The sequence below is a fragment of the Peromyscus leucopus genome, chromosome 4 (assembly GCF_004664715.2).
Source record: "Peromyscus leucopus breed LL Stock chromosome 4, UCI_PerLeu_2.1, whole genome shotgun sequence".
In the NCBI taxonomy this organism is placed as follows: Eukaryota; Metazoa; Chordata; class Mammalia; order Rodentia; family Cricetidae; genus Peromyscus; species Peromyscus leucopus.
Window position 1 is genome coordinate 128,796,707 of NC_051066.1, and position 70,624 is coordinate 128,867,330.

Sequence of the window (70,624 nt, forward strand, 5' to 3'; positions counted from 1 at the left end):
CAGTTCCAGACTGCTGCTTTGTGATCCTTGCTCTACTCTGGGCGCCAAGTCTTCTTGCTAAGTCCTGCCCTAGCCACAAAACTCCTCAGCTGACATTCTGCAGTGGGTGCCCTGGTTGCCACCTCTGGCTTTTCAGGGTCCTAGCCATCAGAAATCGCCAGTTCTTTCTTTCTTCACCTGTACCCTCATCCGGTCATCCTAGAAAATGCGGCCTCCAGTAGTGGCGGGGTAGCAGTTTTCACTTGCTCTTTCCTCCCCCAGGGGTTCCCTCCCACCCCATTCTCTCTGCCTTCCCTAACCGGGCTAGTGGCCAGATGAACGCGGTTCCTGAAAGAAGGAAGAGTGAGCAAGAAACCGCAACTCAGAACTGCAGCTTCTCAGCTTGAAAAAGACAATGAAGAAAGAGACCTCTCAAGATCAAAGGAGGGGATGGAACAATAAGTGAACACGGGGGAACTAGGAAGTGGCGTTGGAATGGAGTGACTGCTAAAGGGTTACGGCAGGTACCCAAGCAGCGGCTCCCACCCCTGCCTTTTTATTCGCAGACCCTGGCCTTTCACCCTCCTTGGGGCATTGCAAGACCCGAATCACCGGAGGTACCGCAGGAGATCAATGGAAGAGAAGAGGATAGGGCGGGAGCAGTCAAAGAGAAGTAGGGTCCGGGGGGAGGCCAGAGGCAGAATGCATGTGGTTGGGGCCCACGCCTCCGAGGAAGCCATGCAAGGGTGACCCGGGATGCTCTCCCCGCCCCGGTCCCCTCCCTTCCCAGGGGGCGGCCCGCATCCAGGCCGGAGTCCGGGTGGGGCGGCGCCGGCAAGGATGAATAATTGAGGTAGAGGGGAGGAGGAAGAGGAGCGGCGGAGGAAGAGCGGGAGGCGGGAGCCGCCCGCGCAGGGTCCTCCCCACTCCGCACCCCACCCGCTCCGCCGCCCGGAAGTCGCTCCCCGCCTCCTGCTCCGCCAACATGGCCGCGAAGTCGGATGGAGCGGCGGCCGCGGCCGGCCCGGGGCCCGAGGGGCCGGCGGGAGCAGCCCGGGGCCGGGCAGGAGGGCGCGGGGAGGTAGCGGCGGAGATCGCGGGCCCGGGCCCGGCGGCGGCGGGGGGCCCGGGGCCGCGCTACGAGCTGCGGGACTGCTGCTGGGTGCTGTGCGCGCTGCTCGTGTTCTTCTCCGACGGCGCCACCGACCTGTGGCTGGCGGCCTCCTACTACCTGCAGGGTCAGAACACCTACTTCGGCCTCACCTTGCTCTTCGTGCTTCTGCCCTCGCTGGTGGTGCAGCTTCTCAGCTTCCGCTGGTTCGTCTACGACTACTCGGAGCCCGCGGGGACCCCGGGACCCGCCGTCAGCACCAAGGACAGCGACATCGGCGGAGCCGCCATCAGCACCAAGGACAGCGCTGTCGCCTTCAGGACCAAAGAAGGCAGCCCGGAGCTGGTCCCCCGGCCCGTGCAGTCCTCGGCCAGCACCTACCGCCGCCGCTGCTGCCGCCTCTGCGTCTGGCTGCTGCAGACCCTCGTTCACCTCCTGCAGCTCGGCCAGGTCTGGAGGTAGGAAAAGAGCAGGTGAAGGAAGCTTGAGTCCTGGAGTGGAATGCTGCCCCAGATCTGCTCTGGCCTTTCTAGCCCGCCCTGCTCCTGTCCTGACCCTCACCCCGACCCACTCCATCGCGGCTCTGCTTCCTTCTCAGTCAGCTACTCACCTCTGCCAAACTCTGTTGGACACCAGATCCATAGCTTTGATCTGGCTAATAGGGCAAGAAGGGGCCTGGGACCCTTAGTGGTGCGTGAGCAAGGAGTTGGGGAGCATGGGGACAAGTGTTATGCTTGGAACAGGGCATAGGGGTCCTTCCAGTCCTGACCCCTCCTCCAAGTCCAGGAATCAAGCCTAGACTTGTGGAAATATTTAGAAGTCTTTTCCAGCTCTCAGAGGCACTCAGTTCAGAATTGTAGCCCACCCCCAACAACCTGGGAGAGGCAGAATGTGAGGCAGCTAAATGACTATCCGGTCTAAACTTCCTGGTTTTGTTGAGAAAGGGTGTGGTGAATCCAGTCCATCACTCTTTGGCTCCTACTTCCTGAGGAGTTCCAGAGAGCCCCACCCCACCCCACCCCACCCCACCCCACCCCACCTCCAACAAAAGGGGCCAAGGAGATTCGGAATCTTGATTCTGACACTAGAAAGCTACTGGCTGCCCCTTAGTCCTCAGACCGGAAAACAACGGTGCGGCTTCATGCAAACTGTTCACTTCCAGCCTTCTTCCTTTGCCAGCAAGGAGGGTGCCTGCTGGGCTGAGTTAATTGGAGAGGGGGGAAATTCTAGACCACAGCTCCTCTGGAATCAGAATCACTCTAGTTCCTTGAGCTGTTCCCTGCCGTGACAAAATGAATTTGCTTACTGTGTTATCTTAGGCACGCCTCCTCCTCCCTCCAGGTCTGTTTCCTCACCTGTGAAGTGAGAGGAAATCTCTACTCTTCCAGTCTCACTGACTTACTCTCTACCCTTCCCGTCTCACTGACTTACTGTTACAGTTTTTTAACCTGTTGGGATGACTAGGCAAGAGGAGGTCTGTGTGAGGACTCTGCAGATTGGAACCTATTTGGGAATGTAAGGAATTATCATAACAGATGTGTGGAGAGCATGGGGAAAGTCCCTCTACAGATCTAGAGGATGGTTATTTACTCTGTACACTAAATTTACTCTTTAGTGTATTCTGCCTGACTCAGAAGATCCATTTGGACTGAGCACTGGCAACTGGACCCCTGGTGTCTGGCCCAGCTGCTCACTTGTCGTGCGTCACCCTTGCCATGTTGTTGATCCTCCTCTCTCTGCCTTAGTTTCCCCCATTTTCGTCTGACAAGATGATGAGCATATTCTACTTTGCTTGCTCTGGAGTCAGGGAAGGGGGAAACACTATCCATGGTCTTATTATTATTAGCTTGACACATAAAAATATTCATGTCTACATCCAGGAACTAATCTGCATTTATCATTCTGTGCCCAAGTGGACAGATGGTGGGTTATTTTTAGATTCTGAAATGGTAACTTCCTATTCTGGGTAGCCAAAGCTTGGTCCCCCTTTCCCTTCAGCCTAAAGTGGGCCAGCTGCCCCACGACTCATAGGCTACCCTCCTCCTCCCCATTCAGAATCCACTTACATGATGCTAATAGGAGTCTTCTTTCTTAAACAGAAACTGAGTTTCCCTCAAATATGGGGAAAAAATGGCCATAGATGGGCATCTTGGGGGCTGGCTGGAAGTGGCTAAGAGTCCACTGGACTCTGTGGTTCTGAGAATGAAAGAACTCTCTCTACTATTTGCACTGTTCTACACTGGGAAGGTGAGGGTTGGGATGAGATGACCAGAGAGGGAACAGTCAGATGAGCGTGGGGAAACCCAAGCTATGGAAGTGGTCCATAGTACATGGTATTTGAAAAACTCAGAATCTCTCCTGGAAAAAAAAAAAAAAAGAATTTGGCTGTGGTGGTATGAGGCCTGTCAGCATTTTAGACGGGGTTTGCATGGCCCTAGTTTGTGAATTCTTCCTCTTGATTGCATTTCTTTTAACCATTCACTTAGGCACTCAAACCCTAATTTACACTGCCATTGCAATTATTTTATTAAGCACTCGCTTTCCGCCAAGCCCACTGGTTGCCTTTTTTACCTTCCTTCTCTCCTGTGTCTTTTCTAATAATTCTGTCATGTGGTTAGTATTGTAATTTTCACTTGGCGGATGAGGGAACGGAGGCGGAGAGAGGGGGGCACCCTTGCCCAAGGTCACACAGGGAGCAATTGGAAGCTGTGGAACTCAAGAGTCTGCATCTTCAAAAACCAAGCTCAAGCCACCCACCTTGCAATTCTGGCACCAAAGTGTGCCCCAAAGCTTGAAGAATTATGAGTCTGAGATTGTGAGATTGCATGATGACAGAAAGTCCGGCTTCTGTTGCATGGAGATAAGAATGTGAAGGGGGGGCAGTTGAACCCTGTGGGTAACGATGAGGAAACTGTGGATTGTGGGAAAGTGCTGGATTTGGGGAGGCTGTGATTTCAGAGGATTTATGTTTTCATATTGGTTTGAAAGTGACCTTGAGTCAGGCTCTTACATTTCTGAGCCTCAGTTTTCCTGTGTGCGAAATGATAATGATTAGATGCAGTGATCCTAAGGTATATCTTTCTCATGACCCATGACGGTGTGGTACAGTGCCGTACGACCACCCGCTGCCCAGAACAGTTTAAGGCCATCAAGGTCAATTTGGGGTCCTCCCCCAATACCCCTTCTATATCTAGGTTACAATTCTGTCTCCTCTGCCTCCTAATACACCTGCCCTTTGGAGAGGTCCTGAAATGAGTTGGTCATCTGCTGGGTACTTCCCTGCATAGAATAGAAATCACTTAAAGAAAGAAGTGAGGCTGGGGTCTACAGAGAGCTGGAAAGCAATTACTGACAGCTTGGCTGCTCACTAAATTCACACTCTGCAGTCAATTAGGGGAGATCTCATAGAAAAGGCTATGGGGGTTGAGAAGCGCACACCAGGCCACATTAACCAGGCCACAGTTCTGACTCTGGGTCTGTTGCCACCGAATACTCTAGACCCTTGTCCCACAAGCTTTGGATTCTTAAACATCCAGAGGAGGTAGAGAGAAGCCATCCAGTTTGGCATGCCTGGGAGTTAAGTGGTGTTGGCACAACATGTTGCCACATGAGCTGTTCCTGCAGATGTTTTGAGTGGTGAGGCTGGGATGCCAAGGAGGGAGCTGTGCACCTGAGCTCTTCAGATTGAAATCTGGGAGACTGCAGGTTATTCTGTTCCCGATCCCATAGCCTCGTTCTGAAGTCCAATCATAAAGATAATTTCAACTTTTCAGGCCTGCAGAGTGCCTTCAAAAGTCAGGAGGATCACATAGACATGGGTGCATGGAGTGTCAGACAAAGGGGTGTCTGACAAGTTATGGGAAACAAGTGTCCCAGACACGACAAAGGTACCACCTGGTCCCTCTAATGGGGCCATGAGAAATCATGGATCTAATATTGCCAGGTCTTGATTTCTCAAGGGAAATGGAAATTAGGAAATTGGGAAATCAACTACTAAGATTTAAAAAAAAAAAATAGTTTCAGTGAGGGCCAATGAAATGGCTCAGTGGGCAAAGGTGCCTGCTACCAAGCCTGTCTGACAATATCTGAGTTCACTCTCCAGGACCCCATGGTAGAAAGAGAAACTGACCCCTAAAAGTTATTCTCTGACCTCTACACCTATGCAGTGGCACAGGTACACACACACACACACACACACACACACACACACACACACACACAGAGAGAGAGAGAGAGAGAGAGAGAGAGAGAGAGAGAGAGAGAGAGAGAGAGAGAGAGAAATATTAAAAGTAGTATCAGCCAAAAGAAACTTCGGAGTGGGAGGGGTGTCTTCTTTACATAACCCCAGGCAAACACTTCCCAAGAGATAAAGTCCTTTCACACAGATGTTATTATTTGAAACGTAGAAGGAGGGAGCTCATAGACACTGCACACCTACCATGTCGCAGCGAGGGCTGTGCAGGATGTTCCAGACATCTTGCTTGCATTAAAACCCTCCCTCAGTGGTGATTGATACATTCATTCATCCGACAAGGAAGCAAAACCCAGAGAAGTCAAGGAACTTGGCTGAGGTCACAGGAGTGAGGGGGAGGGAAGGTGCCTACCCCCTTGTCTAGTTCCCAAACCCAGCCCCATTCCTATCATGACACACTAGGTGTTAAGAGAATCAGGGAAATACCTTGAGGCAGCAGCAGACTGAGTTCTGGGGAGGAGAGCAAACAGATCCCTTGGTGGGACATGAATCTGGCCATGGGCTGGACACCAGGCTGTCCTTATCCACCTCCCACCCCAGCCCTCTGAGCCGTTAAGCCAATTAAAGTCCCAACTCTGCCTCCTCTGACCCTGTGGGCAGCAAAGCAGTAAGCCATGAATCCCGCTCTCCCTAATCTTGAACTCATGGGCCCCGGCTTTACCCAGATAAGCATGGTTTCCTAAGCCAATTAGTGTGAGGAGACTTGGCATGGGATTCCTCCCAGCTGCCAGAGTCTGAGCACCTTGAGGTGGGGAGGAAGGGAGGTGGCGGTTAGGTCCCTCTAACAGCTCACCGAGTCCAGCTGTTCTGTCTCTGCCTGTGTGTGCCAGCGAGCCGTGCACTCCAGAGGGCTTCTGCAGTGAGTCAGTACTGCGGTGAAATCAGGCTCTGGATTCCCCTCTGGGAAGCTGGGTCCTTGGTGTAATGTGAAGAGCACGAACTCTGGATTCAGGGTCTCCACTCAAATCCTGCACCCACTACCTTGTCCAGCCACACAGTCTCCATCCCTTTGAAAGTAGAGACTAACGCTGTACCTGTCTGCTTCTTGTGTTGCTTTGTGTCATGTACCAAGGGCTAGTCCCACTATTTAAGTATTCCAAACCTGGTAGCAGAGTAGGAGAGGCGTCTTGGCAGGTAAAGGCGAAGGCCATGAAGTCTGGCAACCTGAATTCAATCCCAGGGACTCACCTGGTGGAAGGAGAGGACCCCTGAGTTCCACATGTGAGCTGTGGCACACACACACGCCAGCCCTACACATATGCACACAAAGTGAATTAATTTAAACACAATTTAAAAACTGGTAGCAGCCGTTAGCACCGTTATTGTTCTGTGAGCAGTAGCCAGGGATGAGGGCAGGGGGCTGTAAGCCACAGTGACATGGCACTCATGTATTTAATCTGCAGTCACTCATTCAGCAGGTATTTATGGAGCACCTGCTGTATACCTGGAACTGTTAAAAGTGCCAAGGATTAAAACGTGATTAAGATGGCAGTGTGAATTATAGTGGGTCACACGGTATTAATGCTATGGGAAAAGATGAAGTAGGGGCTGGGGTGGGGGGATGGTTCAACGGGCGAAAGCCCTTGCTGCACAGTCGTGAGGAGCTGAATTCTGATGCCTAATACTCACATAAAAAGCCATGTGTGCCTGTAACCCAAGTGCTGGGGGTGCAGAGACAGGAGGATGGCTAGGACTTGTTGGCTGATAGTCTTACCCCACAGTCAGTGAAAGACCATGTCCTAAGGGAATAAGGCGGAGAAGGAAACAAGGGGATACTCGGTACCCTCCTGTGGCCTCCGTGTGTACACCTGCACGTGCACCCAGGCCCGTACACCACACGCACAAAGCTGAACAGGGCAAGGAACTCGAGAGTGGCAGGGCAGGTGATCTGGGGAGGGAAGCCTCACTAAAGAGGGGGCATGTGGGTAGATGGCTGGGCTAGCCAGGGAGAGGTGTGGGAGGGCTCTCAGGAAGGGCAAGGGTGTTGCAGGCAAAGGGAAACAGACCAGCCGGAAGCGCTGAGAGGCAGCGTCAGTGAGGGGCAGGTGAAGTGAGGCTTGTGCAGGGCCGTTAGACTGCAACAGGGGAGCCCAGAGAGTCTGACCAGAGGAGAAGCTATGGACTTGGTTTTTTTTTTTTTTTTTTTTGCAATATCCACTTCTGGCTGCTGAGTGAAGAATGGACTGCTGGGAGGTTGGGGCAAGTCTGGGGACACAGAAGTCTCCATAAGATCTAGGCAAGCAAGGACGGGGCTGACCCAGAGTGGTGGCAGCAGAGGTGGAACTCCAATCAGGCTGGGTCCACAGGGTCTCTGTCTTCCTCTGGGCCTTCCTTGGTTTCCTCATTCATGTGGAAAATGTCCACAGCCCATTAGCCAGAACCGGATATATCCTCGCATCTGCCACTTTGTGTGACTTTGGGTAAAGCCATAACTTACCTGTGTCTTAGTAACAATAACTTGGAGTGTGATAAGCTAGATAATATATGTATCATGTTTAGCACCTCCTGCCTGGAACACAGCAGCACTCGATTGTAGTCAGCCCTGGCTATTTTCATAATTACCTGTGACCGTGGTCGCAGGTTAGGGTCTGTAGTCTTTCCAGACTGTGTCTCGGTCCTCTCACTGTCGTTTCAGCCTTGGTACCCATTTTTCTTGTGTTGGTTATGAGTCTAGCATTTTGAATCATCACACCCACATCTGAAACATGTTTACGACTGCTCGGACTTGGCTGCAGCCCTTCACAAATGTTCCTCCCTGTGCTAAACTGGCAGGCTTGTTCCAGTGTGGTCTCCCCGCCCACCTCTAGGGAGACCCTGGCCAGTGCGCTCGCTCGCTCGCTCCAGCCTCTCCTAACAGACAGACAGGGAGGCGGCAGTTAGGCCCTGTCCTCTGTTTGATCTATAAAGACCACACAGGCGAGAAACCCTGGGGAGCCAGGGGGAGGGTGAGCTGCAAGGAAATGGCTTTGAACCCCAGCAGCTGGGGCAAGTGTCCCTGGGGAGAGGAGGAGGCAGTTTGAGATCTACTCATTCACCACCCTGTCTTTGTGAAGGTGTCCAAATTCTTGTCCCGGGAAATGCTATCAGCTTCCTCCACCCCACTCTGCCCACAGCCAAAGGCAGATGTCTGTCAGGGATCCTGGATCTGATACTCAGGAGCCCCAAGATGTTCCTGGCTCCCCTCTTCCCCATCCTGCATCAGAGCTCTTGGCTTCACCCTCTGTCTCCAGGCCCCAGAAGCAAGCCACTGGTCCCTGATGCCCAGGGGCTGCTTTCTCAAGCAGCATCCTTTCTCACTCCCCACCAGGGAACCTCTATACACCCTTTGTATACTGACTGGTTTTATGTCAACTTGACCCAAGCTAGGGTCACCAGAGAGAAAGGAGCCTCACTTGAGAAAATGCCTCCATGAGATCCAGCTGTAAGGCATTTTCTTAATAATGATCAGTGGGGGAGGGTCCACTCCATTGTGGGTGGTGCCACTCCAGGGCTGGTGGTCCTGGCTTCTATAAGAAAGCAGGGTGAGCAAGCCATGGGAAGCAAGCCAGTAAGCAGCACTCCTCTATGGCCTCTGCATCAGCTCCTGCATTCAGGTTCCTGTTATGCTTGAGTTGCTGTCCTGACTTCCTTTGGAGATGAAGAGCAATGTGGAAGTGTAAGCCAAATACACCCTTTCCTCTCCAACTTGCTTTTGGTCATGGTATTTCATCACAGCAATAGTAACCTTAAGACACCCTTCAAGACCACACTCCGTGTTGTCTCTTTCTCAAAGCTTTCCCCAAACAAACTCAAAACTACCCTCAGCCCCTCACACCATCTCTCACTTCTTCAACCGAGCAAAGGTCATCTTAATAACCTAAAGTGGAAATTGCTTGGCAGTTTTGTTTATGGAAGACTTATGCACTCCAGCCTCACCCACAATTGTCTCGTTGGGAAGAGGTGTGATTAAGGGAGATTTCCACTTGCTGATTAGATTTGGAGTTTTCTTATGTTTTGAGACAGGGTCTTTTGTGTCCCAAGCTGGCCTTGATGGCCACTAAGTGGCCCCAGGCGACCTTGAACTTCTAATCTCTTCAAGATTTAGGTTTTTAGGGCATGCACCACCACACTCTGATTTATGTGGTGCTGGGAATCAAACCCAGGACTCAGTCCATGCTAGGCAAGCACTCCATGGCTTGAGCTATATCTCCAGCCCACAGTTAGGTATTTCTTGTATTGTTTGAAGATTTTACTTCTGATTTTTAGTTCACTAGGACACAAATGTATACATTCATGTCTGTTGTAAAAATCAGCTATTTTGATGGGTGTGGTAGCACCTGCCTCTGTAATTCCAACACTTGGGAGACAAGTAGATCTCTAAGAGTTCAAGGCCAGACTGGTTTATGTAGAGAGTCAGCTAGGGCTACATAGCAAGACCCTGTCTCAAAAAACAAAGAATATTACTAAAAATTGGAGTTATTGTTTATTAAGACTCAGATGATATCATTGCACCTGTGACAGACAGGATGAAGCACAAGGACCCACAGAAACAAAACCCTCCCTCTCCTGCCACCGCCATCGTTTTCAATGAGCCACTTGACTTCTCTGAACCTCGGTTTTCTTCTCATCTGTGAGGAAGGGATAATAGTTCCTGCGTGAATGGCCACTGGGCTGGCATAGTGAGAGAATGCACAGAAGACGTTTTATATACTTTTAAGCCATTTTTCAGCCCATGATAGTGTTCAGTGTTAACTAGCATTATCGACTCATTTTATAGATGTGAAACTGAGTTACAGAGAGGACTAGCCTCCCAGTTGGCAGCAAAGCCAGGGTTGAAAGCCATGTGGTCAAGCCTACCCTCCCCCCAACTGTGTCTGAGTTCTAAGCCATCCCTCCTTCTGCTAGCTAAGTGTATGCTTTTTTAAAAAAGATTTTTAAAAACTATATGTATACATGTGGATGTGTGGGTGTGTGATTCTGAGTGCAGTTGCCCTCCGGAGCTAGCAGAGGTCAATTGATCCTGGCTTAAGTTACAGGCAGCTGTGAGCTGCCTGCCTTGGGTGTTGGGAACTGGACTCAGGTCCTCTGCAAGAGCAGCAGTGCTTTTAACTGCTGAGCCGTCTTTCCAGTGTTGATTAAATATATATATATTTAAATCTTTTGTATGCACATGTGTGAGTGTGTGTTTGTGCCTTCATATGTCAGTGCAAGAGTGGATACACTATGGGCATGTGTAGAGGTCAGAGAACAACCTTGGATGGTCAGTCCTAGCCGTACACCTTAAAACAGGGTTTCTTGTTGCTTTGCAATTGTGTATACCAGGCTAGCAGGCCCACCACTTTCTGGGGACTCTCCTGTTTCTGATCTCACCATAGGAGTGCCGGGATTACAGGCCCACACACTCCTGCACTGCCCCCACCACACACACACACACACACACACACACATACACGCGCACGCGCACACGCGCACGCACTTTACGTGGGTTCTGGGGATTCAAATGCTAGTCTCCACACTTACACAAGTGCTTTACCCATTGACCCATCCCCTGGCCGAGTTAAGTGTGTTCTTGTAGACCGATCAATCGGGTATTATTTTGGGAACGGGAAGAAACAAATCAGAAAAGCATCTAAAATGTTTTATTTTAATGTAAAATAAAGTACCTGCTGTTAACATTCTGGGCTCTTTCTCTGCTGTCCCCTGGGCTCATCCCTCACTCCTGTCAGCCCATCTGGCTGGTTTTCCCACAGATCACAAGCCAGGGGAGGTCTGGCCTTGTCCTTGTTACCTTTGCTGGCCTTGCATCCAGCCAGCACCTGGATGAGAAGCCCGGTGGAACAGGTTTTGGCTTCCGTGGCTGTGGTATCAGAGCTAAGGCGGTGTAAAAGCCTGCAGCTTGGGCACAGCAGTGAGGTTTCTGGAACTCCAGTCTCAGCCTTCTGCTGCCCGTGGGCTGAGGTTAAGACTAAACATAGCAACCCTGAGTCCGGTTCCCCAGAGGAAAAAGGCATAGCTGACCTAGGAAATAGAGGAAGTGAGATTCCTTGTGTGAAGTGGGTGCTTAGTAATGTTAACGTGAATTGAAAAGAATCTCTGAGATCAGAGTCCTGGGCAAGTCATTTCCTCTGTCTGTGAAGTTCATATGGGGCCTTGAGAACTTTGGCCTGAGTTTTCCCAGGGCTCAGGAAAGAAAACAAAGCAGCAGAGAGCACTCTGGTGCTGGGCAGGTCAGGATCCTGTCACCTTGTAGCTGTGTGATCCCGGTCAGAATTGCCTCATCAGCCAGGGCTTGTCTATAAAGTGCAAGAGATGATGGTTCAGCCTCTGGGTTCTTCCAGAGATGCCAGCACTTGTCACAGGGTGCATCCTCTGAAGACACTGGGTGCGGCTGCCCTTGTGGTCTGAGCTGCAGCCCATCCTATAGCTTAGTAACAAAAGGGGAGGAGCTGGAGAAGAGCCCTTGGGGTCCTAATTCTCAATAACCCTCACCTACTGAGCCCCACCAAGGAAGGATCCTTGTTCTGTGGCCCCAAGGTAGTGTGCACACAGATGATCCAGAGTTAAACGGAGGTGGGGTCTTCTGCATAATAGCAAGAAGACCTCAGTGCTCTTGTAAGGGCACAAGCGCCCAGCAGCCAAGGGTGTGGAGGAGGTGCCTAAGTGGCAGAGATACTGTGAGCAGGAACTTGACTTCAGTTTAGAGGACAAACTGGATGACTGTAAAGCCCCTTATGGTTTCAACGCACGGCCCTGACTTGGGGGTCTCACCATACCGAGTCCCATGCTGCTGGACTGCTAGGCTGTAGACTGCAAACCAGTGACATCCGAGGAGACTCAGCCTGGGATGTGTTCATTCCGCAGAATGTTATCTCACCTTCTTTCCATTGCTTTCACTTTGTGTATTTACGCTTTAAATTTACTTCACCTGTTACTTTTTACAGTGCTGGGATCAAATCCAGCACCTCACACATGCTAGGTAAGTGCTCTACCCCTGAGCTAGATCCCCGGCATCGCCTACTTTTTAAAGCAGCGTTTTAGTTTTTAGTATGCAAAACTTTAAACATATACAAAAGCAGAGTGACTAGGCTGAGGAACCTCACATTGTATCATTAATGTCACTGACTGCTGGCTGACCTGGTTTTGTAGAGTTCAGTGCTGTCCGCCGACTCGGTGGGGTCAACAGTGTTCTGTGTCTTTGGTATCTAATGTGGTAGCCACTGGCCACCAACAGCTATTGAGAGCCCTTGGAATGAGAGCGGAGGGATGGATGAAACACATTTTTAAGTGAATTAAATGTCTCAAAATTTATTTTTGTTGTATGTGGACGAGGGTTTTCCATGTAGGTGTGTGTGTGTGTGTGTGTGTGTGTGTGTGTGTGTGTGTGTGTGTGTGTATATCATGTGAAGGTGCGTGCACGTGCAGGTGTGTGTGTCGGTCAGAGGACATTCTCCAGGATCATTTCTCCTTTTGTTTGAGACAGGAGTCTCTCGTTGGCCTGGAGCTTCACCAAGAAGGCTAGACTCACAGGCCAGTTAACTCCCGGGGATCAGCCTGTCTTAGGCTCCCAGTTTGCCATCACTGGGGCTGCAGGTGTGGACTGCCATGCCTAGATTTTTAAAGTTTCATTTTTATGTATGAAAGTGTTCTGCCTGCATGGATGCTTATGCACCATGTGTATGCCTGGTGCCTGCAGAGGTCAGAAGAAGGCACTGGATCCCCTGGAACTGGAGTTACAGATGGTTGTGAGCCACCATGTGGGTGCTGGGGACCAAAGTCAGGTCCTCTGGAAGAGCAGCCAGTGCTCCAAACCACCGAGCATGCGATGCATATTAACCCGGGAAGGCTTTCTTTTAAAGTCATGTGATATTTCTTTAATTAGTTGCCGTAATTTCCAGCCCAGGACTTTTCCTTTTTGCATTGATATCCTTCCTAATTGCCAGCTGGGCTTGAAAAATGTATAAGGGAAAACATTGAATTCCATATTCTGTCACTGAATTCCATATTCTTCCAGGGCATGGATGGCTAGAGCTGAGGCATGGCGGCCACTTCAGATGGGACATGCCTCTGTAGATTCCCAGAGCCCCAGAAAATGAAATCAGCTCAGTCCTCAGAGCACTCTACTTCTGAAATCTCTGTCAAACAACCAGATGTGATTCTTCCTCTCTGCCTTAGTTTCCCCGGTACCTTCAAATGTCACCAGGAGATTAGAATCAAGGCCCTCCCCACTGTCTCCTGACAGCCTAGCTCCACCCAGAGACAGAGGGGAAGAGAAAGAGCCAAAAAAGGACCTTCAGAGAACACGGAGCTGAGTTTTAGTCTCTCCTGCACATCAACAACCCATAACATAGATGGCAAAGTTGAGGTCCAGAGAAAGGAGGCATGTGAGAGACAAGAACCTGATCCCAAATTCTTTGCTTCAGAACAGCTGTCTGTTTTTCTACTCATAGGCAAGAATACAGGCCCTGGCTGGGAGCTGATGAGCGAGGGCAGGATGGGAGAAAGTCACAGGTTTTTAGCTAGGGCCTAAAGTCAGTGGCCGGAAGTATTTGGCCTGGCGCCCGCAAAGAAGAGGGGATGTGACTCTCTAGGGGGCTGTGACGGAGGAGGGAGACAGCCTGGCTCCCTGCACCACGTGAAATGGGAGCCAAACGTGTAAAATCACATTCTTTACTGACATTTAGGATTCTTTTGGCTGCCAACCCCAGGAAGGGCCTATTTTCGCATCCTTGCAGGAGCGCTCAGAATTGAGGGGTAAACCAATGGGAAGAACTGGTGAAGCCCCCCTTCCTGGGCGGCACCACAGAAGCCACAGGTGGAAGCCGGCCGGGTTCCTTGGCTAGCTTGACCCACGCCCCCCCTGCTGGAATGAGGGACAGCACCCCGTCTTGAGACACACCTCCAGTGCTTGCCATCTGTTGGACCTTGGGCCCAGGCTCCTCCTTTTTTTCTTTTTTGATAAAAGGCCATCTTCTTGTAGTGAGTTCCCCACAGCTAAGTGTCACCTCTAAAACCACTGCCCCACTGAAAACCTTCCTGGGCCACGTGGTAAGGACCACCTCACACACAGCGCACCTCGTCTCTCCCGTTCTCCCCCTCACTAACCTCAGGACCTTTGCTCAAGCTGTTTCCTCCCCCGGACCCTCCCTCCTCTTCCCTTTCCACCTGCTTAGCTCATGTGCCTGCTTCGGACTGATGAGCAAGCATGACTTCCAGAAAATTCTCCTGACTGCTAAACCTTCTCCACTGGTTTCCTCTATGCCGAGCTGACCTTGTTTGGGACATGACTGGAGCCTGGGGAACATGTTCTCCTGTTTGCATGCAGATTTCATTGATGTCCAGACCTCCATTATTTAAAAGGGTCCCTAGCACACGGCTTGGATCTCCTCTTGCCCACCCCCGTGTCTACCATAGTTCTTGGCACATAATAGGTTCTCAGAAGGATTTGGGAAATAAATGTCAAGTGCGGCTGAGAAGAGAGTTCAATGACAAGGCACATGCTTAGCATGCTTAGCATGTACAGGGTCCTGGGATCAATCCCCAGTCCCCCATCCCCTCATGCGCGCGCGCGTACACACACACCACATCAAATGAATGGATTCCTATCCACAGATGTCATAGGTTGCAGTGAAGATTTTAACAGGGTACAAAACAGAATGTACTGAATGAATGTCAGTTACTTTCGGCAGGGGGTAGAGACACCCCACCCCACCAAGAGAAACTCACCTAGCCAGGTCTCCTCTGGCCCTCTCTTCTCAGGGACAGCCAGCCTAGAAGCAGTCTCAGCCTTGCTAGAATCTGCTAACGCTCCTTCAGTTAGTAATTTTGACTTATGACTTTGTTCAGTGACAGTCTCACTATGAAGTGCAGACTAATTGGAAGTTACTGGCACAGGCTGGCCTTGGACTCACAGAAATCCTTCTGCCTCAGCTTCCTTGTTTTGTATTTTGAGATAGGGTCTCACTAGACAGTCTGGGCTGGCCTCAGACCAGCAATTCTCCTGCTTCAGCTTTCCAAGAACAGGATTACAGGCGAATATCATCATACCTGGCTAGAAAATATCAGGCCTCCTTTCTGATAAGGCCTCTGAATGGACAACTCCTTCAAGAGGCCTGGCTTAAGTGTCTTATACCATATTACCACTTTCCGGTTTCCTGGTTGCGCTGGGAGGCTGCTGCTTAATGTGAGTTGATACCATTCTCAATAAGTCCTTTGTCATCCTACAAGATGGTCAAGGGCTTGGAGGATGGGAGAGTCCTGCTGTCTCCCAGCCCCACCCTCCGCCTGCAGGTGTCACAGGGTGGGGTCCATCTTGGAGACAGAGGTCTTTAGCAGGCTGCTTCCTGGATGGAGCAGGCAGAGCGGGGGAGCCTCTGGAAGCTGCTGTGGTTTTGGCCCAGAGCCCTGAGGGGGAGTGGGGAGGGGCGAGAACACACGCTCAGAAACTCAGAGACCGACAGATGGAGGAGCTGAGGATGTGAGAGACACAGACAGACAGAAAGGAACCCAGAGTCAGGAAGAAGAGAACCAAGCAGGGGAGGACGGCTGGAAAACGGGCAGTCATGCCGAGCCACGAGCTGAGCAGCAGGCCAGCAGATGGACCAGTCAGTGACGGACTGGGAGCCCCAGGCAGACAGACCCACAAGGAGAAAACATAGCTGTGTCCACAGGGCAGACAGTCAGATGACCGGAGGACAGAATGATGTGTAGTTCACGGGGTAGGCAGGTGGGCTGGCTTGGAGTCCCTGCAAAAGACTCATAGATTGACCGACTGTGGTAAAGGAATGGATAGAGAAGACTGCCATTCAAGGGACAGACACTGACCTGGGGTGTGAGGCCAGGTTTGCCTGTCTCAATGTCTAAAACCAATGACAGACACATCACCTCATGCTAGAGACTTTGGGGTGACTCAGCAATGAGAGATGGGAAAAGCCCAGAAGTTTCTCAGGAACATTGAGCCCCACCCCTCACATACCCCCCTCCTTCTGTCCATTAAAGCAAATCTCTTGGGCTTTGGAAGATGCTGGGTCACAGGGTGACCTGGTAGGGGAAGAAGAGTGAGTTCTCTGCATTTATTGACCTTGCTGCCTGCCCATGGGGGTTATAGAGTCCTGAGGTAGCTGTCAATTTGGGGCAGGTGGATTCAAACACTCACTGTTGGCTTCTCTACTTCTCAGACCAGGCATTTTTGCTCTCAGCCCACCTATTTATGCTTACTGGTTCTTCAGATTTCTTTTCTAGAGCATGCTTCACCTCTTCTTAGCATGAGACAGTGAGTTGGAGGCTGGCGAGATGGCTCGGAAGGCAAAGGCCCTTATCACCAGGCCTGACCACTTGATTTGGGTCTCATGGGAGGAGACACCTGCAGGGTGTCCCCGACCCCCACACATGGCACAGCATACTACACACATGTACGTACACGTACACACACACACACACACACACATACACACACACACACACACACACACACACATACACACACCAATGAATTTTTTGTTTGTTTTAAAGACAGGAAGTCAGAAACGACTCAACAGGGTTCATGTCTATAATCCTAACTCTTAGGAGGACAAACCTCATGAGTTTGAGGCCATCCTGGAGTATTTAGCAAATTCCAGGTCATATTCATATATATATATATATATATATATATATATATATATATATATATATATATATATATATATATATATCTTGCAAGACTCTATCTCAAAAAAACCAGGCGAAGACTGGGATCCAGAAAGTTTGGTCCCAATAGCTGTCTCATACCCCTATAAAGTAAGAACGCAACCTACAGTGGCCTGTAGGTTAAGAGCTCGCACTGACATCGGAGAATCATAGAGGAAAGTAGCCTAACCAGGCTAGAGGGGCACCAGGGAAGACTTCCCGGAGGAAGAACAACAGAATGGATGGGGAGTGGGGTTCTGGGAAGTGTTCTGACTTTGTGCTGACTGAGACAGAGGCCCAGGGCCTGCTGAGACCTGAAAGGAGACACATATGAGACTCAACTCTGGTGACCAACACAAGCAAGGTCCCTGCCTCACGAGCACCAGTGACAGAATGGAAAGAGGACGTCTAGGGCCTGGGGCTGGCGCTCAGTCGGCAGAGCGTTTGCACAGCATGCACAAAGCCCTGGGATTGATCCCAGCGCTTCATAAACAGGATGTGGTGTCTCACACCGGCAATCCCAGCAGCACTCAGGAGATAAGGCTGGAGGATCAGAAGTAAGGCAGGCGTGTGATGGACTAGAAGGATCTTTGGAAGTGAGAAGCAGCAATGTGGGATGGGTGGCCTCCTCAAAGAATGTGTCAGGAGAGCTGATGAGGAGCCAGCCAGAGCAGGATCTGGGGAAGAGTGTTCCAGGCTGAGCACGCAGCAAGCGAGGCAGTCCTGAGGCTGGAGCAAGTCTGGCAGGGAACTTCCGATGCAGCTGGGGTGTGGGCAACAAACAGACAGTGGTTGGAGATGCAGTGAGAGAAATGGGCAGGCCAGATGGTTGGGAGCCTGCGAGCTCAGGGGGGAAGCTTGGGTTTCATTGCAAGTGTGATTAGAGGCCTGTGTGAGGTTTCCAGAAAGGGGGTGGTGACCTGATCCCTCAGGCTTTAGGAATTCCTTGCTGGTTGCTATGTGTGGAATGGACTGTAGGGGGCAGGAGTGGCTGCGTGGAGACCCACAGAGAAAGCTGGCATGGCTGTCCTAGCAAGAGATGATGGGAGGTGCCTGTACCAGGGTGTAGCACCCACCTGAGAGACAGATGGGGCAGGGACCCCCGGAGAGGTGGATGAGAGTGGGACTGGATGCATTTTGGAGAAAAGAAGTCTGGGTTCCTAGTCTTGAGATGGGGTGTCCTGTGTGGGTGTTACCAGTCCCATCCGTGGTGACATCCGCTTCTTTCAACTTCCTTTCAAACAGAGAAGGCAGTGGAGAGTGCAGTGGGATTCCTGGAGGAGGGTCCAAGAGCAGTTACTTGGTGGTCAGAAGGAGCCAGAGACCTCCACCCAAGATATGCTCGTCTTCTTTCCGCCACCACTGTGTGCACATCCCTCTACAGTTTGGAAATTACTGTTAACTCTATCACTTGATGCTTACAAGGGGGAAAAAAATAAGGGTCAGGGAAGCAGAGACCATTCTCAAAGCCATAAAGCAGGGCCCAGGACAGGGCTGGGACACAAACCCACACACCCAGTATACCTCCGTTTTGCCTATGGGATCTTCATTCTGGTGACTGTGTTGCAGACAGGATGGCAGGCGCCAGCTCTGTTTCAGAGAAGGGGAAACTGAGGCCAGGGAAATGAGCTTCATGTCCTGGACAGTGTTGTTTTAAGACCTCTGTGGCTCAACATCTATCAAGCGTATTAAAACACGGCCACATCAAACATCAAATGTAAATTATATATAACCAGATAAAAGCCAAATTGCAAATGACTAGCTGACATCATGTTCTGTTTTTGCAGACATTTAATTAAACATTTATTAATTTTGATTCTGCAGTTTTTCCCTGAGCTTTGAAGCCAAATTTCCCCCACAAGCCTCAAATACTCTCCTAAACCCATGAACATCTCCTAGGCCCCTGGCAGTGAGTAGTTAGTCTGGCTGGAAGGAACAGCCACTGCTTTGGTCCTGTTGCCAAAAGGATCCGAGAGAGGCTGGTCTCAAAAAGGCTAGGTCTTTTGTCCCTAGGGTGCAGGGTGGTTTCTATGCTACCCTCTGACCCCCAAGCACCATGGACAGGTGGCAGAAGCCTCCTTTCCAGTCTTCTCCATCCCAGTCCTGGACGACGGGAGCCCTTTGTCTGCAGTTAGCTGGAAGCTGGCAGAGGAAAGATCAGGGGTGGGCGGGGCCGTAACGAGAGGTCTGCCAGGTGGTGGTGATGGATGCTGGCGGGGCTGGCACCGCCCTCATCCTAACCTGGGTGGAAACAGATGGTCTCCTAGCCTCAGAGAAACTTCCAGGGTATTGCTCTTCCCCAGCTCCCCAGGTCCTTTCACATTGGACCAGCTGGCCTCTCCTTCCTGTTCGAAGTCAGAGCCACAGGACTGAGGAAGAGAGTGGGCTGTGGGGCAGGCCTGGGACGAAGGTTTGGGTTCCAGAGCCCTCAGAAGCCCTGGGGCCACCGGCCGCCCAGCCCATAGCCCTCACCTCTGGCTGCTTCCAGGTCTGTTCTCTTCCTCTCTGGTAGACCGCTCCCTTAGCTCAGCCCTGTCACTCCAGCCTGGACCAGCCCCAGCCTCTCCTTGGCTTCCCTCCAAGCCAGCCCTCAGAGTAGGCTTTCGAGGCTCCGAGCTGATCCTATCACCTCCAATTCTGGGATTCAGATTAAAAATTAAGCCTATGCTCTCCAGTCCAGATTTCTTTTTTTCAGGAACAGAACCCAGGGCCTTGTGCATACTGAGCATGTCCTCCACTGCTGAGTAATGCCCCTCATCCTGCAGCCTGGACATGGCTGCAAAATTTAACGAACTTCCACAATGTGATGAATTATGAAAATTCTGGTCTTCCTGTGTCCCATCTGATTAGAGGCCTCCGGTCTAGGTCCAGCCCAGCAAACCTCAGCCTATTCCCCTGGGCTTCCATTGCCTCTGCCAATTCTCCTGAATACCCTCCTCTATTGCCATCTCTCTCTCTCTCTCTCTCTCTCTCTCTCTCTCTCTCTCTCTCTCTCTCTCTCTGTGTGTGTGTGTGTGTGTGTGTGTAAGATTTACTTATTTGTATTTTATGTGTATATGTGTTTTGTCTGTAAGTATGTCTCTGCACCATGTGAGTACAGTTTCCACATAAGAGAGCATTTGATCCCCTGGAACTGGAGTTACAGGTGGTTGTGAGCCTTCATGTGGTTGCTGGGAATTGAACCTGGGTCCTCTGGAAGAGCAGCCAGTGCTCTTAACCACTGAGCCGTCCTCTCAGCTTTCCCCCACCCTAGTGTTTTTAATGTATTTTACTGCTCTATCGGTTGATTGACTTGGTGTTTTGTTTTTGTTTTTGTTTTTGCGACGAAGTCTCTTCTTGTAGCGCAAGCTGGCCTTGAACTCGTGGTCCTCCTGCCTCAATCTCCTAAATGTTGGGATTAGAGACAGTACCACCATGCCTGGTGCCAACATGTACTTGAAAACAGAAATTAAAACTGGGCATTGCGGTGCCTATGAAAAGGGAACCAGGAGGCAAAAGGATTAGGATTTCAAGACCAGTTTGAGCTTAAGTAAAGAGTTTGATGTCAGCCTGGTTACATGAGAATCTACCTTAAAGACAGAAACAAAATAAAACCAACAGAACCTGGCATGGTGGTACATGCCTGTAACGCCAGCACTCCGAGGGTGGAGGCAAGAGGATTCGGAGTTCGAAGTCATCCTTAGCTACTTAGTTAGTTCTAGACCAGCCTGAGCTACATGAGCTACTGTCAGGAAGGAGAGAGGGAGTGAGGGGGTATTTCTTGTAGGAAATCTTCCCTGACTGCCCCCCTCTCCTGCCAAAGTTCCCCATCTCCCTCTCATGGAAGGGTGAGATATGAAGGGGCACAAAACCTAGTACAGAGCTAGGTTGAAGCCCATCTGCTGTGTGCCTGAATGCTGCTGCTGCAGAAATCCTGTGTGAGATTTGGGGGGGGGGGGAGCAGGAGACCCAGAAAACGGGGTAACACAGGGAGATGACTTATCACTACTCATCAGAAGTGCAGTCCAGTCCTGGGGTTGCCAAGCAGCCAAGGGAAGAGCCCCTTTCCCTCCTGGCTGCCAGGTGTCCCACTGGGGATGTGCCAGCAGCATTAACTGGGGCTGAGAGGACCCAAAATTGGATGTTCTTGGCCACATTTAGGGAAGAGAGTCCAGGGTCAGAGCCATCAAGCCCACCCCTCTCATTATCATACGGAGACCCTGTAGCACCATGATTCTTTCCGCAAGCTGTCAGCACACCATGGGTCCCCTGGTTCCAATGTCCTAGAAACGCCAGCACTTTCCCATCCCAAGTGCCTCAGTCTGAGGTTCAGGCAATAGGTCACTGGGTCTGTGTTGGACACTGTCTGCCTGTTTTCTGTGAAGCCACTTTTAGAGAATCCCTCTGTGGTTTGGACAAAGAGCTAACCTGCCATATTCAAAGATTTTCAGGGTCTGGGGAAAGGCAGGTTCTGTGGTCACCATGGGAAATGAGACTCAATCCCTCATACCATGTGAGCTTTGCTCTTTAACATCCATCCTCTCTGCTACTTGGGCAGGAATGAGCACAGACTCAAGCGAGTAAATTAGAAGTCGAGTCAGGACTTGATCTCAGGGCTTAGATCCTTCCTATCTCCTCCAAGGTTATCGGAGCCACTGAAGTCAACAAACTTGCCACGACGCATTCATTCATTTGTAAACCTTGGCTTGAGCACCTACTGTGTGCTAAGAGCTGAGTGTGCTGCATTTAGCAGATGTTGTAGTCACTGGCATGGAGTTTACAGCTGGGGGAGATGTGTGCCGAGCGAACAGTTCAACCCACTGTGGCAAGGGCTGGAGTGGAATGGGGGGGGGCTGAAGGAGGCTCCTAACTGGGGGGAGGTGGTCAGCAGAAGCCCGATATTTGAAATAGGAGCAAGACTTACCTAGGTTTGGAGCTGGGGTGAGGTTAAGGAACAGGGAGAGGTGCTCCAGGTATAGGGAACAGCAAGGGTAAAAGCCGGGCAGCTGGGGAGGAGGGCTGTTAAATATCCTGGAGCCTGTGGCCTGTGTCAAACAACTGTTAAGTTTGTTGGGTGAGCAGCTGAGGCCAAGGAGCAATGGGTCAGGACCTGGACCTGGCACCAGCTGTGATCCATACAGGAAATCCACGGCCAAAACCTCTTTCAAGTTTCCAGCAAGAAGTGGTGTTGTCTAATGGTTGGTGCCCGGAATCGAGTTCTGGTTCCGCTGTTGGCTGGCTGTGTGATCTTGGGCAAATACTATGGTCACTGGTACCCAGCTCCTTCCTCTAAACTGGAGATGAGGACAGGACTAGGCTAGAAGTTAGTTGGATGCACTCAGCGCTCTGCAACCACATCCCAGAGAGGCGAGCCCATTTTACAGCCGCAGTGAGTGAGGTAGGGGACTCTCCCGGGGCGCAGGCCGGGAGGCTGAGGTGGGCGGGAACACGAGCCGGGAGGAGCCTGACCTGAGCACCACTTCCCCGGCAGGTACCTGCGCGCCCTGTACCTGGGGCTACAGAGCCGCTGGCGCGGGGAGCGGCTGCGGCGCCACTTCTACTGGCGGATGCTGTTCGAGAGCGCGGATGTGAGCATGCTGCGTCTGCTGGAGACCTTCCTGCGCAGCGCGCCGCAGCTGGTGCTGCAGCTCAGCCTGCTGGTCTACCACAGCCGACAGCCAGACCTGCTGACTGGTGAGCCCCGCTCGCTCCGTGCTGGCCCCTGGGGATACCCTGCGCCCCGCCCCAGAGGCAGGCCTGCCTGGCCAGGGTCTAGGGAACCACAGGCCCTCATCACCCCCGCTAGGCATCTCCGGACCTCCCCTTTCCTCTAACTTGTCTCTTCCATTCTGACACCACCCCTCAGATACCCTGGACTCCTCTCTTCCCCTCGCTATTACCAGGGCAGAACATATCTTGCCTCTGCCCTTTACTCCCGCCGACAAACCTTAGGCCCCCTGAGGGAGCCCTCTGCCCTCTGAGTTCTACAAATTGCTGAGTCCTGGCCTGCATCCTCTGGGGACCCATTGCTTTACAGACCTGCCCAATCACCATCAGTTTCCAGAGACTCTGTCTTCCTATCCCTTCACTGGACGTCCCGATCTCCTCCCTTGCACCAGGTCCCATTAGCCCCAACATTGCCCCTTCTGAAACATTCCGGTCCAGTGCAGTCAGTGTCACAGAAAAGTGACATCACCTGTTTCTGAAGCACTTCATGCGCTTCCCACCCACACTCTGCCTAACCCACCCTCAGTGTCCCCAGCCTCCATCACTAGTCCTCGGGCCCCTTGAGGACACCTGCCCCCTCTCCGGCCAAGAATGCAGTGTCTCACGTGGGATCCCCTCCCTGTCTCTGCTTAGCTCTAGCTGTCCCTTCATACCCAGCCTAATATCTTCTAACGGGTCCCCTGACTCCTCCGTGACTTAATGATCCCTTCTTGACCTCCTCTTCTACTCCAGAGTCCTGAACCCTAATTTCCCACCCTCCACCAAGACCCCTGAACTCTGTCTACCCCATACTAGAATCCTAGACTTAACGCCCATGGAGATCAAATTCACTCCAAATCTATTTCCTTTTATACCCCCATTACCCACAGAAGTATCCCACCTCATTCCCTGCCCCCAACCCATATCCTTGCCCTTGAAGACCCCCAACCAGACCTTCCTCATACCTGATCCACAGACCCTTCCCTCACACCTCCACAGAACCCAGGTCCTGACCCAGAACCTCCTCTCCAGACCCAACCTGGACCCACCCCTAACCCAGCCCACCCCATCCCTACCCTGTCTCCACAGCCCTCTCCATCTCTGCCTCCCTTGTGTCCCTGGCCTGGACACTGGCATCCTACCAGAAGGTGCTGAGAGACTCAAGAGACGACAAGCGGCCCCTGTCCTACAAGGGTGCTGTAGCCCAAGTACTATGGCACCTGTTCACCATTGGGGCCCGAACCCTGGCTTTCGCCCTCTTTGCCAGCGTCTACCAGCTCTACTTCGGCATTTTCATCGTAGCCCACTGGTGCGTCATGACCTTCTGGGTTATCCAGGGTGAGACAGACTTCTGCATGTCCAAGTGGGAGGAGATCATCTACAATATGGTGGTGGGGGTCATCTACATCTTCTGCTGGTTCAACGTCAAGGAGGGCCGCAGCCGCCGTCGACTGACCCTCTACTACTGCATCGTGCTGCTGGAGAACGCAGCGCTCACCGGCTTCTGGTACTCCAGCCAGAACTTCTTCACTGACTTCTACTCACTCATCCTGGTCTGCCTGGTCGCCTCCAGCTTCGCCCTGGGCATATTCTTCATGTGCGTCTATTACTGTCTCCTGCACCCCAATGGGCCCATGCTGAGGCCCCAGGCCCCCGGCTGCATCTTCCCTGAAGCCCCAGGGCCCTGTGCCCCTCCAGCTGACGCCATCACAAGTCCACCGAGATCTCTGCCAAGGACTACAGGCGCTGAGCGGGATGGGGCCTCGGTGGGAGGTGAGCGAGCAGGGACACCGACGCCACCTGTCTTCCAGGTGCGGCCCGGCTTGCCTCCCACGCCAGTGGCTCGCCCCTTGCGGACAGAGGGGCCTGTCATTCGGATTGACTTGCCTCGGAAAAAGTACCCAGCATGGGATGCTCATTTTATTGACCGCCGGCTCCGGAAGACCATTCTGGCTTTGGAGTATTCTTCACCTGCCACGCCCAGGTTGCAGTACCGGAGCATTGGCGCCTCCCAGGAGCTGCTGGAGTATGAGACCACAGTGTAGGCACAGTCTGCCTCCCAAAAGGGACAGGCTTGGCTGATCCCACATTGACCACAGTGTTGAGTCTGGATTTCAGGGCCACCAGGCTAAGTGGGAGTAGATCTTTGGATCCAAGAATGGCCCCACCATGGGGTTCCCTTAGGGGAGAGGTCAGCCCTGTGGAGGCCTGAGGCCTCATTTTTAGCCCTATGGCTCATTCCCTAAGTTCCCCTGGACCAGGGCACAGGGTGTCAACTGGTGCTACTCCCTCATAAACTGCCCCACTCTCATGGGGATGCCATATTATGCTTGGCACAAGGGTCTTCACCTTTTCCCCTGCCTGGAATCATCCCACATCACCCCTGGTGGGCGTACCAGAGAAAAGGCACTGCCTGAGGCCCAAGGCATCCCTCAGGGAGTGTGGGGAAGGGCTGCCTTGTGGTAGGCAGGGATCCCTGAGAGAAGGATGGAAAAGGCTATAGGGGATGTGGGATAAATTGGGGGGAATCTCTAGACAGAATCGCCACAGTTCCTATAGGAAGGGGAACTGGACAGGTGGAGAATTAGAGCAGGGAGGTGGGGAGGGAGCTTGGGGGGTCTGACAGTGCAGACATTGGCAGGATAAAGAACCCTAAAGAGTGAGGGCTGGGAGCAGTATGAAGGGGTACAAGTGTGGGGTGGGGTGCCTTGGCTTGGGAGGTGCATTTGTTTGGAGCTCTATTACGGATGAGGGCTAGACCCCTCAGGTGAGAGGTCACAAGGGACTGTTTGTTCTCGATGTGCATCTGGGATGTTCCCTGTAGAAAAAGGTCTTAAGCACAGCAGATGAAACGTCTGGGCTGGTACTGTGTCTGGCTCTAGCATTCTGAGAGAGGACCTGTTGGGGAGATGTCTTAGTCTAGAATACCTCTCAACAACATGTCCCAGGGAGCTGCTGATCTTTTATAAGGATCAGGGACACTAGAGCCCTGCTGCTCTGATGTGGACGATTCTAGCTTCTGCCATGGACGGTGGGGGAGGGGGTATGGAAGCGTGGACCACATGGGTGCTCTAGTTCTAGGCTGCCAGGGTTTATGGGAGTTCTAGATCCCCTTCCATGTCCCCAGTCCCATCTTCTCTAAAAGGAAATGTCCTCAGAACCCTTGAGACATTTCTGTTGCCAAGTGGTTCTCAGCTGGAAAAAAAATAAATAGCTCTGGGGACGTGACATGAACCTTGGCTTCCTGCCATCCTGCAGCTGAGGTTCTCTGGGGCAGCATCTGGGAAGCTGACTCGTTTGGTCTCAAATCTGAGGCTCCAGGCCTGTGACCCTTTCCCATGGTCCAGACATCCTGGGTTGCACCAGGGACCATCATCCTGGGATGTGCACCTGGCCTGGGACAGCCCATCTTGACTGGGGCACATTATGGGCAGGATTATGGGACTGGGGGGCTGGGCGGCTCAGTGAAGCAGAAGGTGGAGCTTCAGGCAGGGCCTAGAGCCTCTTGTCACTCCTCTATGCCAACTGAGGTGACTCACTGGAAGGGGACAAGCCAGGGACTTGGGGGACAAGAGCAGATTGGGCTGGAAGTGTGGGGGCCATAAGAATCCTAGACTATGCAAATCGTTTAGCCCTCCCTGGCTCAGCCTCCCTTGGAGTTACAGATAGAAAACTGAGGCCTAGAGTGGCTGCTGCTCTCACGAGGTCTTAGACTCCTGGCTGTCCCATCAGTGGTGATGTGGCAACGATTGATTTGCTGAGGAGGCTGGGAGGGAGCTACACTCAGGGTGAGGCTGAGAGGGCACACTATGTGTATGCACACACGAGCACACATCATACCCAGGGTACGAGCCACCGTGCCTGGCACCATGGGTAGCTGTATTCATTCTGCCAGTACAGAATGCCTTTCCCTCCCTCTGCTTCACTGACCCCCAACAGGCCTCCAGAGAGACAGATCTCTCCATCCTGCTCCAGGCTTGCTCATTCTCTTTTCCCTCTACCCTGAGCTAGCTTTGGAGACTAGTTCCATGGCCAGCTATCCACCTGCCACCCTCTCTGTAAGATGGGGCATTGAGGATGAACCCCAAGCCCAAGCAGCCTGATTCTGCAGGAGTCATGGTGCCAGGAATTGTCACTCCATTTTTCCCCTGTGTGTGGCACCCTTACAAGAGCTGTACCTCCATCCCACACATCAGAATGGTGACATCTGAGCTACCCTTGGCAAGTTATTTTAACCACCACCACCACCACCACCACCACCACCACGCCAAGGTCCTAGAATGGCCCTGTGGGTGACCCATTCTCCAGCAGCCTAGAAGGAAAGGTTTTAGAACCCTTAGTTGGTTGCTGCTGGAGGCCAGGGCAGGCAGGGAAGCAGGATAAGCAGAGGCAGGCGTGGCCTGAGGCTGCAGGGGAAGCCACGGCCACATTTTTCATCCTGATCTCACAGAGCTTTCCCTCGGACCCCTGCCTGCAAGGAGATTTGAGCACCAAGAAAGGTCATGGTCAGAAGGCCCTCGCCCTTCTCTGGACAGAGCCCATCTCCCCCAGGTATTAGTCCCTCTCCCCCTAGCTCAGGACCCCATCCTTCCTGGCCTGAGGCCTCCCTCTCTCATTACTGGCCTGTGTTTCTGTTTCACTAGGACAGAAGAATCAGAATGGGGAAAGGCCCCATCTTCTTGGAGCTGGTTTCTTTTATTTTCTTTTATTTTTTTGGTTTCTTTCTGTGACACAATCTACCTCAGCCGGTCTTTTTCCCCTGCTACAGCTGGACCCCTGGGGTCCTCCACTCCTGTCCACAGACCATTAACCGAGCCTGGATTCTTAGTTCTTCCCAGGATCCCTGTAAGGTTCCTCCAGGGAGAAAGGACTTTGGTACCATAGCCTTGAAGGAAGGGTCCCCAAAGTCACCTGTCTTTCATACCCATTATATAGAAGAAGCAGAGAGGGCCACACATTTGCCCAAAGTCACACAGCAAGTTAATGGAACCACAGGGTCTTCCTGGGCACCAGTGAAAGTTAGCTCTGTCCTAACTTCTTCAGGAGCAGCAGGTAACAGGACATCTTGGGGACAGAAATGCCAGGCCCTCCCTTCCTAACATAGAACCCTGCCTCCTGTTCCATGAGCTTCCACCCTCAAGCCAACTCCCGCCGCTGCCTGTGCCCCTCAAACCTCCCCAGGCACCATGAACTGTACCTCCTCTCACCAATGTACCACGTGCCTTGTAATGGTCAACCCCAGCCAACAGCACAGGCCTCCACCCTCCCCTGCAGGGACTGTCTAAAAACAGGGGCTTGGTCCCTTCCTCTCATCTCCCCCAAATCCGCCTTACTCTCAGCTGGACCCCTCCTGTACCTGAAGTGTGTCACCCCGAGAGTTGGAGAAGCAGAGGCCCGGGAGGGCAAGGCTGAGGATGTGCAGGTTTCCGGATGAGAACATGGGGGGCTTGGGACCATCACCCCCAAACACTCCCCTGAAGACTGAGGTTCTGCAAGCCCTTGCGCTGCAGCATGCCTGGGGCTGGAGTCTACGAAGGCTGACAGTGCGAGGAAGGTTCTCAGAGGCGGGGTGCATGGGTATAAACTCAGACACCCCCAGAAAGGAAAGTGGGGTGAGTGGAGGTTCGAGAAAGCAGAGCTGTGGGGGTGGGCAGAAGGAGGGTGTTCTGTACCAATGAACAATGAGGTTTAGGCTTTGGAAAACAACCTACTGGCCACCAGTCTGGGGCTTCTAATGCATCAACCCCTCCAGGGATGTTGGGAGCCTCTGGAACTTGGCTTGGTCTAACCCTAAATCTCACCCTGGTTGTCGGGAAGACTCCAGGTCCCTGGTTGTTCCCAACATCTGATAAGGGGTCCCTTATGTGCTTCAGGAGGTTGCTTAGGCCCTGAAGTCTTTTCTAGTTTTGGGGCTCCTGATTCAGAGGGACTCTCTAGGTAGAGGGCGAGTTTAGGCACAGGTCACTAACTGAGCACCAGGAACCCTGACCGCATCCCATGCTTCTCCACAGCTCTTTGGCATCTGCTTCCTTCATAGACCGAGCCTGGGTGAGGCTGAAGGAGCGGAGCTGAAATCCATAGGCAAGCGCTTTGAGGTGTTGTGAGGGAAGGGACTGGCTGAGTACCAATCCCCAGAGGGAGCATGGTAAGGGTCTGAGTCCCCCTTCTAGTCAAGGACACTTCTGAGGCCCTGGGCTTAGGGAAACATGTGTGCCATTCTGGGTTAGGGCACTGAGTTCTCGGTTGCTGCTAGTAGATGCAAGGAGAGGAAGAACTGAATCTGGACACTGCCGGGGGCAGGGCACGGAGGGTCCACTCCAACCAGGTCTGACTCCTGCAGGCAGAATCCCCAGGGCACAGCGTTCCCGTGATCAGCCTCTACCACTGTAACCTCACACTGAGGCCACCCCTCCCTCCTCAGCATCTCTGGCCTTTACTCTATGCACAACTCTTTACGAGTCCCCCGGCCAGACTGGATGGTGGGAGCTCAGGATATCTGCAATAATCTCATAGTGGACGGGGTCTCCGGACAAAGAGGGAGCGAGGGGAGCCACAGGAGGGAGGGGACATTACTCCCTCCCTCACCAAGTGTCAGAATCCAGTCAGACCTCTCTCTCCGGGCCCTCCTTCTGTCTGGTTTCCAAACCATAAGAGGGGTCCCCAGAGCCCTCAGGATTCCCCGAGGATGTTATGGCTTGAGAAGTAGTTTTGGTTTTCCTCCCCAAAAGAGCCAACTTAATAAAGCGTTGGTTTTGCGACCTTAGACTAAAGCTGAGCGGATAGCAGATACATCCTAGTGAGGACTTGTGTCAGCTTCCAGGACTCAAGTGTGAAGGACTTTTGCATTCTATATTGGATGGCTTAATGCAGAATCCTCAGAAATACTCACGGATGTCAGGGCCTGCGTCTGCCGACCCTTGGGTGGGGCCTGGGACCTCCACGTTGGGCATCAGTGGTTTAATTTTCCAGTTACTTCATAGTTTACAGACGGGGCAGGCCCAGATGGGAGGCAACTTGCCCAAGCTCACACAGCAAGCTGGTGGTGAGCTAGGACTAGAGCCAAGGTCCCTTGGGAGAGGGATCCCACCAGAATACCTTCACCTCTGATACCCCAACATGTCCACAGGAACCACTAGCCATGCCTAAGGGCCCAGTCTCCCCGTCAGCACAACTCCAGGTGACATCCCCCATGTTCTCACGCCCCTCTGGGGCCAGCCCCGACTTCTGCCCGCTTCTTCGCCTGTTCCCAGGCCCACTTCCTGGTATTTACTATACCTGTGCCATTCCCAGCCCGCCAGCCCAACTAGCCCTTTCAAGCTTCCCCTGGGCAGGGGAGGGGCCCAAGCTGGGGCTTCTGTACTGAGACTTTTGTACACCACAAACTTTTTGTATATTTTTAATTTTGCTGCAACATGAGATATTAAAAGTCATTTCAGTACATTCTGCTTGTGTCCTGTTTGGTTATTCTGGGCCGGGGTAGTGGATGAAGAAGAAGAAAACTGCCTCCCACCACAATCCCACTGGGTCTTTTAAAGGCACTTGAGTGGGAAAGAGATGGACATTATCCAGACCTACCCATTGATTGGACAGAACATCAATCAATCACCCAGAATCTCAGACTGAACTTCTCTGGGGATTATCTCTAAGCCCATTTTACAGAAAAAGGAAAAAAAAAAAGATGAGAGGTGGGAATGTACTTTTCCAAGGTCATCCGAATGAGTTCTTACAAGAGTAAAACTCAACCTGAAGTTCCCAGTTCGACTGAAATATGCATTAAGTGTTTATGATGCATGTGCCAGGGCAAAATCCTAGTGGACAAGAACAGTAAAGAGGACCCACCCTCAAGAGCTTACCTATTTGGGGTCTTGGTTCTAAGAGATGCCTTCCAAAAGGGTTTCTACTCCCCACACACACTGGGGATTGGGCACAAAGCACATGCTTAGGGACACACTACCACTGATTTGCACCCAGCCCTGAGTTTGACTCTAACGTAGCACTTCCCAAACCTCGAAGAGTCTGAGAACCAGTTTCAGCAGGGCTCACACCACTCGATCGATCTTAGGCAAAAGGCTGAGAAGCGATAGAGCGGTCTCATTTCAAATACAGGCTTCTGCGTTTCCAAAGGTCTCAGCCAGGCACGGTGGCACACTGTGGAACCCCAGCGCATGGGAGGTGGGAAGAGGAGAATCAGAAGAAGTTCAAGGCAGCAGCGTGGGCTATGTTAGATCCTGTCTCCAGAATAAAAAGGTGTCTGGGAGAGTCTGGTGTGAGGAGGGGTCTGAAGACCCTCTCTCTGAGGACCACCATTTTACATCTTCCTACAAGTCTGATGGTGGCCTTTACTTGATACAGAACCTCTCGTGGTTCCCTGGCCACGAAAATAAAGATCAACCTTCTAGGCTGATGCCGACTTATTGGAAGCTGGACCCTGAACGTTTGAGGCACATGGTAGTGATACCCAGCACTGGGACAAATAAACAAGCAAAACTCTAAAAATACAACCTAAAAGGAGGAAGGATTTATTATGGCTCACCATTTCCATGGCCTCTTAGCTCCATTTGTCTCGGGGCCGGTGTGTGCTGATGCAGAGCATCATGGCAGGAGGTCTGTGGTAGAGTACAGTGGCTTGTCGCAGGGCAGACAAGAAGAGGAAGAGAGAGACAAAGAGCCAGTTTCCTCCTCTGGCTTCTGCTGTGCCTGAGCGCCCAGCCATCGGGCAGTGCCATCTGTATTCAGGGCAGCCTTCCCGCTCAGCTGCTGTGCCACGTGCCAGCTGTCTCCGGAATGGAGTTCACAGACAAATCCGGAAGTGTGCTTGACTGGTCTTCCTAGGTGAAGATCAGCTCTCCACGGGGCCACGAGAGGCACTTGCTGCCAAGCCCAGTGGCCTGAGTTTGATCCTGAGGCCCCACAGGGGAGAAGGGGAGAACAGATTTCCGAAAATTGTCCTCTGACCTCTACATGGGTGCTGTGGGATCCGGGTATCCACAGAGGTCAGAGAGCACAGATCTCCTGGGACTGGAGTTGCGGGCGGTTGTGAGCCACCTCAGGAGGGTGCTGGGAACCTCACCTGGGTCCTCTGCAGGAGCAGGAAGCCCTCTTAGCTGACAGTCACCTCCCGTTCCTGCAGAAATCTGTTTTTGACAAGCCTTCCAGAGGATACTGATGCTGCCCCCAGTGTGTAGATCACTGACCTCAGAGCATTAATTCCCTTGGCTGGGGGTTGGTGGTGTACAGGTGCACATGACCTGGTTCTGGTAACCAGAGGCTCCAGGACTCTCCTATAGCCATGTTCCCTTTTACACAAAGGCATTTCTTCTCTTACATGGGCACTCTGAAGGAAAGACTCCATTTCCCAACCCCCTTTGCAGCTTTGTGTGGCCATAGAACTGTGAGAAATTCTAGTCCTTGCTTCATAATAAGAGTACTGGAGCCAGGAGGTGGTGGCGCACGTCTTTAATCCCAGCACTCGGGAGGCAGAGCCAGGTGGATCTCTGTGAGTTCGAGGCTAGCCTGGGCTACAGAGTGAGTTCCAGGAAAGGCGCAAAGCTACACAGAAAAACCCTGTCTCGAGAAAAAAAAAAAAAAAAAAAAGTACTGGAGTCTCGGAGAAGTTGAAGGGAAGCAGTTTCTTTTCCGACCTTGCAAAGTCAGATGTCAGCCTGGAGTCGGAGGCTCACTGACTGAGGCAGAGGCAATCTTTACGCATCCTAAGGCATGCCCCTTCCTCTCTCTTTGGGATCATCAGGAGGGTATGATCCTACACACTCTCTAGGTCTTATGTCTCCCTTCGCCACATTTGTCCTTTCTCCATAAAATCCCTGTGTGGGTTCATCTCTACGAGTCACTTCCTGCTTACTTTAAAGCTTATCCTATGAGTGACCTTGCAGACACGCTTGCTGTGAGCTACTTTCCACTCTAAACCTCTGGTTCGAGGGTCCGCGCTTCAGAGAGTTAACTAGACCAGCAGGCAGGAGTTATGAGTCCGGTGTTTTCTGTTCATTTGCGGTTGGACCTAAGCTAGCTGGAGGCACCTTTAAGAATGGACCATCAGATGTGATTTCCAATGGAACCAAGTTCTGGCCCCTAAGACGTGAGCAGTAGAACTTAGAACTGCTTTAGGGCATCTCTTTAAAGGAGGGGACGGCACTCTGCTCTCAGCTCAAGGTACTGGCTGAACTGGATTGTAATGGAGAATGGGACGATGGAGCAATGGCAGCCAGGCACGACGTGCTGGTCCCAACGCACAGCACTGGTTTACCTGTCTAGACTCTTCCCTTGGCTGTTCCGATAAGAGGTAAATTATCATGTTGAGGCCACTATTATTAGGTCCTGGCTGGTGTATCTGGACCACTGGCTCCCAAGGGAAGGCTTTTAGCTTTGTTTGTTTTGTTGTTGTTGTTTGTTTGTTTGTTTTTATGAGTGTGAGTATTTCCCTGAATGTACACCATGCGCATGCCTGTGCCAAGAGGCCTGAAGAGGGCATCATCAGATCTCTTGGCACTGGAGTTACAGGTGGTTGTGAGCCTCCCGTGTGGGTGCTGGGAAATGGAGCTGGGTCCATCAAGTGCTCTTAGTGGCTGAACTACCTACCTCTCCAGCCCCTAAAGGAAGTCTTTTGAAAAGTCACCGCAAGGTTTTCTTCCAGAATAAAAGACACAAGAAGGAGAAGCCCGGCGGCATCTGGCTGGTGGGCTTCACACCTGTTACTCCGCAGCCATCTTGCCGGATACGTTGCTTGATAAAGCTCTTGTGACATGATCCTTAGAGAGAAGAACATGGCGGGAAACCGTTTCCTCACAGGTCTGGAGGCAGTCCAAGATGAAGGTATTTTGGGTTCGTTTCTCCCGAGGCCCCTTTCCTGGGCTTGCAGATCGGCCTTTCACTGTATCCTCAGGTGGACTTGTCTCTGTACAAATGTCCCCAGTGTCTTTCTATATGTGTCAAATCCCTTGTAACAGTGGGATTTCAATTTAATTGTTTATTCTAATTAAAAAGATAATCTAGCCTGGACATGGTAGCACACACCCTTGTCTACAGAGCAAATTCTAGGAGAGTGTCTTAGGACTTCTATTGCTGTGAGGAGACACCATGACCACAGTAATTAAATGGAAAAACATTTAATTACGGTGCCTTACATTGTCAGAGGTTTAGTCCATTATCATCATGGTGGGACATGGCAGTGTGCAGGGAGACATGGTGCTGGAGAAGGAGCTGAGAGTCCTTCATCTTGACCCACAGGCAACAGGAAGTGATCTGTCTTATTGAGTGTAGCTTGAGCATATGAGACCTCAAAGTCCAACCCCACAGTGACACACTTTCTCCAACAAGGTCACACCTACTTCAACAAGGCCACACTTCCTAATAATGCCACTCCCTATAAGCCTATGGAGGGGGCAGTTCCTTTCAAACTACCACAGACAGCCCAGAACTACACAGAGGAACCCTGTCTTGGGGGGTGGGGTGGGGCTGAGGCTGGAGCTCAGTTGGTAGTGTGCTTGCCTAGCATGTGCAAGGCCCTGGGTTCCGCCCCCCAGCACCAAGTGTAATCTCTGCACTAGGGAGAGAGAAGCAGGAGGATCAGAACTGCAAGGTCATCTTTGTTCACATAGTGAGTTGAGGCCTGGCTATATGAAACTCTATTTTAAAAATAAACTGAAGGTATACATCCAAATCCTGTCGCATCTTGCAGTCCCAGGGTTTGAGGCTTCAATATGTAAATCTAGTGGCACATACAACTTATCTCAGGAAACAAAGTCGAAAAATATAAAGACGCCGAGGCCGTTGTTGAGCTGTTCAGCTAACCAACCCTGCAAACACTCGCTATCAGACTTCTGCTGAGCCACCTGTGGTCGGAATCGGCTGTTTGGTGCAGCCAGAAGCGGCCCAACCCAGAACCACGTGTTTGCTCAACTGCTCCCTCCGCCTGAGTAAGCTAGCCTGCATTCATCCTTCAAGGCTGAGCAGGAATACTTCCTCACACCAGCTGCTTGCCATAGAGCAGAGTTCTTCTAGGTCAGGGGCGGCTGTCACATTTCCCCTCTCTGCCTGTGACTCCCATGGAGGTTAACCTTTTCCTCCTCTGGGCGCGGAGGTGATTTTTATAATCCTCTCCACGGCGGCGATCCAGGCGGCTGATTGAACTGGGGCTGAAGCCTGACTGCCATGCTGATGATGCTGACAGCAGGGACTTCGCTGGCTCCACTTATCCCATTTTTGATTCACCGGCTGATTTTAGTAATGTGCATTACCATTATGTTTCTGTTCCATTTTGTCCCTGGAACAGCTTTCTGAGGAGAGCACCGTCATTATCCTGCTTTTAACACAAGAGGACTCGGAGGTTCTGAGACATGATGTACAATTGCTCAAGGTCACTCGTGACTGAACCTAGGTCATCTGTCTCCGACTGATTTACTGACACTAAGCACTTAATCTATTCATGGCTGTGGGGTTGGGGGCAGCAGGCAACACAGAGGTCCTTTTGTCTTTCTAGTCGTCTCTAAAACACTCCTTGTCCTAGTTGAAATTCCAAGCAGTGACATCTGGTCCTATTAGTGATTCTTGAAATAATATAAGGTCCAATTCTATAGTTGAGGAGGCTGAAGCCCAGAGAAGGGGAGGGGCTTGCAAAAGCCAGTACCAAAGCACCGAAACGCCAGGGACAACCTGTCTTCGCCTACTATCACGGCAAGGGTGGGAATTCCAGACTGGCTCAGGGGTCAAGTAGCAATTCTGATGCTTAGAGCAGAGTCGAGGATGGGCTTGCATAGCCTGGCCTCTTTTCACTGGCCCAACAGGCTGAGGGAAGGTCTCGTGTCTTGGTGTTCATACATGACTGGCAGGATGTAGGGGCTTAGGATGGAGAGGCTGTAAGTCTGGCGCCAAACTGCCTGGACCATTTCCTTTCTGCTGTGTGGAGAGAAACAGGAATGGCCGGGACTGGGGGTCTCCTGTAGCTCCCACACCCAGAAGCGATGGGAACCCTGACCTGGTATAACCCACCCTTTCAAAAACGCCTTTCCAAGCGCTGGCACCTGCTCCTGACTGTCCGTGGCCTCATGTCTTCCTTGGCACAGCCTGACTAGCGAGGCAGGGCTTTGGGATCATCTCTCCCGTGGTGAGGCCCAGAACTTCAAATACTCACTACAGCCGGGGACACCAGCAAAGCGGTTCCGGAGCTCCAGGCTCCTGGACCCAGGCGCTGTGGCTGGTGTGCATGGACCCCTCAGAATGGTCCCACGTGTGCTCAGTAAGGCACCCAGGAGGTGAGCGCCCCAGCAGTACTGGACACTAGACTTCAGGTCCAGCCAAGCCAGAAGCCCCAGGGCCTCATACTCACTGTATGACACACATAACACACACACACACACACACACACACACACACACACACACACACACACTATAGGATGTTTGCTGAGCACACCCCTGTGTGACCTTAAGCCAGGAGCTACACATAACACCAGATTTTTTTTTTTTTTTTAATTTAGGTAACAAAAATCTTGGTTCCCAGATATAGTGAAGAGTAAGAGAGATGAAATATGCCAAAAAGGCAGTTAAGCAGCCCAGGAGCCATAGATAAGGAAATAGAATTTGGTTTTTCATGTGCTCTTTCGCAGTGCTAAGGACAGAACCCAGGGCCTGCAGGCTGCTAGGCAAGCGCTCTAGACCACTGAGCAGCGTCTTCAGCTCTACTAATGTTTATTGAGCACTTAATATGTTACAGGGGCTCTTCTAAGTGTGTCTAGTCCTAGTCAAGCTACCATGAGAGCAAGATGAATGTGGAAACTGAGGCACAGTGGCTAAGTAAGTAGCAGGCAGCCAGTCCCAGCGGCTCCCATAAGCCACCTCTACGAGAAGTAATGATCATTACTATTCTTAATTTAATCTTAAATTGCTTGGACACAGTCTGAAGCACTTTCCAGCCACTCTCCCATTCATTTCTCAGGGAGAGGCTCGGTTTTCTCCTGGTGTATACGGAGAAGCAGGCAGCAGGTTCCAAAGTCACCCAGCAAAGTCGGTGGCAGACGCAGGGGATGATCCAAATGGGATCTCCCTCAGTCTGCTCCAACTGCCAAGCCCCCTGGATGCCATCTTCGGCCCCCACCCTTCAGTGATAGGGTCCTAAGGCAGAGTTCTCCGTCTACCCCCAACCCCCACCGTCAGATGGGAGGGGCAGGAACTCTGGGGCTGGTGGAGTTTCCGACCAGGCAGGAAAGAGAACAAAGGAAATGGAAGGGGGGGGGGTCTGGTGGGGGTGGCCAGGAGGGTGGCAGGAGCAGAGGAGCCGGTCCACCATGGAATATGAAGCCAAGAAAGGGAAGAAGGTAGGTGGGAGTGTGCGAGGGACAGGGCTGAGAACTGTCCCTGAAGCTGGGGTAGAGAGATGAGCCGGCACAGAGGTAGCAAATGTCACAAGTCGGGCCTGCCTTCTCCTTTGGAAGGATCTGCCTTTCTGTCCCGGGCAGCTAGACATCTGGACGCTGCTCTAAGCTCCACTCTTAGTGGCCTCTGCCATATTATCCCGAGAGACAGACGGGCTCTTCCTGGGAAACCTGCTTCCTGAACCTTCCGGTGGTAGCTTCCTACAGCTTCTCAGAGAGACAGACAGACAGACACCCAGCAGACACATTCCCTGCTCACCCAGATAGGAAGGCTCAGCCAAGGTGATTATAGGCTGGCAGATTGCCCAGCCAGGCTGGGGCCTCCCACCTGCTCCCTGGCTGTCTCCCAAGCTACACCTGGCCTCCCCACCTTTGTGCAAGAACTCACTCCTCAGCCCAAACCATCCCAAGTCTCCTCCCCATCTTCCTTTTTCTGAATTTGAGTGGTTTTCCTATTCATTACAATTCCACTTCCCACTCCATCCCCATCACCTAGAATCCTCTTCACCCAAGAAACCTGGTTCAGAATGTTTTATAAGGCACTCACATGAGGCAGTATGGTGGCACAGGCCTGTAATCCCAGATATCTGGAGACTGAAGCAGAAGGCTTACAAGTTTAAGGTCAGTCTGGGTAACTTAGTGAGAACCTGTCTCAAAATTGTGAACGTGGGCTGGGAGAGCCCCTCCATGGCCAAGTGCTTGCCTAGCACGCATAAGGCCCCAGGTTTGATACCCCAAACTGCAAATTGATATAAGAATTTTAAGTGTGAAGAGGGCCAAGGGTGCAGTTCAGAAGTATTTGTGTGAGACTCCAGATAAAAATCTCCAATACTGACACAGTGTGCCCGATATGAATCTGGGGCCAACATGTGCACATGTCCTTTCTTGGGTCTATGTATTGATTTATGAGACAGGGTAACCCAGGCTGATCCTGAACTCACTATGTAGTCCAGGCTGGCCTCAAACTCACAGCAACTCTTCTGCTTCAGCCTCCTGAGTGCTAGAACTCACCCAGTAAGGCCCGTTCTTTTGATAGACACTTAGCGAGCACCTGTTATGTTCTATGAACTGTGCCTTGTGCTAGGGAGGACTGCCGTGGAACAATCCTTTTCTACACTATGACTATGTTTTACTCTCATTGATTACTAAAAAGCTGACAGGCCGGTAGCTGGGCAGGAAGTTAGGTGGGAAAGCCAAAATAAGAATGATGGGAAGGAGGAAGGTGGAATCAGGAAGATGCCAACCAGCCAGCCACTCAGGAAGCAAGACATGCTAGAGGACAGGTAAAATCACAGGCAATACATAGATTAATAGAAATGGGTTAATTTAAGTTGAAAGAGCTAATTAGTAATAAGCCTGAGCTATTGGCCAAGCATTTATAATTAATATAAGCCTCTGTGTGGTAATTTGGAAAGCAGCTGCTGGGTATTGGGGAACAGGCAGTGAGGACAAGAAAATCTGATTGTAGATGACAGTGACAAGCAATGTCAAATAAGGTCCCCCACTTCTTCCTGGGAGCTCACAGTCTAATGAGGTAAACAATTACTAACTTTTTTAAAAACAACAAATGGAATTGATGTAAATGTTGCACAAAGCCGCTGTGCTCAGTGCTGGAAGATGGAGCATTAGGTTATCCAGTCTTAGACTGCTGAGTTGGGCATATGAGCTGATGGGTTCAAGGAAAACAAGCAGGGGCTAAGAAATAGCATGTTCCTTCCATGGCAGGAATTAGAAAAGCTGAGCAGCTGAGAGATGGGAGCAAGCAATACTGTACAAAGTGGGGGTAAAGGGTGGGCTGAGGCTGGATCCCTGGGGGCAAAGAGAGACAGACAGACAGAGACACACACACACACACACACACACACACACACACACACACACACTACTCACAGGTACAGATAAACATCCTAGCTCTAGCTAGCACTAAAAGCTCTCAGGACTTGTCTCATAATCCAGCCATGATAGATGGACTGCGCTCAGTGACCTCAGATTCCTCTCCCTCTGCTTTTGAAGTCTCTTGGGGTCTTGTTCGTCTGTGTCCTCTGCTTGGAGGGCTTCTCCCAGGTTTCTAGGAGAAATCTGTTGCAGACTCCATGATGGTCCCTCAGAAACTTGAGTGGTCGTATGTCAGAATCACTCAGAGACCATGGCCTCATCTCCAGGCTCTGATGTACAGGTCAAAGACTATACTTCTAATCAGCTTCTGGGTTGTGAAACCACACTGGAGAATCACTAGCCTAGATTCTCGAGATGCAACATGAGAGCTGGGAGATGTTCAGTTGGTAAAGTGCTTGCTGCACAACCATGAGGACCTGAATCCACATTTTTTAAAAAAGCCAATGTAGTGGCATAGTAACTGTGAGACGAACTGCAAGAGCTAGAGGCTGGGTGAGTAAACTAATAGTTTTAATAATAATCCCAGTGCTGGGGAGAGGGAGACAGCAGATCACTGCAGCTCACTGGCCAACCAGCCTGGCCTGCTTGGCAGACAGCTCCCTGCAAAACCTGAGGTTGTCCTGTGATCTCCACAGTTGTGAATGTGACATGTAAACACACACACACACACACACACACACACACACACACACACACACACGACCACAAACACGTATGCACATGCACATGCACACAGCATCAATACCCCCTATGGCTTATTAGAAATGCAGTCTCAGGTCCCACTTCAGACCCACTGAATCAGAATTCTCAAGCACAGTCAAATCTGATATGTTTAGGTCACTTGTCATGACCCTGGAGGCAAGACTGGGGTCTAGCGTTTCCCGAATCCCAGCACCTGGCACCCAGCACAGGTTGCAGGCAGACAGGCATGGATAAATATTTGTTAAATGAACATGTAGACTTGAGTGCACGCTCTTAGGCGACAGTTTCTTCTATTTGTACTTGTCTTGTGACAGAGCTAAGCAGCATACAACACATGCTACCAGAATTTGTGGTTTGCTTTGCTGGGGCATATGTAGTCCCAGCACCCAGACCTTTAGGAACTGCTCTAGAATGCCACCAGGGAGGAAGCCCCCAGGGCTTCAGATTCAGTAGGTCTAGGATGGGACCCAGGAAGCAGCATTTCCCAGATTCCCAGGTTTTACTGCTGCTGGTCCAGGAGCGCTCATCTAGAATGGCAGTTCTAGAGCAAAGCTTACACATTCTCTGAGCCTTAGGTGCTGCTGGGTTGGGCTGTGCCCTGGAATCTGCACCCGTGGCCTTGATCCATCCACAGGCAATAACTTAACAAATGCCTAGGCATCCTCCACTTAGCCCCAGCCTTGGCCACTCTTTGAATCTGACTGGCAGGAACATCACCCTCCCCGGGAGGTCTGGGAACTGGGATGTCCCACCTGGACTGTCACCAGCTCTCTGGGGCTTCACTGCTCCAGCTGGGAAAGGGGAGCCTCCTGCCGTGTGGGGATTAATTTAGGTTGTGGAAGTAGACCTGAGCTCCTGAGCACTCAGTAAAGCCGGTGCTGTTGTTACTGGGACTCTCCTGTCTCCCCCAGGGCTTTGTGTCTCCCATCCGAAGGCTGGTGTTCCCGAAGGCTGCACGCCAGGCTGCCTTCAGGAACCACGTCAGTCGCAGGCCCCTGCACTCTATGCCTCTGTATCCTCCTGACTACCTCATCGACCCCCACATCCTGCTGTGTGACTACCTGGAGAAGGAGGTCAAGGTGAGCATGAGAAGGGGTGGGGGGCATCGGAGGCACGCCAACCCTTGACACACGCTGTGCCATATGAAGGAAGCTGTGGCTCTGGTGGAAGAGCCTCCTGCCTCATGGCCACAGGCTGCACATCCTCAGCAGGCGACACCTCCCACTGAGCCCCCCCAATTCCTGTCCCAACATGGGGCTCAGAACCTACCTCCACAGGAGACTGGGTGGGAAGCCGTGCTGTGTTCCCAAAAGTTCAGCCTCCTGGTGAGATTTTTGTCTGCAGTCTCCATTATTCAGTGTCCAAGTTAAAGGTAAGGAAGAGACTGGGCGTGTGACTTGGTGGTAGAGCACTCGCCTAGCATTCTGGAGACCCCAGGCTGCATGTCCGGTGAAGGAGGCGGGGCTGGAGGTGGAGGCATTGGGAGAAGCCGCCATGGAGGGCTCTCTTACACTCCAAAGCTTGACTTGTATTTTAGAGCCACTGTGAAGGAGCGCTGGGGAGGGAAACCGGTCCTCATCAGCCATAGATGGGTGTGAGGTAGGATTAGCACATTTAACAAACAGGCTACCTAATCAAATTTAAATTTCAGATGAGCAGTGATTATTCCTTTAGCATAGATATGCTCCAAATATTAAATGGAACTAAAAGTACAAAAAAAAAATTGTTGTTTAACTGGCATCTTGTATTTTATCTGGCAATCTTATAAATAGAGAAAAGCCAGAAAATGAATATGTTTAAAAACCAAGAGCTGAAAATTTACAGAATAAAAAGGAAAGATGTGAGTGGTGAGATTCACCCAGAAGACTGCAATTAAAGTAATAAAAAAGTTAATTCTTACACTGAATAATAACATTAAAATGATAATGTTGCTATAACTAAGAATGGATGGGGAACTCACATGTTGACCGAGAGCATCATTTTTTTTTCCTTTTCTTTCATGTAACACATCCTGATCCCCTCCTTCCAATCCTCCCAGTTCCCCGCCACCATTTCTCCTCTCCCTCAGATCCACTGCTCCTGTTTGGCTTCAGAAAAGAGCAGGCCTCTCAGGGGTGTCAACCGAACACGGCATAACAAGATGCAGTAAGGCTAGACACAAACCTCATAGCAAGGCTGGACAAGGCTACACAGGAGGAGGAACAGGGTTCCAAGAGCAAGCAGAAGAGTCAGAGACACCCCCATTCCCACTGTTAGGAGTCCCCCCAAAACCCAACCTAAACAACCGCAGCATGTATGCAGAGAGCCTGGAGCAGACTCCCTGATCGCTGCTTCCATCTCTGAGCCCCTAAGAGTCCTGCTTAGTTGGTTCTGTGGCCGTGTTCCCATGGTGTCCTTGACCCCTCTGACTCCTACAGTCCATCCTCTCCCTCTTCCAATGGGGCTCCCTGAGCTCTGTTTAAAGTTTGATTGTGGGTCTCTGCTTCTGTTCCCATCATAGAAAGCCTCTCTTATGGCGATTGGGCTAGACACTGATCTATGAGTATAGCAGAATAGTGTTAGGACTCAATGATATATATATATATATATCTATATATATATATAGATATATATAGATATATATATATATATAGATATATAGATATATATTTTTTTTGGGGGGGGGTCAATCTTGTTCAGTTCTATCCTAGGTCTCTGAGCCATCCAGCTTCAGGTTCCTGACCATCCAGGCAGTGTTGGGCATAGGTTCCCTCTTGTGGTGTGGGTCTCAAGTTAGAGCAGTCATTGGTTGGCAACTCCCACAATAAAGATTTTTATTACTTTTATTGTCTGTTTGATTGAGACAGGGCTTCACTCTGTAGCCCTGGCTGTCCTAGAACTCACTCTGTAGACCAGGCTGGCCTCAGACTCAGAGATCTGCCTGCCTCTGCCTCCTGAGTGGTGTGACACCACCACCTGGCAAGAGAGCATCATTAAAAAAAAAAGAAAAAAAGAAAGAAAGGATATATTAATTCCATGTCTCTTTCCTTTTAATCTGCAATGAGGTTGTTAAAAGGATTAATAACGCATGGGGTAGGGAGAACCCCTGGGCGAGAAAATTCCCAGGGTTACTTCAAGACATAATAGCAGAGCCTGGGGCAAGTGTGGAGAGGGCAATGGCTCAGTGGCTAAAGTGCTTGCTGGCAAATTTGAGGACTAGAGTGCCAATCTCCAAACCCCTATAAAGCCCGGCACACACAGAGCATGCACCAGTGGTCCTAAAAAGCTCACACAGTCAAGATGGGAGGTGGAGAGAGAGAATCCACAGAAGCTCAGGAGCCAGCTCATCTGGCATGTGAAGGATAACACACACACACACACACACACACACACACACACACACACACACCGCCTCCGGCAATATGGAAGGCAAGAGCTTATCCCCTGACTTCCACACAGGTGCTATGGCATATGCCTGCACTCACTCACGGCAACATGCATACACATAAACATGGAAAATAGTAGAGTCTGGCCTAGCATGCAAAGGAGCTCTAAACCTGATCTTTAGTATGGCAGTGGGCTGAGGGGCACTATATTACTTTGCTTCCTGCACGACCTTATAGAGTGAGATGGCCAGGTGTTAGTGTATGTCAGCTAGCTATTGGAAATGTGGGCTCTGGCACATGTAATCCATACCCCACAGTGTCCAATGTCACCCAGGGAGGTCTTGAACTTGCTGTGTACCCAAGGATGAACTTGGACCCTTAAACTTCCTGCTTCCACCTCCAAAGTGCTGGATTACAACATGCTCCACTGCAACCTGGCCAGCCTTACCCTTTCTAGCTATAGCCCAGGGCCAGACTTTTAGCTGGCTTTTAACTCTTAAAGCAAAGATGAATGGATGGGAAAATATACATATGTGTGTATAGATACATAAACTCAGAACTGGTCCTGGCTATCAGGCTCTATTAGTCAAAGTTCTTTAGAGGGAAAGGAGAAAGAGGAGAGAGAGAGAGAGAGAGAGAGAGAGAGAGAGAGAGAGAGAGAGAGAGAGAGAGAGGGAGGGAGGGAGGGAGGGAGGGAGGGAGGGAGGGAGGGAGAGAGAGACTAGAGTGATTTACAGGCTGTGGTCCATCCAGTTCAACAATGACAGTCTTCTAACAGAAAAGCCATGAATCTGATAGTTGTTCAGTCTATGAGGCTTAATGTCTCATCTGGTCTTTCTTTGTGGAAATCCTGAAGAATTGGGATCTATTACCATGGAAGGGATGCCCCTGCAGCAGGATAGATGAATTTGCCAGCGAGAGCGAGGGAAAGCACGCAAAAAGTGAAAGCTTCCTTCTTCCGTGTCCTTTTATGTGGGCTGCCACCAGAAGGTGTGACCCAGATTTAAGACAGTCTCTGCCTTCAAATGATACAGTCAAGAGAACCCTCCACAGGAGTGCCCAGCGGCTTGGATTTGAGTCAGTTCTGGATGTAGTTAAGTTGACAACCAAAATTAGCCATCACACTGGTTATTATTAATTTGAGTGTTTCAGCCTGTCCTGCATTAACGAGGAGGCTAGAATCTCCTAAGGCTTCTTCACGGTGACCTCTCATTTCCCATCCAGTTCCTGGGCCACCTCACCTGGGTGACTTCCTCACTGAACCCCTCCAGCCGAGACGAGCTCCTGCAGCTGCTGGACACTGCCAGGGTGAGGCGCTGGGGAAGAGGGAAGAGGGCAGGGTCTCCTTCCCTTTCCCTCCCCTTCCTCCAGTCCCTGGGGACTCAGGAGATCCGACCCACCCCGCAGCAGCTGAAGGAGCTGCCTCTGAAGACCACGCCGGAGCAGGACAGCATCCTGAGCCTGTCGGCACGCTGCCTGCTGCTCACTTGGCGGGACAACGAGGAGCTCATCCTGCGCATCCCCACGCACGAGATCGCCGCTGCCTCCTACCTGCAGGACGACGCGCTGCATCTGCTAGTGCTTAAGACTGGTGCGGTGCAGGGAAGCGGGGTGGGGAGGCCAACCTGCAGTGCTGGGACCATTGAGTGAAGAGCACCAGGGATGGGTCCGAGGCTGGGAGAGGGATAGCAGAAATCTGAGCACACTATTCTGAGACTGGGGGCGGGCAGAAGAAGCCATAGGCGAGACCAGACAGCCTGGGGTTGCCGATGAGGAGTGGGCAGCCTGACCAGATTGAGGAGGTTGGGTAGGACAGAGAAGTTGGGAGTCCCGAGTTCCACGCAGGGCTACCTTAGTAGAGTTCAACGTTAAAGAAGGTGGTAGAAGACATAATCCTTCGGCTCTGACCGTAGCGGGCACCCTCGGGCTAGGGGAGGACTGGGGTCTGGACTTCTAGGAGGTTACAGTCAGCGATCTGGGAGTGGGACTGAAGATAGCAGAAGTCGTACTGGAAGGCAGGGATGCTTAGACGAGGGTCACCGTCCAAAGGAAGGGTACGGAGGAAGGGGACAACTTGACCACCGCCTTCAATTCAGAAAGCAGGCCCGAAGGGAAGGGCTCCTGGGTGTGTAGGGAAGGATGGGAAGTAAGCTACTGCCACCCTGGAGATCTGGGGAGGAGCCAAAGTCTGGAGGCGGAGTCATAGGCCCAGGGCCGGGCGGGGAGGGGCGGGCGAAAGTCACGACATCAGAGTCTGGGCTCTGGTGCTGGGCGGGGCCTTAGAGCTGGGACCTTAGAGCTGGGACCCCAGAACTGTGCGATGGCCCTCCGGGTGGCCTCCGCAGCCTGCTGCTGACCCCCCGCCCCCCGATCCGCGGCCTCCCCTAGGTCTGGGCGTGGACCCGGTGCCGGCGGGCGTAGACGCCAGCCCCGGAGGTACGGGGCGAGATCCGGGCCCTCCTGGCGCCGCACCCGAAAAGCGGCGGGTGGGCACCGCCGAGCGACGCCACACCATCTGCAGCCTGGACTGGCGCATGGCGTGGGGCGGGGGTGCGGGCGCCGAGGCCCGGGCGGCGGGCGGCGGCGGCAGCCTGGAGCGGCAGCGCGCGGGAGCTCGGGCGTCGGGCAGCTGGGAGCGGCGACAGACGTTCAGCGGCAGCTGGGAGCGGCGGCACGCGGGCGGCGGCGGCGCGGGCAAGCCGGGCGGCAGCTGGGAGCGGCGGCAGGCGGGTGGCGGCGTCGGCGGCAGCTGGGAGCGACGCCACCCCGGCCCCAACCCGCTGGATCCCCAGAACCCCAGCCCCGACGCCTACTGCAACCTGGTCATCCTAGCTGTGGCCAACAGGGTGAGCGCGAGGCAGTGTTGGCGCCACCGCCCTGACAGTCACAATCGCACTAATCACACCACACACGTGAAGCACGACCCAAGACAGCTGTGGGTCAACATTAACACTTAATCCCCACATCAGCCCCTAGGGCAAATATCGCACCTATTCCCATTCCTTAAGGAAGGACATAGGCTTAAAGGTTAGGTCCTGCGTAAGCAGGTGGCTTCAAGATTCGAACCCCGGAAATTCAAAGCCTTACTCTTGGTAACTAAGGTAGCCACCTAAGGCAGAAGAAGCCTTGCCTTCATTCTTGCCTGCCCTGCCTGTCACCTCTCTGTCCCCATTCATCTTTGCTCTCACTCACTTGAATACACACACAGAGTGTTTCTCTGTGTGTAGCCCTAGCTGTCCTGAAGCTCGCTCTGTAGATCCGACTGGCCTCGAACTCACAGAGATCCGCCTGTCTCTGCCTCCTGAGGCCTTCGTCACCACTGCCTGGCTGGCTTCATGGTATTTATTGAGTACCAGCTGTGTGCTCCACACTGGGCCAGGTGTTGTGTGTATGGAGGTGAGCAAGCCATTTGGTGTCCTCCCTAGAGGAGTACCCAGTCCAGCAAGCCTTCCAAACACCTCCTCTACCCCAGGACCCTGGGCTCTCTCTCTCTCTCAACAACGAGTGTGCTTGTGTGCAGGGAGAGGCGGCCAATGCCTGGAACACAGCACTGTAGCTCAGGCCCTCACCCTGAGATACTTTCTCACTTGCCATCTAGGGCTCCTTCTCTGGTTTTTCCCAACCCCCACGCCACACCCCTGCTTGAAAGCTGGTACCTCCTTTTCTCTCCAGCCTCTTAAAGTAGGGGTTGTCTAGATGTTATCCTCAGTCTTCTCTCCTTTATCCACACTTGTTCTAGGTGATGTTGACTCTGCTGCCTTCTAAAACCCGGAGAACACCCTGATTTATTTCATCTCTAACCAAATCTCCGCTCATCTTGTCTTTTCCAGGTCTGCTTGTCATTGCAGCATGAATTTGTCCAATTGAGCTCCCAGTCTCCTCCCAAACCTGAAAGCACCTTCATCTCCTTGTTTCATTGAATGGCAGCTCCATCCTTGGTGGCTGAAACGTTGTAGTGGGTCTTGGTTTGTCTGTCTCTCTTTCTCTTTCTCTGTCTCTGCCTCTGTCTCTACCTCTGTCTTACACACACACACACACACACACACACACACACACACACACACACACAATCTACTCTGTCAATAGATCCCACTGACCTTATTTTTAAATACATGCAAATCCTATGCCCTGTACTGTCTGTCCATAGCCAGCTCCATCTCCTCTCGCTGGGATAATGTCATCATGCTCTACCCCATTGGCTCAGCCCTTTCTTATATTCTGTACTCTACTGCCTCATCCAACACAACTTCATCCTGGAAACTTGACTAGGGTGACGAGGAAATGAAAAAGGACAGACACATAGACAGAAAAGCTAGGATCGATGGGTCAGGCTGGCTCAGAAAGGAATTGAGCAGCCCATGTGATAGGGAATGGAGGAAGAGATCTGCTTCAACAGGGAAACTTAGTTTGCTTTGTTTAAAATGAAGCAAGGAGGAGAAACAGTCAGTCAAACCAAGGGCCTGCAAATTGAGCACCAGACAGAGGCAACCACGTGCATTGGCTATCCCACTCAAGTGTGGCAGCTTTAACGCTTCAGTCCTGGCCTGCTGGCAGAATAAGTAAATGAGTTGCTTTCCAGGGCTCTGAGCTTCTGGCCTCCTGTCTGAAGTACAGTGGTCCCAAGCACACCAGTCAGAGCTAAAACGCCCGGTGCTAGCCTTAACTATAAATGAGGGTCCTCTCTGACCTGTCTCCTCTAGGGTCATGGCAAGCATCCACCCTGGTGTAAATATCAGTACCTGCTACAAGCACAGATACCCATCCTGAATTACATTTTAATTTTTACCTTAGGCTTTTTTAGAGGCAGTATGTTCATAAGCATGATCTTTTTCAATCAGTTATTGTTTCAAATAGTTATTGCAGAATAATCGGTAGTTATTCTGTGTCTCACTCGAAGAGGTGACTTCCACCTCGAATGTACAATCTCCAAAACCTTGCCCAAGCCTTTTCCTTCTACAGAGACTGTTGTTATTACATCACTTCCACTATTGCATTGGGCACCAGGGAGCCCACAGCTGTACATTGTGTCCAATAGCATTAACAGCACTGAGCCTAAGGTTTTGAAGTGTCCCTCCTCCTCCTAATCCCATCTTCATACTGGGCTTCAGCTCATGCACCTGTACAGTAAGTTAAACGAGCCCTTATGTTAGATAAAGTTCATGATAGGCCAAGAATCCCCTGGAAGTCTGGAATGTATTTTCATGGCACAGGAGTCAGAGTTGCCTCTGGGTTCTGTGAAAGATCATAAGAACAGGAGAGGAGCCATATACTTTTGAGGGGAAATGTCTTTGAAATTTGCTTAAGAAGGTCCAAGGGGTGTGTCTCAGTACTGGCTCGCACTGCATCTGGGGATGCAGAGGTGCCCTGATAGTGGCTAAGAGCTGAGCTCTCTTCCTCCCCCTGGACCAGGATGCTGCTGAGGAGTCCTGCGCACTCATCTGTCAAGTCTTCCAGATCATCTATGGGGACCAGAGCATCGAGTGTGTAGACCGGGCTGGCTACCATTACAGATCCACGCCAAGGCGGCCCTGGCTCTCCAGCTGCAGTGAGTACCTCAACTCCCAGAAAGCACCCAGAAAGGCTGGATGTCCTGAGAGTCGGGGCTGATAAAGGTCTTTAGGGGTTCTGAGCTGTACCCCAGTTCCAGGGGTCCGCTTAATGGAGTATCAGTCTTCAAGATGACCTTTTAAGAGATAATCAGGTTGTCAAGTTTGGGATGAGTATGAACTTGGGCACTTGAAACCCTCTCTTGTGTTGGGTGTCCCTGCTTTGCAGAAAGTTACGCTCGTGTATTGTCTGCTAACTGCGCCATCCACCCCATGAGGCTCCTAGGCTAACATTTCTGGATTAGTCCATGTATGCAGTCAAGGGCTGAAGTTAAAGTGAGGCTAATGGGCATTTATTGAGTGCCAGTTAGGTGCCAAGCACAATAGCCAGGTGCCAAGTCTTCTTGAATCTTCATGCAACTTACTTGTCTCATTCACCTAGCACAGGACTGGGCACACCACAGATGATAGACAGGTAGTCTTCGGATAAATAAAAATAAATAATTTTGTGTAATTAAAAAAGTTTGAAACCTTCCAGAGCTAGACACGACGGCATATGCCAATAGCCCTCAGCTCTTGGGAAGCTGAGGCACGAGGATCAGTTTAAGGTCAGCCTGAGCTACAATGGAAAAGCCTTGTCTTAAAAAAAGGAAAAGATGTAGGCATAGTGGTGGTACACGTCATTGATCTCAGCACTTGGGAGGCAGAGGCAGGAAGATCTCTGTGCGTTCAAGACCAGCCTGGCCGACATAACAGGTTCCAGGCTAGCTAGGACTACATAGTGAGACCCTGTCTCGAAAGGAAAAGAAAAGGGGCGAGGAGCCTTTCTGAGGCCCTGTGGATCCAGTTTTACAATTTAAAAAAAAAAAAAAAAAAAAAAAAAAACACGTCGAGTCTCAGAGTAGTCAATAAATTGTCACAGGTCGTACAGTTGATAAGTCAGAGTCAAAAGCCAAACCTAATCTGTCTAGTTCCACAGCTTCTACCTGCAACAGCCTGCCTCTGGGTGCTAGGTCACTGAGTGAATTCCCCCTCCACAGCCTGCCCCTGTGTGCTAGGTCACTGAGTGAATCCCCCCTCCACAGCCTGCCCCTGTGTGCTAGGTCACTGAGTGAATTCCCCCCTCCACAGCCTGCTACAGGGTGGTCTCTGTGTGCACAGCTCCAGCACCTGGGGGCACTGGCCTTCTGAAGGCCCTCCTACCCGCAGGAGCTGTGCCTGCTGGGAAGCTGGGGTATCTCATCAGATCCCACCAGGATGCTGGGTGAATGAATGAGAGCACTCATCTGGTAGCCGACAATTCATTCATTCAACAGATATTTGCTGAGCACTGACTGTCTCGGGCCCAGTTGCAATCTGCAAGATATACTGATGGTGGGTACACTGAGGCACGGCCGCGCCTTCCTGCAAGTTGCATGGAATAGTCACACAGATAAATGTCTAACCACAGACAGTGTTTTGAAAACCTGTAATGAGGAACTGGCCTCTAAGAATTCAGGGTGACCGACTGACCTCGAGTGAGCTGGGATGAGAAGGCCATGCCTGGACAGATGAGGGGCAGACTGAGGAGGAGGCACATTCTCCACAAATGCTTCTGCTTTCCTTTCACACTTCCAACCCTCTTCCCCCTTGCAGAATCTTCCTGACTCACCTAAACACACACTTACCAACACTTCCCCATTGGCTCTCATTTGCCGTTCCCCACATCCCATCAAAGAGGCAGATGCTACACGCCTGGGCACTGAGGAAGATGAGGATCAGGGAGATTGTTGCCCACAGTTGGCTGTGTGTCAGGGCTGGACCAGAGCTAGATCCCAGGGTACCACTAAGGTTGGGGCTTCAGGGAGCCTAAGATATTGGTCCCTGCACGTCACTTCTGACACTTCTTCTGTCTGCTGGTCCCAGGTGAGAGCTGCCGCACAGATGGGACGTTTGCCTACGACGCCGACCTGAGCTGCTGCAGCTCCTTGTGGGTATCACCTTTGTCTGGGATGCTGGTTTTCTCCTCCTCGCCCCTACCCAAACAGGGCCACTCCTCTAGAGTGTGTGGGGGAAAGGGACCCAACCCTGATTTGCATTGAGGGTGGGATGTAAGCAGAGCTCCAGGATAAACCCCGAGAGACCTAGAAATGCCAGAACTCAGACCTGGCACAGAGATCTTCAGATCGCCTAGGTTTAGTGGTCTGCAGAGTCCAAAGCTACAGCTAATGCTGGAAACAATGTTGGTTGACTTTAGTGTTGGCTCTGTATAACAGAAAACCCTGAGGAGGGTGGGTTTAAGAAGACAAGATTGGTTTTCTTGTCTTTTTACATAAAGTATAACAAGAGTTCCGGGCTTCCTGGTCCTCTGGGCCCCAAGCTTCTCTTCTGGTCACAGCTTCCTCTTCACCATCCTCAGAGTAACCTCATGGTCTAAGCTGTAGCTGCAGCCATGCAGCAGCAGCCAAGAGCCTCTCTAGGGAGGGTGGAGGCCAGGGAGTACTTTAGCATTGCCATGCATGCTTAGCATGCAAAAGACCCTGGGTTCCATCCTTAGCAGCACACACACACACACACACACACACACACACACACACACACACACACGTCCTATCTAGCTTACATTTTAGTAGTCAGAATTCGGCCACTTGGTCAGAACTAGCTGCTGTAAGCCAGGCTGGAAAATGTAGGCTAAAACAGCTTTCTGGGTGCTGGGGTTGTAGCTCAGTTGGTAGAGTAAGACTTTCCCTAGCTTGGCACAAAGCCCTGGTCCGATCCCTAACACTACATAAAATGATGCACACCTGTAACCTCTGCACTGGGAAGGTGGGGAAGCAAGAGAATCAGAAGTTCAAGGTTACCCTTGGCTACATAGTGAGTTCCAGACCAACCTGGGGTACATGAAACCTGCCTCAAAAAAAAAAAAAAATTAGAGAATTCTCTTAAGAATATTGCCTATCCCAGTTTGCTCAAGATAGAGGAATTTTACAAGACATGGGATTTTTAGTTTAAATTCAATAAAGTCCTGAGCAGACCTATAGTAATAGGTCCTGTTATTAAGGAAGCTAGTGTGGACAAGCAGTATGCCCTATCTACACTATCGTTAACATTGGCACTACATTTGCCTCCCTAAGCCTGTGTGCACATAGACTAGTCCATAGCCAACCTGACTTGACCAAGGAGAGCAAAATCACACTAAGGACACATTTGCTGATCTTGCTGTATGCAGTAAAGCGCACCATTGACTTTTGTTAGCACCTATGTGGCTAGTTATCTATTTCAAAGGGTCTATGACCTGAAGTGCTTTACAAATATTAGTTCCTGTCATTTCACAATGACACCAGTCTTCAGCCTCCCATTTTACAGATGGAAAAGCTGAGGACTAGGGAAACAACGTTTAGCATTGCAAGGGTCAAACAGGCAACAAACTGCGTAGACCTAGGCTACGAGCACAAGTAAGCTGGGATGTGAACTCAGGAGTCTGCACCCTTGCCAAGTCTCTAGACCCAGCACTTGGGAGGTGAAAGCCAAAGGATCCGAAGTTCAAAGCCTGCTTCAGTTACATAGTGAGTTTGAGGCTAGCCTGGGCAACATGAGACCATGACTCAAATAACAAGCAAAAGAAGTACACAGTCTTGGCCAGGAAGCTATGCTGTCCTGTATATAATAACAGAAAGTGATTCTGGCTGGGCGGTGGTGGAGCACAGCTTTAATCCCAGCACTCGGGAGGCAGAGGCAGGCAGATCTCTGTGAGTTTGAGGCCAGCCTGGTCTACAAAGTGAGTTCCAGGAAAGGCGCAAAGCTACACAGAGAAACCCTGTCTCAAAAGAAGGAGAAGAAGGAGAAGAAAAAGAAGAAAAGGAAAAAAAGAAAGTGATTCTGAAACAAGTTAAAAACCAAGCGAGGCAGGAGCCCAGGGTAGACATCTTATTTTAAAAGCAGTTAATAAAGAGAACCTCCTACATGGGGCTGGGGGTGCACCTGAGTTGAGAGAGTGTTTGCCTAGCACATCAGAAGCCCTGGTTCCAACCCCCATCATCGCATAAACCAGGCTTGCTAGTTCATGCCTGTAATCCCAGCATTTGGGAGGAAGAGGCAGGAGGATCAAAAGTTCAAGGCTAATTTTAGCTACATAGAAAGTTTAAGGCCAGTCTAGGATATGTGAGACCCTGTCAAAAACAAAACAGAACCCTCCAGGATGAGCCGGGCAGCCTGGTTTACAGAAAGGACGTAAGGAGAAAGCAAGAGCCACACCATTTAGCACAAGATTCAGCCAGCATTGATGATACCACACTGAAGAGACGCTTCCTGGCCTATGGGAGTCAGAAGGGGACCTTATTTAGGAACCAGAAGGGCTTCCCCAAACTGATGATAGTTGAGCTGGGGATAAAAGGGACAGGGCATCTCCCCAGAGAATGAACACAGCCACACAGGAACAGCAAGGATTCAGAACAAGCAGGTAGGGACCCTGTGACTGTAACATTAGATATGAGAGAGAAAGTGAGGAGGAGATTCCAGGGAACATCATGAGCAAAGGCCCGGGATGAGGTGAGGAAGGCAGTGTGATCTGAGTTCTGAGGGCAAGAAAGGGCTTGAAAGGTTGCTGGGCCTCATGAAGAGCCTTGGAGGGAAAGGTGAGGCCTAGGATGGGGCTTTGAGCACTGGTACATAGGACCAACCAACTTCAAGGAAAGGGACGGAGGCTGATGAGGGTCTTTACCTCTTGTCTCTGCAGCAATGGCTCCCAGGACACATTTGAAGCATGTTACAGTGGCGCATCCACCCCATCTTTCCACGGCTCCCACTGCAGCAGTATTGACCACAGCAGCTGGGCCTTCGAGCAGCTGCAGGATTACATGGTCACGGTGAGTGGGGTGGCAGTGCTCCGCCTCAAGCACGGTGCATTGCAGGAGTCTTATGTGACAGCTCAGGGGCCAGGGAGGGAGATGCGATGGGGAGAGGCCAGCTTAGAAAAGCCTTGACTGACATCAGCCAGCACTGAATGTTCCAAGCCCTTTCGGACATCATGTCTTTTATCTTTTCAACAACCCTGAGGAGGTGGGAGATCCCTTCTCACCACAGGTGCAGAGGAGGAAAGGCAAGGATCAGAGAGGTAGTGACCTCCTGACACCACAGAGGTGGTCACCAAAGGGTTGGGTTTAGGAAGCTAGACCCACATCCCATTCCTAGGACCAGATATTCCCCCAGTGGGCAATGGAAGGTTTTGGAGGCAGACTAGGCCAGGCAGGCTGTCGGAGAGAACCCCAGCATTTTTAGCAGGAATCGAGTTTTATTGCACTCTGGGACTGGTCTCCAAGGGCGTCCCTGTAGACAGATTTTTCTTTGGGCTGCCAGTTCCCAAAAAACAACACAGAGACTTATTATTAATTATGAAAGCTCGGCCTATAGCTTAGGCTTGTTTCTAATTAGCTCTTATAACTTAAATTAACCCACTTCTATTAATTTACTTTCTGCCTCCTGGCTTTATTACCTCATCTCCATACTGCCCATCCTGCTTGCTCTGCCATCTCCTAGTATCTCCACCTTCTTCTTTCCAGCATCCTCTCTGCCAGGAAATCCTGCCCAGCTATTGGCCAGTTAAGCTTTTTATTAAACCAGTCAGAGTGACACATCTTCACAGTGTACAAAAAGATCATTCCACGCTGGGCGGTGGTGGCGCACGCCTTTAATCCCAGCACTCGGGAGGCAGAGGCAGGCGGATCTCTGTGAGTTCTAGGCCAGCCTGGACTACCAAGTGAGTCCCAGGAAAGACGCAAAGCTACATAGAGAAACCCTGACTTGAAAAACCAAAAAAAAAAAAAAAAAGATCATTCCACAACACATTCCTTATTCCCACAGCTGCGGAGTAAGCTGGGTCCCCCTGAGATCCAGCAGTTTGCAATACTGTTACGAGACTATCGCCTGGGGCTGCCTATCCAGGACTTCTGTGCAGGCCTGCAGAAACTCTATGGGGACCGGCGCAAGTTCCTTCTCATTGGTAAGCCCCGGCTCCTCTTGGCTCCTGGCATCCCTAGTCCGGCACCGCCTGGGAGTGCTTTGTTCTTCCAGCCCCTAAGGCCAAGACCTTGAGACCCTGGAACAGAGAAGGAGGGCAAGAGTATGGAGAAGGAAAAGGAATTGCCAGGAAACAGCTGACATGAACAAAGCCCTCGGGTAGCAAAGCTGGGTCAGGTATGACCCACCCCCTACACACACAGCCTGTGGGGGCTCAGCCTCAGAGGCAAAGGAACTTATCTAGAGTCACACAGCTAGTGTGGTAGTTAGGGCTAATAAGCACCATAGGAATAATGCCGGCAGCACTCAAGTACATGTTTGGCAGTTACCACAAGCCAAGCACGATCTCATAGACTGTCCCCACCTCTGGGAAGTAAATACAGTTATTTTGTGCCCATTTGCATGCAAAGGAACTGAGACTCAGGGTAGCAAAGTAAAGGAAGAAAGTCAGAGAGCTAAAAGGGGACGGAAGCAAAACTAATGTTTATGGGGCTCAGCATGGGAAGTAACTTGTTATTACATTTGCACCAAAACAGGTAAAAAATGTCTATTTTTACAGGTGAGGAAAGTGAGGTTTGAGGAGTTACTTAATAATGGTTGTGTAGCTAATAAGTGGGACTATAACCCTAAGAATATACTAATCTAACAAACACGTGGGGAGCCTTGGGTCATCTGCTGTTCTGTGAGATTTAAAAAAAGAAAAGAAAGAAATCTTGGGTAAAGCCACACTGGCAGAGACAGGATTTGAACTCAGACTTCCAGAGAGGGGCACTCCTTCGCAGACTGGCCGAATGAGGGAATCCCCTTGCCCTGTGTCCTGTAGGGATGCGGCCCTTTATTCCGGACCAGGACATTGGCTACTTCGAGAGCTTCCTGGAGAGTGTGGGCATCCGTGAGGGTGGCATCCTCACCGACAGCTTCGGCCGCATCAAGCGCAGCATGAGCTCCACGTCTGCCTCTGCGGTGCGCAGCTACGACGGGGCGGCCCAGCGGCCCGAGGCGCAGACCTTCCACCAGCTACTGGCCGACATTACACACGACATCGAGGCTCTGGCCCCCGACGACGACGTCTACGAGGATGTCTCCCCAAGCGGGGGCGATCAGGGTGAAGACAACTACCTGTAGCCCCTAGAGTCTCCTGGAACACCATCCTCTGACTGTGCAGACATCCTGGGTTCCCATCTGTGCCTTCTGGGCTTCGTTACTACAGATGGGTTTCCAGGACTTCAGTTCCTGCAATACCAAGAACGTCCTGCAGATGGCTTTACTCTAAGGAGAGCCAGACCCTAGAGTTCTCTACAGGATGAAGAATCGCTCCACCTACTGGCGGACAGAAAAGATTTCCAATTCAAGCCCCAGTTTTCTGCACACCAACTTAAAAACAAAATCATTTTCAGAGCCCAGAGACCTCTCTTCAATTTTACAGGCTGAGAAACTGAGAAGTTTTTTTTGTTGTTGTTGTTATTGTTTTGTTTTGTTTTGTTTTTTAAGGAATGAATATGAGGGAATGACCCTGTTCTTCTTGGATATCACTACCTATTTCCACATCTGTACAATAATTTCACCTCTTTTCACAAGTGGTCATCGGGATAAATGGAGGTCAAGACTTTAGTATTGAGGTCAAGACCTTAGCCTAACATTCTGTAGATGCTCAATAAATGCTGTTTCTTTCCACTTGGAATGTTTTCTGACTCAGTTTACCTACCTTTTCTGGGAGCAGTGGGTGGAATGAGATGTCACAAAGACTGAAGGAGTTTATAGCCTGAAGAAGAAACAGGACTGGCCTTCACAGTGGTCTTACAGCCTGGCCTTGAACCCAAGCCCCAGACACACACCCAGGACTCTGCAGACGCTTGCCCTGGGGCTGGACAAGTCAAAGAACCTGTGCAGGTTGGTTCTGCTGTGAGCTATGGATGTTATGACAAGGCCAGCCCTTGGCACAGCCTGAGTGAGGACGGTGAGCCTTGAGAAGAGGCCAGACAGATACTTCTAGAAGATATAAAATGTGTCTGCAAAACCTTGCTAAGCCTTCCATGGCCAAATATTTTCAGATCATGTGATCACTGGGACTTAGTGTTCCAGATTCCCACTTGGTCTTGTGGCCGATGGCTGTCCCTTCATCACTGGGTCATGCAAGGCTCTCCTGGTGTTCTGTTTCATTCCTTCCCTGTCCATATTCTTCTCCACACCACAAACCCCAGCCCCACATGTCAAAACTCATCCCTGTCCATAAAACACACAATGCTGGCCTCGGAAGATCGTGCCGTGAGTAAAACGCCTACCTCGAAATTATGACAGCCTGAGTTTGAATCCCCAGCACCCATGTAAAAAGCCAGTGTAGTCACATATGTCTTTAACCTTAGCTGGGGTTGGGGGTACAGAGAGAGTGGCCAGCTAGTCAGTAAGTGTGGGCGAGAGACCCTCCGCTCAGTGAGATGGCTCAGATTGTAAAGCACTTGTTACATAAGCCTGGCCACCTGAGTTCAAGCCCCAGAAACCCATATAAAGGTGGAGGGAGGAAACCAGCTGCACAAAGTGGTCTTCTGACCCCCACACATGAGCACCGTGGTGTCATCATGAGCGCAGTGGCGTCATCACCACGACCCTGCATGTATGCATGCACAGACACTAATAATAATAATTTTTGGTTGACAAAGAGAGACCCTTTCTTAAAAGGTAAGGCAGAGAGAGACTGAAGAAGACACTCAGCATTGACCTCTGACCTCCACGTGCATGCAAACCCAGACATGTACACACGCACATACACTAGGCGATGCTGTGTGCACATGAACATAGCATAAGTGACGTTGGAATGGGTTCTAATTCCTCGACTTCCTTTCACAAATTTGTTGTTTTGCTGTTTGGGTTGGATGGTCGGTGGTGTGGTATTTTGTGTTGTTCTTGTTTTTTGATGGGATCTTGTTGTGCAGCCAAGGCTGCACCCAACTCAAGATCCTCCTGCCTCAGTCACTTGAGTGCTTGGATAATAGGTGTGCAGCACCATGCCTAGCTCACTCTGTAATGTTTTTAAGGTCCAGACACATTATTGTGGGAAAACACAGCTTATTGCATTCAACAGCTGCCAGATATTCCAAGTTAAGTATTCCCTCTCTTTTTCCAGTCCCGATGATGGAAAGTTTGCTTCCAACCCTCTCATACCACAAACACTGCTGTGATGAACATCTTTGGCCCTTGTGGACCCATGTGAAGATTCCTTTGAGCTCTGCCAGGAGTGGAATTAGTAGATCCCAGACACACATGTGTAAATTTCACAAAACCCTTCCAGAATGGCCTATCCACAGCTTTCAAACGATGCTGTTGCCTTGCGTATCCATCTGTTTTCTCTAATGCCTGGCTATACTATTTGTCTATCAGTTTGGATGTGGCATCTAAGCAGGACTCAGCCTCAAAATAAGAAAGCCTGAGAAATACTGGGATATAGCCCAATAATAGAATGTTTGCCTAGTATGTATGTGACCCGAAATTCAATTCCCAGTAACATACACACACACACACACACACACACACACACACACACACACACACACACACACACAGACAAATACACATCTACCATCCATTCTTGCATTTCTGTGTTAATCCTGAGATCTGTGTTGTTGTTGTTTTGTTATTGTTGTGTTGTTGTTGAGATAGTGCCTCATGTAACCCAGGCTGGCTTCAAACTTCTGATCCTCCTAAATTCTAGGATTAAAGATGTGCACTGCATGCCTGGCTTGTGGAATGCTGAGCATCGTGAACGCCAGGTGAGCACTCTCCCAACTAAGCTACATCCCTAGCCGGCTCCTGGGATCTGAGGCCTCCTTCTGTACCTATTGGGCACTGGGCTTTCCCTGCTATGAACTGCTCCTTTACTGTTTGCTCACTTCCACTGGGTTTCACGTGTTTTTTGCATTCATTTGCAAGAATAGCATTCACATTTTAGATATCACTCCGGTGTCGGATGTTGGTGTTCCACATATCGTCTCCCATCTGTTAAGTTTCTCCGTAGCCTTGATTGACTGACTTCAGTGTGCCCTGGAGCCTCCAGGAAGGCTTGCTGGAACAGACTATTCAGCCGCTTACCCAGAGTTCTTGACTTGGTAGGACAGAGTTGGGAAGGGAAGTTCACCTGGCCAACATGAATTCTAGTTGTGCTAGTGATGAGAAAACTCACGTGGAGAGCAGCTAGTCCATGGTGCCGGCTGTTGAACAAATGTGTTCTATTGAACATGCTCTTTAATTCTGATGTTGACAGGTGTCTTTCCTTAGCTTGTGAGGGGTGGCCTGGAGATGAAGGAGGAGACCTCAAGAAGGAAGCCATGTTGCACAGTGAACTGCAATATGGACTTAATAACAGAGTTCGTTTTTCAGCCTCCCTCCGCCTTGCCTCCTACCCAAAAGGATGTAGCAATGCTAGCTAGGTCACACTGGGATCTGAGGCCCTCGGAGTCTTAGGAAGGTACTGAGGGAGGCAGCCTCTCTTAAAAGTCTTCGGCTTTTAAGAACTCAGATTTTGCCCCCAGTCCTAGTCAGGGTACCATGGCAGCACTGTGAATGGTTCTTACCCCATATCCCTGAGGATAGGGCAATTTCCCTCACAGGCAGGGAAGTTCATGCTTGCCCCAGAACTATTGTATTATTTAAATCATGTGACCACTTGCTGTCAGAAGGCCTACGGGTCTGGCTGGGGTAGCCTAAGCCATGAGCCTCGGAACTCTGGCCACACTTCCTCTTGTGACATGCAGACACCCTGCCAGGGTCACTTCCCACCATGGCTCAGTTCCTGGCATCGAAAGAGGGGGAAATCCCCTAGGGTAGGGCAGCTGGCTCCCAAAGACCTCTGGAGTCATGCAGGTGTGGAACTTCATCACCAGCTGGCCCCTCTGGGGAGTTTGATCCAAGTGGTAAGATCAGTAAAACTGTCTCTCAGAAAGTGCTCCCGACATGGAGATCTCTCCTACCTGCGGACTCTACAGCTTCCTCCTCCTTCCCTGCTTCTTTCCAGCCGGACACTCATCTTCTGGAAATTTCCAACTGTGTTCAGGGATGAGTGCTGAGGCATTTAGAGAACACCTATTTCTGTGCCCAGTTTTGTGCTAGACACTAGAGGGAGACAGAACACGTTCCCTGCCCATGCCACTCCTGAGTGTGGGTGGGTTTGGGTGGGTGGAGAGGGACATGGAGTCTGGAGGGAGGTCTCAACACAAGCTGAGTGGTGGCACATTATTGTAACTTCAGCATTTGAGAGACTGGTGCAGGAGGATCATGAATTTGAAGCCCGCCAGGCCTATGGAGCTGTCGTGGATGATGATATGATGATATGATGATGATGATGATGATGATGATGATGATGATAAGTGGCATTACAGAATTTTCTCAGTTATAAAATTAAAGAGTGACAAATGCCCTGTTCTTGGGGAATCTGGAAAGGACTTTGAAACAGAGGTGACTTAGGAGCAAGACCTTCTATGATAAACAAGGCTTAGGGCAGGTGGACGATGGAGAGGAAGAGTCCTCCAGGCAGGGACCTTAGCATGGGCAGAGGAAAAAAACTCAAAGGAGCATGGCAAGCAGTTAGATATAGAGCAGTGAGCGGATGCTATGGTGGAGGATCAGACTGAATGGGTTTGAATCCCAGAGCTGTTATCTGCTAGTTGGGTAAAGTTGGGGAACCCCTTGAATGTCTCTGGTCCTTGAGTTCCTTATTTGTTAGATGGAGATAGCAACACATCACAATCACGGAGTCTTGCGCAGTTTGAACAAGGTAGGTCCTACTATGTAGCTGGGCTCTCTGGGTCCCAAGTTCAAGACCAGCCAGGGCTACATACTGAGAGATAGCTCAAAAATAAATGATAGGCCGGGCGGTGGTGGCGCACACCTTTAATCCCAGTACTCGGGAGGCAGAGGCAGGCAGATCTCTGAGTTCAAGGCTAGCTTGGTCTACAGAATGAATTCCAGGACAGTCAGGGCTACACAGAGAAACCCTGTCTCGAAAAACATAAATAAATAAATAAATAAATAAATAAATAAATAAATAAATAAGGTGGGTAGGTAGTCAGTTAGGTAGGTAGATAGATAGATAGATAGATAGATAGATAGATAGATAGATAGATAGATAGATGATAGATAGATAAAGATAGATAGATAGACAGATACATGATTACTCAAAAATGTAGTAAATGCAGAGGTTATTATTGCTGGAGGAGCAAGAGGTGAGGTGGTAGCAGAGTGGGTAGAGCTTATAGGAGAGGAAATCAGAAAAGCCTAAAGATTGAGGAGCCCTGCAGGGGGAGGCCAGGAACTGCTGGAGAGCGGAGGGGAGTTGGGGTGGGGCCGAGGCTGGAGCAAGGGTCGGGTGGTAAGATCTCAGACAGGGGAGAGGGAGAAAAGTGAGGGTCCATTCAAAGACGAAAGGGGACTACTTAGCCCTTAGACGCTGGCCTCTTGGAATTTATAGTCTAGTAGTTGACATTAATGGGTTTCAGTTTTTGGTCTTTTGAGGCAAGATTTCACTCTACAGCCCAGGCTAGTGTCAAACCCTCAGATGCTCCTGCCTCTGCCTCTGGAGTACTGGGATTACAATTGTGATCCACCACATCCGGTTTCACTCTACTGTTAAATGGTGTTCCAGCCCGAATGGACAGGTTTGAATGACCCCACTCTTACATTTCCATCTCCCCGGGGTGTTTCAGATGCAAGGCAAAGACGCTGAGGCCATAAAGCCTAGCCAGTCTGGCCTGCCTGATATCTGTCATGATGAGGGCACAGTCTTTAGCACCAGCCCCACCACCCTGTGCAAAGCTGACAAGTGTCGTTCCTGTCCCCGTCATTCCTTCCACCGCTGCAGGTTCCATGCAACAATACGCAGACAGTGATGTGACCGTCAGAAGCTTCTTTTTTTTTTTTTTAAAGATTTATTTATTTATTTATTACAATATACAGTGTTGTGTTCTGCCTGCATATGTCCCTGCAGGCCAGAAGTCACCAGATCTCATTACAGATGGTTGTGAGCCACTATGTGGTTGCTGGGAATTGAACTCAGGACCTTTGGAAGAATGCCAGTGCTCCTAACCCCTGAGCCATCTCTCCAGCTCCCCAGAAGCTTCTTTTAACAGACGCCTGTTTCCAAAGAAAATTAATTTCTCATATAGACGAATGTGGCTGCATCCCTACTGAGCTGCTCCTGGCCTGGCTCCAGAGAGCAGCACCTAGCCCTGATCCACCCTTTGTTTAACTGAAACCTTTTGTTTCTCCGATCGCCCTATGTGAGTCTTGTCTGAGAGTCTCCCAAGGATCAAAGGCCTATGCAAAATTTGGTTCAGGAAACCCGGAAAACCTCGGTACCTGGGAAATCGAGGCATTTGCACTTGGCCTTTGGTCTCTGGGAGCTCCTTTCAGGTTACTTTGAAGATACGGAAATTAACTGGCTAAATTACAAATGAAGAGAAAATAAAAATGCTTTGGGCGAAGGGATAGTACTTCAGTCCTTAGAGGCTGGACCCCCCCCCCCGCAGCTGCAAAAGGCTAAATTCATTCTCAAGGTGCCTCTGAGTCTTCTTTCCACAGATCCGCGTGAACCCACACACCCGTGCCGTGACAATCCACGACAGACAAAGGGATAGAGCCATTAACGAATAACGAGATCCACCAATATGTAAGATCCAAACAGAAAAGCAGGAGGTGTTTTCATACAGTTTGCAGAAAACAAAATGTGAGTGACCCTGAAGCTGGTGATGAAATAGTCAACCTCACTCATGAAGAAAGAGGTCAAAATCGATACTACCCAGGGAAGCCATTTGTGAGCTGTGGGATCCGGCAACGTTCAGAACATTCGGTGACTGCCTTTGAGGCTGTGGCTGTGAGGATCAGGCACTGATGCCGGTGTCTCAGGGCAGCCCCCTGCCTGGAAGCCCATCCTTACCCGTATCCACACAAGTGGATGTGGATGGACATGCGACTGACCGGATGTTAAAATAAACCAAAGAGTGGGTGACGGGAGACGGGTTAGATAAACTGTAGGTCCTTCCTGAAAAAAATGGAATACCATGCCATCATAAATAAGGATTTGGTAGCTCTCTGTGCTGACACAGAAGTATTTCCAACATGATGTAAGTGCGGGGGGGAAACAGACAAGGTGCTGAACAACGAGCGCCGTGGGAAATACCTTCGTGTGTTGTGAAATGGTTCTGGACAGATACAGCTCTGAGCTGGAAAGTGGGTTGGCTGTAGAAGGGAGGAAGGAGATTTTCTCTTTGTGAGCCGTGTATCTACATCATAGCGAAGCTATCCTTAAGAACCACTGTTCTGCTGCCGCCCCTGCAGCAGTGTGGGTCGGGGAGAGATGCCTCCTTTACCCTCTCTGCCTACGGCCTGCAACAGATGAGAGCTGACCCTCCCCCTCGCCAGCTGCGGCACTCAGGAAAGCGGGCCCTGCTCCCCACCGAGACAGCACAGCAGAGCTGGCCGGGTAGGTAGAGGTGAGATCGGCCCAGCTCCTAGGTTGTGAGCAAAGGACAGCTGTCCCCTTTACTCATCTGACACGGCAGCATGGGCGGAGGAGAGATGTCCCCCTCCCCCACCCATCTCCCATCAACGCCTGAGACAGGTGGAAGAGCTGGCCCTGGGGTCCTAAGAGCAGGAGAGCTGCCCCTGCCCCTCACCAGCTTCAGCACTAGGGAGAGCTGCCCCTGCACCTCGTAGGTGTGGGAGGACAGACCCTGAGAGCCTGAAAACAAGTGAAATGGCCCCGCCCCTCACTCATTGCTACAAGAAGTGAATTAACTGGGGTGATGCTAGAGAGCTCCCCCTGGTGGTGAGGACAGGGAAGAACTGGCAGGCAGACCAACCCTGCAGCTGCCCAGGCCCAATGCCAGGGTTATAACTTGGCCTACTCAACATCTATCCACCCCATCTATGATCTGCTAGAGCACGTGAAGAGGCCTGACCCAAGACCCAAAGCTGCAGGATCTCCACAACACAGGGCAACAGCAGGATATCCAAGAAGAGTCCTAGTGAGGGCCCAGCATCGAGAGTGTAGTAGAAACCAGGGGCCTGGAACCAGACTCTGCAATGAACACTTGCAAGTAAAGATACAAGGACAAAGTGGTTTAATTCAAGACTCACTGTGTCACACTGAGGCTTCCATCATGAGATTTTAATTTTTTTCCTTTCCCTTTCATCTCTAAATTTTATTTTATTTAGAAAGGGGTTACAGGGGTGGAGGGTGGATGCAAAGGGACAGGGAAATGAATGGGATTAAGATACGATGTAAAAGACACATAGAATAAATGAAGAAGAAAAAGAGCCACTATTCTACTGTTGAGCGGTTTATTGAGCTCGATAGACACCATCTGCTTCCATACGTTGACCTGCCACCCCCACCCACAACACGCAGGCACACATACATCCTGTAAGGGAGGGCTACTTCTGAGCCGCTCCTCACTCCCTGGAGCTCGGGATCACCCTTGGCACGCGGCAGACATTTGGGATAATTGAAAGTGTATTTATACAACCGTGTCCTCCAGGTAATCCCACCTCCTGGTAGTCATGCTCTGTGCAGACCCCTCCTACAACTGAACAGAGATGCCCCGTCTAGCCACTGAGATATTCCTTCTGGCTCTCGAGGTTCCCTCGCTCTGGGGGAAGCCTGACACCACCCAAGAACACATGCAGAGGTCTACCTGAGGAGGGACTAGGGTTTCCTGCTAACCACCTTGTGACTGAGACATCTTTGAACAGTGAAAGCTTCAGACGACAGCAGATCAGCTTGACAAGAGACAGAAGCCCCCCCCCCCAGCCAGAACCACAAAACTAAGCTGCTTCCAGATTTGTGACCCAGAGACACTGGGTGACGGTAAACATGCCTATATTAAGGGCACTAAATCTGGGGCAATTTGTTACACAGTGATGTATAACTAACACAATCTTTTAAGCCTTCACTTCTCACTGGGTGGCTGGCCTGTGCTAAGTGCTGATTCAGGATATGAGCAACATGAGCACACTATAGGACAATATGGAATGTTCTGGAGTCACAGAAATATATAGGTTAATGGGTTTTAATTTGCAGAGCTTTATATGGATTTTTAAAAACTCAGCAAATGAACATTTACTGTTGTGTACTTGATTATATTGAAATAATCTACTATGGGGCTGGAGAGATGGCTCAGCAGTTAAAGAGCACTGTCTGCTCTTCCAGAGAACAGGGGCTGTGGTAGTTTGAATGTAATTGGCCCCCATAATCTCACAGGGAGTGGCACTATTAGGAGGTGTGGCTTTGTTGGAGTAGGTGTGGTCTTGATGGAGGAAGTGTGTCACTGTGGAGGCGGGCTTTGAGGTTTCCCATGCTCGGGATACCACCCAGTGTCTCAGTCGACTCCGTGTTGCCTGCAAGACGTAGGATCTCAGCTCCTTCTCCAGCACCACGTCTGCCTGCACACCACCATGCTCCCCATCATAACAACAATGGACTGAATCTCTGAACTGTCAGCGAGTCACCCCAATTAAATGTTTTCCTTCTAAGAGTTGCTGTTGTCATGGTGTCTCTTCACAACAATAGAAACCCTAACTAAGACAGGGGTCAATTTCCAGCACCCACATGGCAACCATCTGTAACTCCAGTTCCAAGTGTCCTTTTCTGACCTCCATGGGCCCTGGGTACACACTTGGTACACAGACATACACGCAGGCAAAACATCTATACAAGTAAAATAAAAAACAACTTAAATTTAAAGAAATAATTTACTATGAAATGCATCTAAAAATAATATTAGCAGGGTCAGCCAAGTGGCTCAGTGGGTAGAGCACCTGCTGTGCAAGCCTGATGACCTGAGGCTGATCCCTGGAGCCCACAGGAAGGTGGAAGGAAAGAAATGACTCCACAGCGTTGTCCCCTGACCTCCACACTCATGCTGTGGTATGCTACACAACTCCATTATACACTCTCACAATAATAATAAATAAAAGTGCTTTTTAAAGAAAGATACATTGGTGCTGGAGAGATGACCCTGGGATTAAGAACACTTGCTGTTCTTGCAAAGGACCCAGGTTCAGTTCCCAACACTCACGTGACTATTCACAATTACCTGTAACTCCAGTGCCATGGGGTCCAACACCCTCTTCTCTCCCCAAGGGCCCTACATGCATGCGGTACAGTTGCACACGCGCAGGCCAAAACACTCATAGACACAAAACAAAAACAAGTAAACAAAGCCAGGTGTGGCGGTGCACACCTTTAACCCCTGCACTTGGCAGCAGAGGCAGGTGGACTTCTGTGAGTTTGAGGCCACACTGGTTTATATAGCAAGTTCCAGCCAACTGGAGTACACAGTGAGACCCTGTCTCAAAAAAGAGAAAGGAAGAAATGATAAATTGGAAGGGATGTTTGGCTCAGTGGTAGAGTCCTTGCCTAGTATTTAGGAGTTTCTTCCAAAAACGTTAACTGGGGTCTGGGGAGATGGCTCAGTCAGTGAGGGTGCTTGAGGCACAAAGGTGGGGGCCTGAGCCTGAATCCCAGGCACCCACATAAAAAGCTGAGCATAGCTACGCATGTGCTGTGTCCCCGGCACCATGGTGGGACCTTGCTGGCTGACAATCTGGCTTCATGTTCAGTAAGAGACTCTGCCTAAATAATCAGAGAATGTTCTTGAAGGTCAGTAGCCTCTGTGTACACAGAACACAAACACACAAATGATGTGTGCACACACACAACACACACACACACACACACACACACACACACACGATGAATTGGTAGACACGCATGTGATAAAGAAGGTAATATATTGATAGAAAAGAAGCGATAAATATAGCACTGCAGAATTCTTTCAATTCTGTTGCATGTTTTAAAACTTCATAGTCAAGTATTTGGGAAATAGGACATTTTAATATCAATGTGCACTGATTCCTTCATTTATTTTTATTTTAATTGCACAAAAGCATTCTAGTTAAAAAGGAAAAATAAAAGCTAAATATAGAAAAAGTCCCTCCCCTCTCTGACCCCACACTCGCTCCTCTTCGCTGTCACCCAGTTTCCTGTGGGCTGCGTGGGTAGCTTCCAGACTTTTCCCATGTCCCATGCGTTCAGAGGGCAGCAATCTTAAAGGACTGTGCTCTGCGTCTCTTCCTTGTTTGGGGGAGGGAAGAAAAGTTGAGAAAGGATCTCATTCTGCAGCCCAGCCTGGCCTGGAACATTCGCCGACAGTCCTCAGGGTCAGAGGTGCAGGTGTGAATGAGCCATCCTGCCCAGCCTTTGCACGCTCCTGTACACACATGCCCCTTGATGTCAAGTCACACACACCACCGAGATGCCAAGTTGGGGATGTGACTTCTCTAAGAAGCAGGCTGAGAGAAGAGGAGCTTCACCTGGCACACACAGCATGTTAGATGGGCAGACAGGGGCAAGAAGATCATGGGCGGGCCTGGGCTTCCTGGCAAGACTGGGCCCCAGGCTCCGACCCTCACCGTCACCCCTGAAAACAAAACAAAGAGATGGGATTGTTCTCCCATCTCTCAGACCTGGCAGCCCCGCCAGAGGGTGTTCTAGCCAAATGGTGTGGGGAACACAACCATGCCCAGAACCCTTATTGTAGAAGAACCTGCAGGCAAGTCTGGTTCTGCCTCTTCTGGGAGGAGCCTGGCTTGGTATGCCCTGACCAAGAGGAAGTCCACAAAGTACTTCCTCTTTTCTTACCCTCTGGGGACACTGGGGGAAGGGGAGAGGGTGTTATGAAACTCAACCCTCCCCCAACCTCCTGGGAGGACCTATCAGCTGGAGGTCGCCACACAGATGGGGGCAGAAAAAGCAGTTCCAAGGGATTCCCCCAGCACCGCCGCCCCCCCCCCCCCCCCCACCTCCTATCCCACCTGGCCTGGAACAGGCCCCTGTCCCAGGAGCTAAGCTCTGAAGATACCCTAGGCCGGTCTCCACATCACCTCCTCACTGTGGCCTGTACCAGGTGGGAAGTGGGGAGTTCCCAAGCAGACCAAGCCCCTCCCATTGCTAGGCTTCCCAGGCTGCCTGTGACACCCTGTGACACCCTGACTGCCTTGTTATTTTACCATCACTGTGACTGAACACCCCAACTTCAGGGAGGAAGTTCCAGGGGAAAGCAGGGTGGCAGGAGGCAACTGGTCACGCTGCATCCACAGTCAGGAAGCAGAGGGAAAAAGGCTGATGCTCAGCTCCTTTCCTCTGTTTTATTTCATCGGGGACCCCAGCTCATAAAATGGCGTTACCCACACTGAGGGGGAATCTTCCCGGAGTCAGTGAACATAATCCAGACAATTCCTCACAGACATGTCCAGACATTTGTTTCAATGGTGAGGCTGGATCTCATCAGGCTGACAAGATGAACCCTCCTATGAAGCATCTGGTGCCCTTGAACCTTGGCTCATCTAACAGACGTCTCAGGAACTCCTCCTTGGTGCGACCCAGACTGGACTCCATGTCCTCCACTAATATCATTCATAGTGTTCATCCCCCACCCCACCCTGACAAACACACAGTGTTGTCCCCTCTCAGTCTAGATTACAGATTTCTGTGTTTGCCTCTGTAACTGAACGGTTGGAGAGAAAGTTGGGGAGTTCTTGGGCACCAAGACCATCTTGTCCATCTTTGTGCTCCCAGACCCCAACAGAAACAACACCCTGTGGGACCAGTGGGTAAAAGTGCTTGCCTCACAGCGTGATGATCTGAGTCAGACCCCAGAACCCATGTTTAAATATGTTTAAAAGGAAGAATTGGAGGCAGTGATAAGCTTGTGTCATTCCAACAGTCCTACTATGAGATGGGAGTCTGGGGCAGCAGAACCTCCTGGAAGCTCAGGGCCAGCTAGCCTGAATTATGAAGCATGGCGGAAAGGAGGAGACGCTGCCTAAGGAGGTGGAGGAAGGGAAGAATTGACTCCTGAAACATGTCCTCTGACCTCCATTTGCACACTGGGGCACATGTGCACACGATGATGGAAAAAAAGAAACGCATACCACAAGCCTCTAATATATATTATCAGAACCGGAGAGTGAAGAGTTGGGCTACCATCCTCACATTCACTGGTGGCTCCCACCTAACTGAGCCTCAGTTTCTTCACCTGTGAAATGGGCACATGAATACTCCCCACACAGACCTTGAAAAGCAAGAGAGGGAACAGGCCACCAACAGATGAAACATGTGACTGTGCAACAATGCCCACTGGTGACCGGTGACAAGTTCTATGGTGACAAGTGGAACTGGGGGTGAAACTTGGAGACAGTTGGAGGAGCGAGGAGCTTTTTGGGGAAGCAGGGTCAGGGGGCTGGTAGGGGTTGCTGGGAACATCTTAAAGCTTGTCTTCCAGGGCTAAGGCTTGCCCCTCTTGTAAACGATGGCAGCCATGACCTTCTGCCAGCACGAATGTGTGCAAAGTGACTGACTGCTTTGCAAACAAAAGGGGAAATGCGGGAGGCCTGAAGTAATGATTGCTGCACCCCTCACCCCACCCAGCTTGTTTTGAATAGGAGATAATCAACAATGGTCCCAAGGAACTTAAAATATGAAATGCAAATGCCCATGGACATAGGAAAATGTGTTCTGGAAGTAGCCAGCATCCTGCCCACTGCTAGTGAGGCCTGTGCTGTTTCCTGGGTCCTGACCTTCTGGGATGAAATCTGTCGGAGTCCTCCGTTCACCAGTCCTGACATGTGGATTGTACACACCACAAACCTAGCTGCTGAAGGCACATTAAAGCATACCCACTGGCCATGAGAATGTGAGTCCTTCCTCCGCCACATTTTGACTAGATGACCGTTGTCAGATGCCTTTACCTCTGTGAGTTATCCACTTTAGCACCATTTCAACTCATTAAAAGAACGAGCTAATGCAGCTGAAGGCAGCGAGATCCCGACTGGTGAGCGGCAGTGCGACCCAGCCTCTGCCCTTCCCTCTGTCTCCCCCCCCCCCCTTTCCCCTGGGTCCAACTGTCAAGGACACCATCAGAGCAACTTACCGGATTCTTCATCCTCTGAAAATCCTGCCCAACCTCAATTCTATTTTGTTCACACAATCTCTGAGGTGTTTGTGTGTTCCAGGGTCTCTTGTAGTCCAGGTTGGTCTAGAACTCCCAATGCAACTGAGGATGACCTTAAACTCATCATCCTCTGACCTCCACCTCCCAAGTGCTGGGGTTACAAGTGTGCACCATGACACTAAGCAAGACGTTTCTGACTTCGTCTTTCTTTAAAAAGTCTGTGGGCTGGAGAGATGGCTCAGCAGTGAAGGAGCACTTCCAGCTCTTCCAAAGGACCTGAGTTCAGTTCCTAGCACCTACACCAGGAGGCTGACAATTGCCTGTAACTCCAGCTCCAGGGGATCCAACGCCCTCTTCTGGCCTCCTCAGGCAGCCACACATGTGGCACACATTCACACACACATAAATAAAATAAATCTTTAGAAACATTAAAGAAGGTTTTTATGCTGTCTGAGAATAGCTAATACATTCACATGGCTCACAAGTGACAAGTGAAAAGGGCGTCCTACAAGTCCCCTCCCAAGGGGGAGACCATCCAACTCTTCCTCTGTCCATCCTGACTCAGCCTTGTATGGTCTTTAGCTCTTGCTCTATGTAACTAATAAACAGTATAACCACCATACACTGTTTTGCTTTTTCCCAATTACCCATGTATCTTGGTATTTGGACTCTATCATTACATAAGAAGCTTCTCATTCTTTTCTTTAAAAAAAAAAAAAAAGTTTTATTAGGGCTGGAGAGATGACTTGGTTAAGAGCACTAGCTACTCCTGGCAGCAGTGGCGCACGCCTTTAATCCCAGCACTCAGGAGACAGAGACAAGTGAATCTCTAAGTTCGAGGCCAGCCTGGTCTACAGAGTGAGTTCCAGAACAGCCAGGGCTACACAGAGAAACTCCGTCTTGAAAAAAAAAAAGAGAGAGAGAGAGAGAAAGGAAAAAGAAAAGCTATTATCGATACCATTCATGCCCTTCACAATCCAGCCCCACTGCCTCTGTCATGGCACCTCCCTCATTCTCCCCTGCCCCCTGCACTCTGCCCATGCCGACCCCCTTGTACTCAGTGAACACA

General features: G+C 50.8%; 2 protein-coding genes across 3 annotated transcripts; both read left to right on the plus strand.

Moving 5' to 3' along the window:
- Positions 1-253: 253 nt before the first annotated feature.
- On the plus strand, positions 254-25,526 carry Xkr7 (XK related 7). Its single transcript, XM_028887449.2, has 3 exons — positions 254-1,548; positions 22,456-22,658; positions 23,760-25,526. Exons 1-3 carry the CDS (start codon positions 965-967, stop codon positions 24,713-24,715), a joined length of 1,743 nt encoding a protein of 580 aa, XP_028743282.1. The 5' UTR covers positions 254-964; the 3' UTR covers positions 24,716-25,526.
- Positions 25,527-36,916: 11,390 nt separating this feature from the next.
- Positions 36,917-56,801, plus strand: Ccm2l (CCM2 like scaffold protein). Of its 2 annotated transcripts, XM_028887490.2 has the most exons (10): positions 36,917-36,996; positions 40,563-40,730; positions 44,241-44,324; positions 44,424-44,607; positions 45,405-45,862; positions 48,426-48,561; positions 50,468-50,531; positions 53,277-53,406; positions 54,401-54,539; positions 55,380-56,801. In XM_028887490.2, the coding sequence occupies exons 1-10, from the start codon at positions 36,967-36,969 to the stop codon at positions 55,679-55,681; spliced, it is 1,695 nt and encodes a 564-aa protein (XP_028743323.1). In that variant the 5' UTR covers positions 36,917-36,966; the 3' UTR covers positions 55,682-56,801. The 2 variants fall into 2 exon arrangements, with proteins under 2 accessions (XP_028743323.1, XP_028743324.1); XM_028887491.2 differs by lacking the exon at positions 50,468-50,531 and having other exon boundaries at positions 55,380-55,683.
- Positions 56,802-70,624: the final 13,823 nt, after the last annotated feature.

Bases quoted from the DNA above. Each gene is read 5' to 3' on its own strand.
- Xkr7 (XM_028887449.2), top strand. From the start codon at position 965: ATGGCCGCGAAGTCGGATGGAGCGGCGGCCGCGGCCGGCCCGGGGCCC. The intron at 1,549-22,455 runs GTAGGAAAAGAG...CTTCCCCGGCAG, and splicing joins CAGCTCGGCCAGGTCTGGAG to GTACCTGCGCGCCCTGTACC. The intron at 22,659-23,759 runs GTGAGCCCCGCT...CTGTCTCCACAG, and splicing joins ACAGCCAGACCTGCTGACTG to CCCTCTCCATCTCTGCCTCC.
- Ccm2l (XM_028887490.2), top strand. From the start codon at position 36,967: ATGGAATATGAAGCCAAGAAAGGGAAGAAG. The intron at 44,325-44,423 runs GTGAGGCGCTGG...CCCACCCCGCAG, and splicing joins AGCTGCTGGACACTGCCAGG to CAGCTGAAGGAGCTGCCTCT. The intron at 50,532-53,276 runs GTGGGTATCACC...TTGTCTCTGCAG, and splicing joins CTGAGCTGCTGCAGCTCCTT to CAATGGCTCCCAGGACACAT.